This window comes from Pipistrellus kuhlii, unplaced genomic scaffold (assembly GCF_014108245.1).
Source record: "Pipistrellus kuhlii isolate mPipKuh1 unplaced genomic scaffold, mPipKuh1.p scaffold_m20_p_18, whole genome shotgun sequence".
In the NCBI taxonomy this organism is placed as follows: Eukaryota; Metazoa; Chordata; class Mammalia; order Chiroptera; family Vespertilionidae; genus Pipistrellus; species Pipistrellus kuhlii.
Genome location: NW_023425493.1, coordinates 1965402 through 2035629, shown reverse-complemented (window position 1 = coordinate 2035629; position 70228 = coordinate 1965402). Strand labels below are relative to the sequence as shown.

At 52.4% G+C, this 70228-nt stretch overlaps 2 protein-coding genes across 2 annotated transcripts; both read right to left on the bottom strand.

Annotated features, from left to right (window-relative positions):
* Positions 1-36478: 36478 nt before the first annotated feature.
* LOC118721486 (lymphotactin-like) lies at positions 36479-39699 on the bottom strand. Its single transcript, XM_036442518.2, has 3 exons — positions 39639-39699; positions 37557-37671; positions 36479-36772 (listed from the first exon to the last, which is right to left on the bottom strand). The coding sequence occupies exons 1-3, from the start codon at positions 39697-39699 to the stop codon at positions 36610-36612; spliced, it is 339 nt and encodes a 112-aa protein (XP_036298411.1). The 3' UTR covers positions 36479-36609.
* A 7635-nt stretch (positions 39700-47334) lies between these two features.
* LOC118721431 (lymphotactin-like) lies at positions 47335-51013 on the bottom strand. Its single transcript, XM_036442409.2, has 3 exons — positions 50823-51013; positions 48453-48567; positions 47335-47658 (listed from the first exon to the last, which is right to left on the bottom strand). The coding sequence occupies exons 1-3, from the start codon at positions 50950-50952 to the stop codon at positions 47496-47498; spliced, it is 408 nt and encodes a 135-aa protein (XP_036298302.2). The 5' UTR covers positions 50953-51013; the 3' UTR covers positions 47335-47495.
* Positions 51014-70228: the final 19215 nt, after the last annotated feature.

The following is a 70228-nucleotide window of genomic DNA, read 5'->3' as shown; positions in this document are numbered from 1 at the left end:
GTGTTTGCCGGCTGCTGCGTCAGCCAAGGTTTGAGCCTGGATTCGAATCTGTAATAAATTCTAGCATGCTTAATCAAATTGGCTCCGGTGGTCCATCTCTTGGGGACTCGCTCCGTAACATCACTTACCCCAATTCTGTCTTCCCATGTCAGTCAGCTGGCGAAGCGGAAACCAGCTGAGGAATGAAATGCCAATAACTTCTCTTTGTGCCAAAACCACAAATTCTTCTGCTTCTCGGACACTCTTCACCGGCCTGGGCTGCAGGGGGGACAGCCCCTCTCCAGGCGGGAAGGACCGAGCTGTCCCCAAGCACTGCCCGCCCCGAGGCGACCCCCTTCCGCTTCCAGGCGTCTGGCGGTCGTATTGCCAGGGAGAGGGGGGTGGAAGGCGAGTTGGGATCTGAGCTGGAGCCTGGGGAAGGACGTGGCAGAGCCTGGAATTCAGGATGTTGGACCCTCAGAGCCTTTTGTCTTGTCTTTGGCTTTAGCCCCACTTCAGGGTTTAGCAAAGCCCATCCCCGCTCTGCTCACATGTGCCAGAAGGAAGAACAACTGACATTTTGGGGAAATCCAGAGTTATCCGTGGATTTTCACCTGCACAGGGGTCAGTTCCTCTAACCCCTAAATTGCTCAAAGGTCAACTGCATGTATGTTCTGGTCATAGTATGTGAACACCCACGTCCCGCGTGGTTCAGGGTTCGGGGTTGTGAGAAAGGCCATGCACAAATGACAGAGACGAGACCAGAAATAGTAATTTGGAAATTGGGGGGCCAGGCGGGAGCCCAGCACAAGAGGAAGGCCTTGCCATCCTTTTATTCAGTTTGGGAGACGCCTATAGCCCTCAGGCAGGCAGTTTCCAGTAACAGACAATCTTATCAGTAAGTATTTACACGATTGTCTGGTGGGGAAGTTGCTTTAGCCATCATTGTCTTGTGAAAGAAAAGAGCCACAAGCTAACCTGACAAGCTCAGGGAAGGCCTGCCTGGCAGTCTTGCAAACCCAGAGACCTAAGATAACCACAAAAGATGGTTTGAAAATTAAATATCTAACAGGTTATAGTAGGTAGTCATTTCCCAGATATTCTCCCAGACAAAGATCAACTTTGATCTTTTTACTGAGCCCGTTTGCCTTTTGCCTCTAAGATAATATATCTGTGAGATGTCTGGGTAACTTGTAACTTCCCTTTTTCCGGAGCCCCTGGGGAACAACCAAATGTGGTGGGCGCCAGGACAGATGCCTCAGATTCCTTCTTTATCAGGTTAATTGTTCCTGCACTCACCTGAGTACACCTCCATCATTTTACTTTTCATCCAATCTCAGGAGTTTCCCACCACTTTGCCTTCTCCTGCCTCCTTACTCCATCATCAATGAATTTCATGTAACCCACCCATGTCCCTCCTTTTATTTCATTGTATAAACTGAGAAATGTAATCCACCATTCTTTGGAGCATTATCTCAATTCATTGAGGTTCTGCTTCCCGGCAATTGTCGACAGTAAGGCTCAAATAAACCCTTTAAAAAAATTCTTTACAGGTTTCAACGGTTTTTTTCGTTAACAGTCTCAACTAGTCAGTGCATAGCTCTGACCTTTGCCAGGGCTCAGGGGTCTCCAGCATTCCGGGCTCCTAGTCCACACCTGTCAGCTAGTGAGGACAGTGGGCAGCTTCCCACAATAGTAGGTTCTCAAACTAGGTGTTAAACCCAGGTAGACCCATAGGGCAGAGGTGGAAATTCTAAACAGCGTGAAAAGGAAAAGGTCCCAGAAATACAATGACAGGAAAATTATGCATTCCTGATTGACAAGAGTAGATCCCGTTAGGACAGCTCACACCTAAGCGGAGGTCCAAGGAGTACCTGGCACTGAAATATGGTAGCACTCATACTTGGGTAAAAACTGCTGTTTGAATTTTAACCTTGCTATCTGACTTCGACCTTCGATTACTTGCTTGAACAATAGGGTAGTTGCAGGAGATTGACTCCCACTGACTCAGTAGCTTCAGGGGTAGAAACTGTAGATAACCTTTAGTTCTGCTTTTGTATTATGGGGAAGATAGGGCCACATTCCAATGTCAAGCAGGGTGTGACTGGGAACCCACCCTGCCGGCCGTCCCCAGTCTTTAGAATTTAGTCCTGAGGGGCCAATCAGGGTTAGCCGAGGCAGTGACATCACCGACCTGAGTAAAACCCCTGGACTGGGCGAAATTCGCTCTCTTCCGCCATGCAGCCGGCATGAGTGGGATAGCCCATGCTAGCATGGAGATGGCTCTTTTGTTTATTGCATCGGACTCGGCTCCCTGGTGGTCCTTGGGGATCATGACTGGAATCCCCAGCCAGGACCATAAGGGACCCCCATTCCGAAGAGCCTGACTGGCCGCGGTAGGTGTGTGTTTGTCTGTGTTTTTGTGTGAGCGCTCTGGAGGGACTGCCCCTCCATCAGGGCTCTTACCTGGGTGTTTACTGGCTGCTGCGTCAGCCATGGTTTGAGTCCAGATTCGAATCTGTAATAAATTCTAGCATGCTTAATCAAATTGGCTCCGGTGGTCCATCTCTTGGGGACTCGCTTCATAACAGGCACCAGTACCTGCTCAGATGTCAATGTGCGGGAACAGCTCACCTGTCCTGGTCCGGGGTTAGAGACGGGGCATTGACTTAAGTTAAATGCTGGTTAGAAAGCCCCAAATAAAACAGCTGTTAAAGACCACGTTAGTCTGGAAATCTTCCTCATGTGCGTGCCTTTGGCGTTTTTTGGTCTCATCACATTGGCCTGAGGATGGAGGCGTTTGAGGCCAATGTGGTACCGCCTTCCAAGCTCACCAACGTTGGCTCTGTTACCCAACCGATGTTTAATTTATCCAACAAATGCTTATTTTGAGCATGTCCCACAGACAAGATAACACGTGGATTATTCTGGGGATGCAAGGATGAGTCAGAGATGAGCTGTTAGCTCCCTCAAGGGTCTGATAAACCAGAGCACAAGCAGCAGGCGCAGGCGGACTGCCTCTCAGAGCAGAAAGCGCACTCTTCCTGGTGTGCTCATAAACCGTTATTGGCGCTCCGAGCGGCAGGGATGTCGTTGTATTTTAAGATTTCGTTTATGATGCAGCAGGATACAAAATTAACAGCTGTTGTATTTTCAGTTTTCATTTATGTGTCTGACTCCCCTGGAGGGACCCAGGGCTTTTTCCGCCTGTGTATCACAAGGCCAGACAGGTGACAGGCACTCGGCACATGTTTACTGAAGGGGTGAATGAGAGAGACTGAAAATTCTGGCGTGTTTATTTTTCAAAGTGAGGCATAGATCACCCTTCATTTGCATGTTTCATATTAAATAAATGAGTATTTCCTTGAGGCAAAGAACCATGTCTCATGTTCTGTTCTTCACAGAACCTGATGGGTACAGTTAATACACAGCAAATATTTCCTGAGTAAAATGAACGAGCTCATCCAAAAGGATGTTTTCACAATGCACAGCAAATGAATAGCTCTAACGAATTTATCAAAACTCCCAGAAATATAAGCAAAAAAGGATGTATGCTAATGTATCGATATATGAATTTACCTGAGTGAAAAATATAAAAATTATGACTTTTAAACAATTAAAAAGTTCATTTCATCATAAAGCAAAATATATAGAGGTAGGGTGACTACTAGGTCAGTTGATTTTTAAAAAAAATAATTTACTGATTGCCCGGCCAGTGTGGCTCAGTGGTTGAGTGTCAACCTATGAACCAGGAGGTCAGGGTTCAATTCGTGATCAGGGCTCGATCACAGTGGGGGATAGGTAGGAGGCAGTGGATCAATGATTCTCTTATCATTAATATTTCTCTCTCTCTACTTCTCCCTTCCTCTCTCTGAAATCAATAAAAAATATATATTAAAAAAGAGTTTACTGATTTTTAGAGAGAGGAAGGGAAACTGATATGAAGCACACCGATCGATCGGCTGCCTCCTACACGCCCCCATTGGGAATCGATCTTGCACCCTAGCATTCTCCCTGACTGGGAACCAAGCTGACAACCCTTTGGTGTGCGGGACAGCACCCAACCCACCACGACACACTGGCCAGGGCAAGGCCAGTGGTTTAATAGCTCAGCAACGCTACTAAGGACTCACGTTCTCTCTCTGTTCTGGCACTTTGGTGGGTTTATTTGTCCTCAGATTCTGCAGTGTTTCCACCTGCGACACCACCCAGGCGTGAAAACACCCTGAGGAAGGAGACGCCGTTTCCTCTGTGTCCTCTCAAAAGCAAGTTCACTTCTTCTGGTCTCCCAGACACCGCTCCTCGTGTTCCAATGGCCAGGCCTGCCTGAGAGGACAGAACCCCATGGCTGACTGAGAACACGGTGTCCTCCTCCCCACCCCGCCCCCGCCGGCCCTGGCCAGCCTTCCCCAGAGGAGGCTGAATCTCCTCACAAAACCGAGTCCACTAGGAGGTAAGAGTTCGAGGGAAGAAAGGATATAAATTAGGCAACCAACAGTCATCAAAAACTTTCAGGTATTAGATAATTAAATTTTCATTTATGAGGACTTGAGCCCAGGTGAAGTAATTTTTTGACATTCCCCTCCCCACTTCTGCCAGATGTTCTGCCCTGAAGCACCTCCAGTTGGCCCAGGACACACCCACCTCCCAGGTGCCTCCTCTCCTAGGCCTCGGCCTCACCTACAGCCAGGACTCCTCCATCAAAGCCACCCAGACTCGCACCTATTTTTAGGGTCTGCCCTCAGAGCACTCTAATTGCTTATTCGGTTTCTATCACTTCCTTCTGAATCGTTGTCAAGAATCCTGGTCATGATGTGCAATCAGATACATGTGTATTTTTGCAAGTTCCTATGGAGTGAAAATGACCGTCAATTAAAAAATAAATCTCATGTCTCTTTTGTTGTTAATCCTCATCCAAGGACATTTTCCCATTGATTTTTTTAATTTTTTTATTTTTAGAAAGACAGTGGAAGGGAGGGGAAGAGAGAGAGAGAGAGAGAGAGAGAGAGAGATCAGTGACCAGAATCAAACCCGCAACCTTTCAGTCCATTGCAGGCCGATGCTCTATTCACTGAGCCAAACCTGCTAGCCAAACCAATAAGTCTCATGTCTAAGGACAGTGTGTTTGACTCTGAGGCAGACTGAAGAAAAATTGTGTGTGTGTGGGGGGGGGGGGGGGGGCGGGGGGGGGGGTGAGAATGTCCTACAGGCCCTCTGGCATGTCCACATCATCTCTCCCATCGGTGTGTTTCTCTTTCCTGGGCTCTGTAGAGTCTGATTTTCTTGTATCAATAGTAAGTGAGGTTTTTATGACATTTATTCAGCTGGAAAGCTGTGGGGAGAGGGAGGAGGAAAGAGGGATTGTGGGAAGCAGAATGTCTCACTGCCTTAAATGCATGGCTCTGCTCGCCCTACTGGACGCCATGGGACATAGCAGCACATGCTTGGAGGGTACCATTTTGTCACTGTCCTGGCCCCTGGGTTTCATTCATCCTGTCCTGAGCGATATTATAAGAGCTCACGGTCATGGGCACCATCTCCAGCCTCCCTACGCCAGAAATTTCCCTGGCCTCTCTCAGCCCTTGCCAACAGACTGAAATATCTGGGAATAAAATGTTTTCAAAATTAAAGACATGAGCTGGACGCATTGCCAAGTGGTGAGTCGCAATGAAAAACTTCCAAGTCTCCTTCCAACTCTAAGATGCCATCGTCCCTCCTTGCCAGGACCCAAGCTGTTCAGTAGGCCCCGGCCTTAGCTCACATCTGACCTATAAAGACTTTAGCGCCTCCGTCATCACACAGAAAAACAACTGCGGAATCTGGGACAGAGGGTAGGAGGCGTGCATGTCACTCAGGAAGTCTTCAGGCCGCCAGGCCCAGAGGCTCCCAATGGTTCATTCCAAGAAACATTTCACACAGCCGCCCCCACGTGGGGTACCGGAGGGAAAGAGAGTGAGAAAGCGATAGTGGAGAGAATGCTCCCTGGTTTATGTTGTGTTACACTGAACTGAGAGCAAACGCAAGCAGCACAGAGTGAATTTCCTATTCCGGAAACCTCTTCCATCGCCGACTGGAATTGGGCAGCTGACAGCGCCACCTAGCTGTCACTACCAGGGCCTGACACCCTATTGCCAGCCTGGTTTCGGGGTGTAGGGCTTAGGGCCCCATGACACAGCTGGTTGCCATTTGATGACGAAAGCAAACAAAGCCCCCAGTGGAAGTTCATGTGTAATAATAACTTAGATGATGCTGTCTACAGTCCAAACTGCCTTCTCACTAAAAACACGTGCACCCACACCCTCCTGTGGAATCCTCCCCTGGGTTCCACAGGAGGCTGCCGGCCTTCGTTTTGTTAACCAAATGGCCACACTTTGCACAGGGCACCTCCTGTCTTCTCCGCACAGCTGTCACCGGGCCGTGTCCTAGGCGAGGCGTCTGAAGTCACCGGTGTTGCAAGCTCCCAGGATGTATGCAAACATCTCTAGGGAGGACAAACGGTAACATCTCATTCTGAGTCACTCACACTCAATAGCACGGCCGCTCGCCCAATATTTGTAGAGGAGGCACACGAGAGGTCCCGGGAAATGAGATCATGGGCGATGGCGTGCCTGCAGAAGGCCGGAGCACCATCCAGAAGAAAGCCTGAGAACGGCATCCTAGGATGCGTTAGATAGGCAGCCCTTTCCTAAAGAAAGCAGTGGTGGGGAATTAGCCCATCACCCCTAGTGCTGGCGGGGGAGGGGGGATGGGAAGGGGCAAATCTAGATGTTAAAGGGGCAAGAAGGCCAGAACTGGCTTCCTCCCTCTGATGCAGTCTCCGGTGGTACAGAGCTGGGTGGACGTATTTAAACACAGTGCTTCCTAGATGTTTGAGAGATGGTTGAGGGAAATCCTAGAGAATTACTCTCCCTGAGTCTTTTCTGTGTTATTGCAAAATGTAGTGAAGATGTTGTTTTTTGTGGGGGTTTTTTGGTTTTTATTTTTTGGTAAATGGTCTTTACTATCCTAGGTAAATCCTATGAAAACATCCAGGAGGACTAGAACCGTGTCCCAGTGCCTGTTTGGGTCCAGGGTGAGCTGATTAAGATGCAAGCTGGTGATTTTCACCGAGAGGGGTGAGAAGTTCCCTCTCGCATTGCCTCTCCTCTGCGTCATCTGCTTCCGAAAATAGGGGCCTGCGTCCCAGCAGCAGTCCTGTCTGCAGCAGCTGCTGCGTGAGGTCAGCATCGAGGTGCCTGGGCCTGAGCGAGTTGTGGAGTCAAGCAGGGGGGGGCGGTTCAGGGTGCAGCTCCCTCTGGCTGTCATGGAAGGGACACCTGAGCCCTCTTTCTTTTTTCTTTTTCTTTGTTTTTAAATATATTTTATTGCTTTTTTTTTTTTTTTTTTTTTTTTTTTTTTTTTTTTTTTACAGAGAGGAAGGGAGAGGAATAGAGAGTTAGAAACATCGATGAGAGAGAAACATCAATCAGCTGTCTCCTGCACACTCTCTTACTGGGGATGTGCCCGCAACCAAGGTACATGCCCTTGACTGGAATTGAACCTGGGACCTTTCAGTCCGCAGGCCAAACAGGTTAAGACCTGAGCCAAACGGGTTAGGGCCTGAGCCCTCTTTCTTCAGGGCACATCAGGGACTCAGAATAGGGCTGGGACCCCAAGCAGGGACCACAGGGAACCGACAGCTCTGCCCAGCCGTCAGGACAGGGTGGACAGGATGACTGACCACCTGTGTCCACACTGTGGCTGCAGATCTGACCTCAGTGAGGTGTGCATTCAGGGCGCCGGCCCACTGAGAGGCGCCCTGTCTCTCCCAGGGCTCAGGGACCTACACTAGCCTCCCCCTGTGCAGGCCCAGAGGCCACGGGGCTCCCCGCTGGGGCTGGGGCTGGGGACAGTGAGCGGGAGGAGCCCAGCACAGGAGCTCCAGCGTTTCCGCGCTGACAACCTGCAGGGCAGGTGGGCAGATGGACCTGAGCCGGGGACAGGCACAGTGCCGCCAGGTGGCTCCCTGTCTGGCTCGCGAGTGGCTGATACAGGTGCAGCCCTCAGCCTACCAGGAGACACTGCAGGGAAGGCCCGGCCACCCACTGGCACGGAGGACACAGCACGGGGCTGGGAAGAGAGTTGGCTTTGTCCACAAAGGCCCACATGTAAAACCCGGACCGACGGAAAAGCAGCTTAGGACGGACAGAGCAGACTGGACAGCGATGCTGACCTCTCCCCGCCCTGCTTCCTCACCCCCACTTGCCAAAAACTCATGCCACCCCTCCCGCTGGCTGAGCAGGGCCGGGCAGGGCGGGCAGGAAGGACACCCATGTGAGAAGAGGCAGAGGAGCGCCCAAAAAGCCACCCATCAGGGAGCACGGCGCCTGGGGGGTGGGGGGTGGGGTGGAGAGGCCAGGAGAGCCTGCCGGGAGCAGGCCGGGTCTGCAGAGCAAACTGGCAGCTGCGAGCTGGGGTTGGGGCACCTCAGAGGCTTTGCCTGCTCCACCTGCTTCCCAGGGGGCGGGGCCACAGGGTGATTGGCAGCTCTCCCCATAGAATGATCTTTCCTCTGGGCCAACATGTGCCCTGCAGCGGCCACAGTCCTGCCTTCCGGGAATGCGAGGTTCCTCCACTGCTTCCTTCTGTCCCGTGGCCACGGAGCTGTTGGATGTAGCATTAGCCGGCCTGGCGCATCTTTGGCCAGGCCCCCCTTCCCCGCTGTCAACACCCCCCTCTCCGTTCTGTCAGCCTGCCGTGGGAGGGGACAGCCCTCCTCTTTCTGACGGGCAGGACTGAAGAGCCGGGACAAAGGAAAACCTACCTCCGGAGAGCAATGTCCTCTCTGAGCCTGCCGTAAACTGTCTGTTTTCTGAGAAAGCAGAGAAAGAAACGGTTTACTTTCCTGTGGTGTTTGTGCAGAGGGGGCCTGGCAGAAGCTGACAGGCTGTTGTGGACAGACTGCCATGACGTGTAATGCTCACCTTCTCACCTTGCAGATGGAGAAGCAGACTTCCCCGTCCCCCCTCTCTGGGGGGGGCACCACCACCCACCCCTGCTTGCGCAAGGGCACACGCGAGGCTAACGTTGGAGGCAGATCCGTCCACACTGAGCACCTGGGGCACCGGGCCCTGGCCCAGGAGACACTGGGAGGAGGAGCCTGTTTCTCCAGAGACACCTGACACCCCGGGGAACACCTGACCACCAGCTTCTCACAGAGGAGGGTGAGAGAGAGAGAGAGAGAGAGAGAGAGAGAGAGAGAGAGAGAGAGAGAGAGAGCGCGAGCGGGTTTCCTCCTGGACAGAGGCTGGCAGAGAGCCCGGGGTCGCAGGCGGAGCTGAGGAGCTCCGGAAAGTCGTGGCTCTCTGGGCAGCTTGGTGCAAGTGCTCCGAGGCCACTCAGCATCACTTCCACCCAAGCACAAACCTCGGCTGCCCCCAGCCCCCACGTCATTCTGCCACCTGCCTCTCCCAGCGACTCCGGCCGCCTGCCCCTCCTCTCCGGGGAGCTCCAGAGGATGTAACAGCGGTCTCTGTTCAGCAAACACTTGCTCCTCCTCTGCCCTCCCTCCCGCCCCCACCACACCTCCTCCCTCCTCGCTGCGCCCGCTCGGGGCTCTTTGGGGCTCTGAGCATCGAGGCTGCGTTATCGGGCTGGTGTCTTTCATCTCAGCTCTTCCACCTTTCACCCATGACCTGTTACTGTCCATGGGTTATGGTTAAAGTTCTTGAATGAAAGAAATGCTGATGGAGTTCATTCAAAACAAAACACTGAGAGCAAGACCAACAGCAGACTACTAGTTAGGAAGATATTGTATAGCCGAAACCGGTTTGGCTCAGTGGATAGAGCATCAGCCTGCGGACTGAAGGGTCCCAGGTTCCATTCCAGTCAAGGGCATGTACCCATGTTTCCCCGAAAATAAGACATCCTCCGAAAATAAGGCCTAGCGCATGGAAAGATAAGACATCCCCTGAAAATAAGACCTAGCGCAACTTTGGGAGAAAAAATTAATATAAGACTGAAATATAGTGGCAACCATACTTTGGTAAAAACTGCTGTTTGAATTTTAACCCTTCTAGTTTAGCTCTTGCACCTGATTAAACACAGGGGAGGGGGATGGAGGTGGGACAAAACTATTTACCTTAGCTTTCAGGTGGAGACTTGGAGGCTAAGGCAATTTCCCCTTGCCTGGGACCAGGAGCACAGGAGAGTAATTCCCACTGACTCAGTAACCTTCAGAGATAGAAACTGTAGATAACCTCTGAGCTCTGCTTCTGTGTTATAAGCTATTGCAGGATAGGGCCACATTCCAATGTCCAGCAGAATGTGACTAGCAACGACCCTGGGGGCTGACCCCAGTCTTTAGAATGTAGTCTTTAGGATTTAGAATTTAGAACAAAGGAAAATTCCTGGGGTTTGAACCTTTAAAAGGGGCTGCCTACCCCTGAAACGGTGCAGTTGTGTGGAGACCACCTGCGTGTGGTGCTCTCGGTCTGTCCTGGCCAGAGATTTCAATACATCTTTGCCTGCTTTTTAATCAGTCATCAGCCTCCGGTGGTCTTATTTTGAACCCAGGGTTCAACCCCATAACAAAGACACTGTCTTATTTTCTTGGAAACAGGGTACATTGGTAGCAGGCACATCCCCAGTGAGGGGAGGTGGGGAGGGCAAGAGGCAGCTGATCTATGTTTCTCTCTCATCAATGTTTCTAACTTTCTCTCCCTTCCTCTCTGTAAAAAATCAATAAAATATATATATTAAAAATATTGTATAGTAAAGGTTTCCTAGTTGGTAGCTTAGAATTCTAAGCGTGTTTTCTCGATGTAGCCGTGTTATACGCATCATGTGATGCAGTTACAACAATGCAATCATTGCCCTGGTGCAGTCAGAGAGGTTGGGAACCGGCCTGAGTGCCCAGTCATCACCTCCAGAAGGACATACTAGCCCACGGGACACGCCCTCCTCACCTTGCTCACCGTGACCTTCCCTGCCTTGGCAGGCACGATTGGCTTTGCTTGTTTGTGTAGGACAAGAGAATGAATGAATAAAGGCTTTCGTTCATTCCTCTGCTGTTGCTTAAGCACCCACCATAGTCAGGTGCTATGCGAGGTCCTGGCCATACAGTGAGTGCTCAGCATTCAGGAAGTCACAGGTGAGAGAGACAGATCCACGAACAGAGTGTCAGAAACCGTGGAAGGTGCTGGAGACACAGAGAGTGGGAGAGTGAGCTCAATGCAGAAGCAGAGACCCTGTGGGAGCCACTGAAGAAGGGGCTGGTGGGGAAGAGGATGTGGCCAGAGGAACTGGAAGGGGTGAGAGAGGTCGCAAGGCCCAAGTAAGGCGTCGCAGAACCCAAGTAAGAAGAGCACTTCATGGAGTGAGGGCTGGTCGCACCTGCTCTGTTCAGGACACCCCATTCCTACCCCTCCCCAGGCCACTCCTTCTCTTTTCTCATCTCTTCCCATTGTCTGTTGCCCATTCTAATGCCCTCTCCACCTCCCCTGCCTCCCAGGGTTCACTTAAGCCCCAGGTGACTTCCTTGTTTCTCATCTCCCAGAGCTAAGGAGGGTGCCACTTCTGCGATTAAGCTTCTTCATCCAAGTCCCAGCCTTCTCCTCCTCCCAAGCTTTGTACACCCATCCCCACGGTTCCCTCCAGCGGTGCCTGGGGAGTCCCAGAGTGAGTCTCTGCGATATTAACAAGCAGAGCTGTCACTAATCACCATCAGCGAGACTCGTGCCCCTGAGCGGTTTTCTCCGGAGTAGGAACCAGCAGGGCACTGGGATCTTCCCCTCACCCAGCTCAGTGCCCCTCAAGACAATCGCAAGCATTTTCTTGAGATTAGGGGAACAGAAGAGGAAGAAACCAATTTCCTGTCTCCTGAATCTATGGCGAGGAGGGTCTATAGGGGGCCGTGCCCAAAGCTCATTTACATTTATTTTGCTCATGGTTTGTTTTTATTGTTCTTTTCTAATTGGAAGAGAAGCCAGTGGCAGGTATTAAGGTCTTCAATAATAAAGGAACCAGCTCCTGAGCACAGGCAGGTTACATCATCCTGAACCCTGCCAACCATCCCATCTTCAGGGAAATGCAAATCGCTGAGATTAAGCAACTTGCAAAAGCCAGCCAGCGAGCTGGTAAGGGATAAACCCAGGGTTTGACTCTCCTTCACTCTCCGTCACGCATGCTGCCTCCTGTTACAGCTTCATCCTGTCTTCCTGAGTGAGAGCATGAGCCTCAGGAAGGCATAGAGGAGACCAGCAGTGGCTTAAGTGTCTGAGAGGGGCCCCTCTGGCCAGCCTCCCCTGTCAGTCACCTTCCTATCTGAATCTGAGACCCTCAGTCACTGGAGATCGGGTGTCTAATGCGTGTCCAAGTTTAAAGTATATTTTTTTATTATTGACTAGAGGCCCGATGCACAAAGATTCATGCAAGAATAGGCCTTCTTTCCCCTGGCTGCCAGCACCGCCTTCACTCCAGCCCAGAGCTGCCTTTCCGCCTTCCTACGCTGCCTCGAGGCCCTGAGTGGCTGGGGCGGTGCAGAATGCCTGGGTCATTACCATGGCAAGGACACAAATGTCCCGCCCCCTGGCCACTCAGCACGCATGTATGCAAATTAACCCCCATCTTTGTTGTGTTAATTTGCATACTCACTCCTGATTGGCTGGTGGGCATTGCGAAGGTACAATCAATTTGCACCTTACTCTTTTGTTAGTGTAAATGAGAGAGAGAAGAGAGAGAAACATCGATTTACTGTTCCACCCATTCTGCAGTCATTCGGTGCATTGTATTTGTGCCCTGTCATGGGATATAAGCTGCAACCGTGGTGTAATTGGGACAGTGCTCTCACCAGCTGAGCCACCTATCCAGGGCTTCAGTCAGTGTACATTTTTACAACCTGCTACTTTATCCCTGGCATAGGCGTGGGCTCCATTTTTGCCTGCCTCTACTGGGTACTGGCCTGCTCTAAGTCTATAGACCTTGTTAGACGGTCCTGCTGAGTAAAAATGATTTCTGTCCATGAGAAGAAGGGACACACCAACATTTCCAATACCACAGTTATCGCTGTTGGATCCACACTGTGCACCCAGTTCCACTCATGTTACTTTGCATACATTGACTTCCTTAATGTACGTCATCTCCATGGTGGATAGGTGTGAGCTTCTCTATTCCACACTTGAGAAAAGTTCGGTTCTTAGAAGCTGAGCAGCTTGGCTAAGTGCCCTGGCTGGCAAAGGGTCTCAGCCCAAGAGTCCACACCTTCCTACCACCTGACATCACCTTCTCCTCACCTTCTTCTCCTATGCTTTAATCTCATAGACACGGGCATCATTCCTGTTTAAGAACCACACTAATCAATCTATTGACTTTTCTTGTAAAAGAAGTTTGTGGGGTTTTTTAAATACATTTTTATTGATTTCAGAGAGGAAGGGAGGGAAAGAGAGAGAAACATCAATGATGAGAGAAAATCATTGATTGGCTGCCTCCTGCATGCCCACTACTGGGGATCAAGCCTGAAACCGGGGCATGAGCCCTTGACTGGAATGGAACCTGGGACCCTTCAGTCCCAAGGCCGATGCTCTATCCACTGAGCCAAACTGGCTAGGGCAAAGAGAAGATTCTTTATAGCCTGAAAAAAGACACAAAAAATAAGAAGCGGGTAAGCCCCAGCCAAGGTGTCATGGATAAAATAACAATAATAATGTATCAGTATCACTGCTTCTGAATATCGTGGCTTGTTCTGATGTGTGGAGCTCTCCTATCTGCCAGACACTGTTTGGATATTAATGCTAAGCTATCCTTATGCTTATTTTTCCCAGCTCACAGCGATGATGAAATACACACCCACCGATCCAGGCTGACCTCCTTGCCCGTTTGATGACTGGTGGGGTTTTTATGGGGGAGAACATTTTATCTGAAGCCTATTTTATTTAAATCACATCCAAACTTCCCTCCGTACCCAGCTGCCTCCTCCCTGACATCCATCCACTGGCCTATTAGGGCCCCAGGCACAAGGACGCCACGACATGCAGACCCAGCTTGCTGACAGGACCCCACGGCCAGGCCCCTCTGGGTAAAGGGCACTGGCCGGACCCCTTGGAACTGGCTGGCCCCGCCCAGCGTTGGATTCTGACGATTCAGCGCAGTCCAAGGCCGCTCGATGGACATGGCAGATAGACAGGAGGAGCAGGCCTTCCGGGGGAGCAGTCTTCAGTCCCAGTTCCCCTCCGACCCCACCCCCACCCCAAGTACGGCGCTGGTAGCCAAGAGCTCCAGGGGCTCTGTGTGCGGCAGGAAGGAGACCGGGAGGGGAGTGATGGGGGTACCCGCCTCCGGAGGAAACGGCCCTGCTATCTGTGTCCCTCTCGGGGGCTGGCCACCAACCTGAGGCCCTGGGTCCAACTTGTCCCTCGTTCATTCAGTCTCCCTCCCCCAGCACTAGAGCCTTACCCCTCCACTCCTCTCCTTCTCAGCCGGCACGGCTCCTTCTTCGCTGTGGGAGCTAGGAACCCCCGGGAAAGAGCTCCCACAGGCCCCTGCCACTCCAGGCAGCTCCACGCAGGAGTCCGCTGAGCGGCTGCCTGACGCCTCCAGGACCTGTGGACTCCATGGTCCCAGCTGCAGTGAGCCAGAGCCACAACCTGGCCCCTCCCCTTGCTCTCCCCAAGGATTGACTCCCTCCAACATTTCCTCTCTTTCCTCCATCACGGGTTTCCCCTCTGCACACAAACAAGCGGTGCACCTCATGTCAGCCCGCCTCAGCCCCGCTGCCTCAGCCACGGCCCGTCTCCTGGTCCCTCCGCGCGGCGTCCTCAGGAGCCGTCTGTGTGGGTGTCTTGCTCAGTCAGACTCTCCTTCCAGCGTGCCTCTCTGAGGTCTTCAGTCCCCCCCTCCTCCCCCCCGCCCCCCGCCCCTCTCCATGCAGCCAAATCCTGGTTCAGTCTCACACATGGTCCCCCGTGACCTAACAGCAGCATCTGGCCTGAGGATCATGGCTTCCCTCCTGCACTGTTTTCTGGAACATCATACTTGGTTCTTTTTCTCCTTCATCGACGGCTCTCTGTCAGTGTCTCTTGTTGGTTCCTCCTCACGTCCCTGCCACCTCCTGTCCCCAAGATGGGGCTCAGCCTTCGAATGCCTCCAGACGTACCTGCTCCCTTCCCCTCTCCTCCCGTCACAGATTGAACGCATCATGCAGTAGTCCCCTAGCGTATGTCTCTGACCCACTCTCTCCTCTGAACAGCAGCTTACAAACACAACTGCCAGCTCAGACTCCGCCTGGGCTTCCCATGGGCGTCTCACATGGATCGTGCCAAGCGTCCGTCCCCATGCCTGCTTATCCCAAGGCCTGGACCATCTCGGTGAGTGGTAACTGCCTTCTGCCGGTGCAGAGGCCAAACCTCAGCGTCACCCTGACTCCTCTTCCCTCTCCTCCCTCGTGGCTACACCTCCTGTCACCCCTTTCTCCGGTTCCAGCCAGACCATGCATATGTCCCTCCATTCCTACCCTCCCCAGGCCCTGCTCCCTGCTGCCCGGTCCCCACCACCGCACCGCTTTCCTGCCTCACAAACTTCTTCCTTTCGGTTCCCTGTGGTCTGCGCTCTGCTGAGAGCCATCTTCCCATGGCTGGCCAGGTGGCAGCTCCCTGCTCGGGCCTCCGCGCTGCTCCTGTCACTCAGCATCACACCCACATCTCCGGTCTCAGCGGCCGTGGGATGGCTGGGCTTCCTGTGCATGGCCCAGCGTGGAGGCGCGGTCTCGACCGGAATCCTCCCGTGTGACATGTAGACACACCAGGCCCGTCCTCCCTTTGAGATGCTGCTCACTGAGGAACCCTCTCCCCATCGCCACGGCCAGAATGAGATCGCCTGGATTGTCTGCTGTCTCTTGTCTTTCCCCACTTTCCCTGTTAGTATCGGGGCCTCTCCCCATGTTCCCGTGGACGGCAGTTGACCGTCCAGCTCATGGGCTGCCCTTCAGGAGTAGGAGGACCCCAGGCCCTCCACGCCAGCCCCTGCTGCGGCCTGAGGGTCCCCCGGAGGTGCCCCTGCTTGTGGCTTGTTCTGATGAATGAACGGCTCGCCAGCGGGGAGCGGGAGCAGCCCAAGAGGGAACTGAGAGCCAGGAACAAGCCTGCTCTCCCTGTACTGGGGGCTCTGCCTCACTGGGCACGTTGTCATCAGCCTCCCATGGGGAGGGGGCTTGTAAATGAAGGCCAGCTGCCTTCCTCCCTCCCAACACCCTCCTCTGATGTCTCCACCGTGAACTTCAAGCTCAGACCTACATCAGTGTCTGGATTAGCTACTGGCAGGTCAGCCTGGTGCTGTCTCCACCTGCCTCAGCCCCTGGCCCCGCCCAGAGCAGCCCCTGCTGTCCTACCAAATCCTGCCCCGGAGCTTGCTGGGAAGGCGGGTTCAGAGGCCCCGGGTGTACGAAATGGCAACCTGCACGCCAACAAGGTCCTGGTTTGGAGGGGCAGCTGCTGAGGAGGCGGCCGGGGAAAGGCTGGCTTGGTGGAGGGCTCCCAGGCCACTCTGGGGTCTCAAGGCAAGTTCCCACCAAGAAGTGACAGCTAAGCTGGGCCTGAAGACCCGCCCGTTGTACGGAGAGAGCCCTGCTTATCCTCAGCCATCCCCCATCCCCCACCCCCTGCAACCCCCCTCCGGCTGTGCGGCCGCACTGGCTCCTGGCTCCACGCCTGGCCCCGGGCCCTCCTCACACCAGGAGAGGGACACCCCGCGGCCCATTCCTAGCACAGCTCCCAGCCCCGGGGGAGTGCGAACCGTGTTTTGGAAGGCTTTTCCTCAGTGTCACTTGGACAGAGATGACTGATGGCTTGAGGAACTGCACTCTGCGCCCTGACTGTTGAGCACTAACTATAGACTGTGCACTCGCTGGAGGAGCTAAATTTAGCAGCACGGGGCGGGGGGGGGGCACAAGGAGGGGGAACACGCTGGGGGCTCTCCTGGGACTGGGTGGACACAGCCCTGCTTCGGCCCACGGTGAAGGTATTATCCTGCCCAGGGAGGAGTGGCCTGGGAATTTCACCCTCGGCTGATCCATCTGGCAGAGGGGTTTCCTGAGAGTCATTTTTCTATTTTAAAATATGCAGATGGGGAGGTGGCTGTCTGCCTCCATCTGATTAGTTTGCTGTCACCGGTGAGGTGAGCGCGCTGGTCCTCAGTCCTGGCTGAGCTCGGACCTCCCGGGGGCTGTTTCTAATTCTGTCTGCGCTGTGCTGCCCCAGATAGGCTTCCAGCGTCAGAGGAGACGGGCTGATGATTTAGCCTGAAGGTCAGCGAGAGAGTGGCTCTCTGGTGCTGCCAGCCATGCTGCCCCGAGCTCTCTTTCTGGTGACAGATCCCGGGGCCTGGCGTACTTGGGGAAAGCCACGCCGCTGCCCATCTTGTAGGGTTGGGGAGAAGGATCCCTGGCCCCGCCTCTGTGCCCGGTCCCTTACTCTGACAAACCCGTGGTCCTCCGCCCCGCAGGGTAGAGAGCTCTCGTGGGCATTTTGACTCTGTCTTTGGGTCACGACAACTGGAAACAGGCTCTGAACCCTACAATCGCTGTCACTGTGAGACTGAATTGCGTGGCCCGAGCGAGGAAAGCATCTCCTTGGTGCCCACGAATAAATTGTTTGGCTGATGCCACGGTTTTTCTTCACTTCCTCCCCCGGCCCCACTCCCCCAATCAGAATCAGGAGGAGCCAGAGGCGCTCCATGGTGGATGCCCATGTCACCGCGTCACAAGCGGAGGACCCTCCATGGCCATTTCTCTCTCCCAGCGCTGCCTGAGCAGCTGGCTGGCCTCACCACCCATACAGGCGGAGAGGGAGAGCCGGCCCCTGGCTGTTAAATGCCCTCGTGCTCAGCATCCGGGGGCACGGTCAAAGGGACCATAGAGAAACACAGCCGACTCCCTGCGAGGACCTACGGGCAAACTCAGCATCGTTTTTTTTTTTAATTTTATTATTAATAATATGTTTTTATTGATTTCACAGAGGAAGGGAGAGGGAGAGTTAGGAACATCAATGATGAGAATCATTGATCTGACGCCTCCTGCACGCCCCCTGCTGGGCATAGGCCCTGACCAAGAATCCAACCCTGACCTCCTGGCTCACAGATCAATACTCAACCATTGAGCCACACCATCCAGGCTCCAAGGAGTCTTAGTCACGCTGACCTGCTGCGTTTCTACTGGCTGACCTTATCCGAAGTAGCTGTGGGAAGTCTCCTGTTGAGGCAAGTATGGTTCGTAGACTTGGGTGCCAAAAGGAAGTCTGAGGACCGAGCTCTCCTAGTTTGCAGCCCAGTGGATCAGAGTCCATTGAACCACAGGAGCTTCGTTTGTTCTCCCCTTCCCATCGCACCCCTGGGGGCCTGGGCGAGACCCCCAGAGCTGCTCTGCCTCTTGATCCCTCATAAGGCCATAGACTCTCTGAGCAGCTGGCATCGGTGCTGCCTCTGGCCCGTTGGAGGCAGTCTGGACCCTAGGAACCTAAAGGGCTTGAGAAGGTAGCATCCCTAACATAGCTTCACCTCATTTTATGTAATCACCTGACAAGTGTGAGTACCTTTCACAAATAAACCTCCTCTCTTTCCTACATAAAAGGCATTTTATGTCTAAATTAGAGGCATAAACACAGAATTTATGCACTAGGAGCAGGGGGGGGGGGCTGTCCCCTCAGCCCAGCCTGCACCCTCTCCAATATGGGACCCCCAGTGGGATCGGGCCTAAAAGGATAGTCAAACATCCCTTTCACAATCCAGGACTGCTGACTCACAACCATTCACCTTCTGCTTGTCTGATTGTCCCTAACCACTTCTGCCTGTCAGCCTGAACACCCCTTAACCACTCCCTTACCAGCCTGATCAATGTCTAACTGCTCCCCTGCTGGCCCAATTGACCCTAACTGCCCTCCCCTACCAACCTGGCCACCACTAACTGCCCTCCCCTACAGGCCTGGGTCCCCCCCCAACTGCCCTCCCCTGCTGGCCTGATGCCCACAATTGCCCTCCCATTCCAGCCATCTTGTGGTGGCCATCTTGTGTCCATGTGGGAGCAGCCATCTTTGATCACATGGGGGTGGCCATCTTGTATGTGAGAGTGGTGCTCAATTTGCATATTACTTTTTTATTAGATAGGATTTATCTTCACTTTTTGGGGATGTTCATGGGTGCTATTTGGTGAAGGCCTGGTGCAGCCAGCAGGCTCTCTGGGAATTTCAGGGTTCTGTGGTTACGGATCTTCGGTGCTTTAGTCCCAGGCAGTCCAGCCTCCCCGCAGGTGCAGAAAAATCACAAAGCACAGGACTGTCTACAGAGGGACACAGGGATTCTGGGAGGCACAGCTGACTAGTTTCTAGCCTATAGGAAAGTTAACTCCAAATATTATACTCGATGACTATCCATCAGGTTCATATTTATGTTTTTAAACATATTTTTATTTATTTCAGAGAGGAAGGGAGATGAAGAGAGAGACAGAAACATCAACGATGAGAGAGAATCATTGATCAGCTGCCTCCTGCACATCCCCTACTGGGGATCAAGCCCACAACTCAGGTATGTGTCTTGACCGGAAATTGAACTGTGACCTCCTGGTCCATAGGTCTACGTGTAACCACTGAGCCTCGCTTGCCAGGCTGTTTTATCGTCTATATATGTAAAGAGCTAATATGCAAAGTATCCCCTTGGGAGTTCAACCAAGAGAACAGGAGTTCGATCACTCGCTGTGGCATGAACTGACCATCAGGGGGCAGCTCAGAACATGGCGGGCAACCAAGGTGGTGGTGGGGCACTGAGGGAGCAAGGGAAGGAGGAGGTAGAGAAACGGGGCAAGTGGGGAGGCAGGGAGGCAGGGAACCTGGTCAGCCCTGATGGCCAGCCAGGCCGGGGGACCCTACCATGCATGAATTTTGGGTACCAGGCCTCTAGTATTTATTATGAGTTCATTTCAGTTTTCCTCATTTTGTCTGTGTGTGCGTGTTCTTCAAATTATATTTTAAACAGATTTTAGCATATTACTCATTCCCTAATTAATTCACGGGTTAAATAAAATTTTTGAAATTTATTCACACTGCATTTGTATGTGAGTCATGAGTTTCACCTTTTCAAAAATTGCACTTTAGCATAACTATTTTGTTTAATGTTAACAGCTATTATATCATATTAATGATCATTCTCTGAATCAGCCTTGGTTTCCATCTTCTTAAAAGGAACGTGGCTAAAGAAGGAAAATTAACTAGCACATCAGACTTGCAGAGTGTTAATACAGAAGGGCTGTGTGATGTTTCCTTTAGCACGTGTGTTCGTGCTGTTTTCCAGGCACTTTCACATAGGCTGTCCAATGTATACCTCTCAGCAAACATGTGACATTATTATGGTGATCACACTTTGTGCTGGCCACTGTTTTAAGTTCCCTGCTCACAGGAACACCCTTAGGGCATTACAAGCCCATGAGGTAAGTACTGTTATCACCCCCATTTTCCAGAAAAGGAAATTTTGGCACCAGAAGGCTCCGCACTCACCTGAGATCACACAGACAATAGTGGTGGTTCTGTGTTCCGGCCCAGGCCGTCTACCTTCAGGGTTCCTAACTATTTGTTATTTAAGCCCATTTCACAGGTCAGGGAGGTCATTTGCTTAGAAGCACAAAGCAAGCCAAGGGCAGCGCCAGCGTCTCTGCCAGGCCTGCCTGGTGCTGCGGCCAGTTTTCTCAGCAGGGCGAGCGGAGAGAAGCCAGCGGCACTCGACAGAAGCCGGTATCCTGCCTGCAGAGGCCAGGCAACCCCACCCATGTCTCTGAGGCAGAAAAGCAGCAGAGGGGGGCCATCTGCTCCCCCTCCCGTGCTGGGGTGCCATCTGCACCCTCTCTGGGTGTTAGGGTGCCAGGTTCCCGGGTTTTGTGCATCTGGGCCCTTGTCCGGATTCTCACCTTTATCCCCCCAGGCCCAGAGGCAGCAGGATGCCCTGAAGGGCCCAGCCCCCCTTTCTCCCTCCTCCACCTCCTGCAGAAAGAGCTCAAATGAATGTTGTGAGGAGGCAGCCAGCTGACTGCCACCTGGAGGCGCTGCTCAGGGTGAGGCCTGCGGAGCACGGACCACAGGGCGTCCAGCCCAGGTCTCCACGCTCCCCAGGTGCTGGGCTGGGAGGCGGAGGCGCTGCTCCCGGGGTGCAGGGTGGGGAGTGGAGCATAGGAAGGGAGAAGCTGGCAGGGAGGCCACGGAGGACGTTTTAGCTCCTCTGCAGCCAGGCAGCCCCTCTGCCTTGGCTCCTCCTTGGGTCTCCCCCCTACCTCCAGCTGCACACGCCTCCCATTGTCTCAAATGGCCCCCGGGGCAGCTTCCTCACCCCAGTCCCGCCCTGCAATGGCCAAATTGGGGCTCTGCACCTTACATTCCGCACTACACAGCCCTGGCTCAGTCCCCGCCCCACCTGACCCCCCTCACATCCCCCGCCGCTCTGCCTCCCCCACGGGCTCAGTCCCGCCCCCGCCGCTCAGCCTCCCGCAGGCCTCCACGCAGGATCCGCATTGCGGTGCGGCCACCGCTCTCCCCGCCCCCCTCCTCCCGCCATGCCGCCTGCACAGCCGCAGCGCTTACATAAGCTGCAGCAGGCGCCTCGGTCATCCTGGGCTATCCAAACTCCTGGGGATACAGCAAACCCCCGAAATGCTACCAGACCGCCCTCCCCGCCCCCCAACCTCCCCACCACCCCCACCGCCACCACCGGAGCTGTCCGATAGTCACGCCTGAAACAACCACCAGCAGCAGAGGAGAGGCTGAGAGCTTCCCTCCCCCAGGAAACAGGACTCCTCCTGGGAGAGGGAGAGGGGCATCCCAGCACCTGCACACACACACACACACACACACACACACACACACACACACACAACTCACTGGGACCCACCACCTCTAACCGGTCTGGACTGCCTGCCAGCCCAGGGCCCCAGGAAATCGGCCAAAGTCACAGACCTTTTTGCTGGTACAGACTGGTTTGTGCAGAATCTCCTCACGTTCTCCCAGAGGGCTGATGCCCTGCCTGCTTCCCTAGCAGGTTCCCGGACACAGGGGAATTGTCTAGGCAATGGGACCGTGCCCATTTTCTGCTGGGAGCTGAGTGCCACCACCGGCCCCCTCCCAGCTCCCAGGCCTCTGCCTCGCTCTTCCATCCCCAGCCCGAGGCCCACAGGGGAGCCCAGCCCCACCTTCAGGGTGTCCTTGTCCTGCAGAGCAGGGCCCTCAGCCCAGCTCACCCACCATCTGCTGGTTAGACTAGACAGCAGGGTCCGACTCACCCCAGAGGAGGAAGAGGGAACCCCTTTGGAAACCACCGCTCCTGAGCCACCAAACCCCCGTCTCTCCTCTCCCCTCCCCCTCCCCCTCTCCTGGGGCGACCCCGTGGGGCTGCTACTTTCTGACAAAAAGCCCCTGTGGCAGCGGGTCAGCCTGGCAAAACTGAGTCCTACACAGAGGGTGGAGGAGCGGGGTTCGGGCTGGAACAGCGTCGGCCAGCTCCTGTCACCGGCACCTCTCGTTCTGGATCAAAGGAGGACACGGCCGTTCAGCTGGCAAAGCCTGGGCAGACTGTACAGTTCGGTCACCCAGCGCAGGGGAAGGGAAGGCAAAGCAATTTTTTCTTGGCGACGTGAGCTGTGGACGGAGGATTTTTCCTTCCCAAAGGGGAGGCGGGAGTTCGCTCCTGGCTGGTGGCGAGGAAGAGGGCATCTCTGGGAGGACATTTTAGAAGCCTGGCGCACGGCCTCGGCCCCGGGGGTTGGAGCGGTGGGCAGGTGTCAGAAAGCCGACGGCTAATCCCGTTCTGAACATTTAATCTTCAGCGATGCCTTTTGGATGCCAGTTAGAATGACAGGAGCCTAAAAAAAGGATTCCATATCCGGATGGCAGAGTGGCATCCACACATCCACCCGGCTGGGACTGGAATAGTCACTGCCGCCTTCTGCGCGGCATTTCCTGGGCGTTGGACGTGGGTCTCCGGGAGGCGGGCAGCGGCGTGGAAGAGCCCGGCCCAGAGTCAGGGCGCTGAGCTGTTCCCACCTCTATTTTCAGCTCCAAGTACAGTTCCCTCCGTCTGTACGACCTTGGGCAAGCCCTTCGCCTCCCCTCACCTCTGAAATGGAGAAGGCAGTTCCTGCCCAGTCCTCCATTGTGAGGGCTAAATGAGGTGACATAGGTTTCCGAGATCTAACGGGCTACACCCTCAAGACAGTCCCCAAAATGCCTTCAGTCCCCGTAGCCAGGCGAACCCACCTTTCACCCCAGCTTTGGGCCTCATCAGATCCAATCCACTTGGTTTTCATGTGTTCCCTACCCTGTAGAAGGTGTGTAGGAAGCAGCCAATCAATGACTCTCTCTCAGCATTGGTGTTTCTCTTCCTCTCCCTTTCTCTCTGAAATCAATAAAAATATGTTATTAAAAAAAGAAAAGAAAAGAATCTCATAGTCAGATGGTGAGGGCTGGGTGGAGACCAGTCACGACCAGAGGCTTACAGGCTGTGGCAACAACTCAGGTTGGGAGCCCTTCAAGACCAACTGGCCTCAGAAGAATTCCGAATCTGAATCCCTAAACGGTCAGCGCTGGAGGCTGGGGCAGGAAGTCTGAGGGCTGGGTACCAGTGCTCCCTCTGCCGCCTATTACGTCAGCGCTCTGAAGTTCAAGTCCATCATTAATTCCCAGCAGAGTACACACTGCATGTCTGTGGGGTCAGGAGAGGGATGAGAAAGCTGAGATGAGACATAAAGATGGACACAAGTTAAATAGAGCAGTTTGGGCCAACCAATCGGGGAGCAGGAAGACTATTTGCCAAGTGGTTACGGATGAAGAGCAGAGACTCAGATTTCCAGGATCCATCGCTCAAGCCAATGCTTATTCTTGGTTTAAGGTCATGGACCCACAAACCTGTATTACAGGTCTTACTTATTTGGCCAGGAATTTATGAAACCATGGAATCATAATTTCTGGCCATGTGCATCTAATGAGTTGTACAAGGTACACACAGTCCCACGATGAACTATATAAGTTGCCCTGGGTCTATGTCTCCTTGAGAGCTCTGTGGCCTGTCCAAATGAGGTGTTGTGTTGTTTTTGTAATGTATTTTCATGTTGTAAGTATGATAGATGTCCCTCTTTTTTCCCCATTGATCCCTTCCACCCCGCACCAACCCCTGCCAAGTCTTCACCACACTATTGTCTGGGTCCATGGCTATGCATGTATGCATATAAGTTCCTCAGTTAACTTCTTCCCCACCCCCCACCCCGCCTTCTCTCTGACGTTTGACAGTCTGTTTCATGCTTCAGTGTCTCTGGATCTATTTTATTCACAGTTTATTTTGTTCATTAGATTCCACATAGGAGTGAGATTGTGTGATAGTTATCTTTCTCTGATTGGTTTGTTTTGCTTAGCATGATACTCTCCAGGTCCCTCCATGCTGTCGCAAAGGGTGAGAGATCCTTCTTTTTTACAGCTTCACAGTATTCCCTGGTGTAGATGTACCACAGCTTTTTATCCACTCGTCTGCTGATGGGCACTTGGGCTGTTTTCAGATCTTAGTTATTGTAAATTGTGCTGCTATGAACATAGGGGCACATCCATTCTTTCTGACTGATGTTTCGGGTTTCTTAGGATATATTCCTAGAAGTGGGATCACTGGATCAAATAACAGTTCCATTTTTAATTTTCTGAGGAAACTCTATACTGTTTCGATAGAGACTGCACCAGCCTGCATTCCCACCAGCCGAGTTTGAGGGTCCCCTTTTCGCCACATCCTCACCAGCACTTGTCATTTGTTGATTTATTGATGATAGCCATTCTGACAGGTGTGAGGTGACAGCTCACTGTAGTTCTAATTTGCATCTCTCTGATGATAGTGACTTTGAGCAATTTCTCATATGTCTCTTGGCCATCTGTGTGTCCACTTCAGAGAAGTGACTATTTAGGCCCTTTGCCTATATTTTAATTGGATTGTTTGTCTTCCTTTGCTTAAGTTGTGTGAGTTTCTTATATATTTTGGATATTATTCCTTTATCCAACATATTATTGCCAAATATGTTCTCCCATTCAGTGGGAGCCCTTTTCATTTTGCTGATGGTTTCTTTTGCTGTGCAGAAGCTTTATATTTTGATGTTGTCCCATTTGTTTATTTTCCCCTTAGTTTTCTTTACCTTAGGATAGTGGTAGGCAAACTGTGACTCGCGAGCCACATGCGGCTCTTTGGCCCCTTGAGTGTGGCTCTTCCACAAAATACCACAGCCTGGGCAAGTCCATTTTGAAGAAGTGCCATTAGAAGAAGTTTAATTTGGCTCTCAAAAGAAATTTCAATCGTTATACTGTTGATATTTGGCTCTGTTGACTAATGAGTTTGCCAACTACTGCCTTAGGAGATGTATCCATAAACATATTGCTATGTGAGATGTCTGAGATTTTGTTGCCTATATTTTCTTCTAAGATTTTTATGATTTCATGACCTACATTTATTCTTGTGTATGGTGTAAGTGGTGTTCTACTTTCAGTGTTTTGCATCTATCTGTCTGATTTTCCCAACACCATTTATTGAAGAGACTTGATGACTCCATTGTATGCTTTGCTTCCTTTGTCAAATATTAATTGAGCTTAATGGCTTGGGTCTATATCTGGGTTCTCTGTTCTGTTCCATTGATCTATGTGCCTATTCTTGTGCCAGTACCAGGCTGTTTTTGTTACAGTGGGTTTGTAGCATAACCTGATAAATGGCATTGTGATCCCTCCAGTTTTGTTCTTATTGTTCAAGATTGCTGCAGCTATCCAGGGTCTTTTTCTGTCCCATATTAATTTTTGGAGATTTTGTTCTACATCTGTGAAATATGCCACTGGTATTTTAATAGGGATTGTATTGAATCCATAGATTGCTTTGGGTAGTATAGACATTTTAATGAGATTGATTCTACTAATCCATGAATGCAGTATATTCTTCCATTTGTTTATAACTTCTCTATGTCTTTTTTCAACATCCTGTAGTTTTCCAAGTACAGTTTTTTGTTTGTTTGTTGTTGTTGTTGTTGTTGTTGGTTGTTTTTTTTTTTTTTTTTTGTGTGTGTGTGTGTGTGTGTGTTTACCTCTCTGGTTAAATTTATTCTTAGATATCTTCATTTTTTTATTGCAATAGTAAATGGGATTTTTGTTTAGTTTCTCTTTCTGAGAATTCATTATTGGTATATGAAATTCCACAAATTTCTGGGTATTAATTTTGTATCCTGGAGTCAAATTCATTTATTAAATCTAGTAGTTTTTTGGTGGAGTTTTTAGAGTTTTCTATGTACAATATCATGTCATCTGTGAATAATGACAGTTTTATTTCCTCCTTTCCAATTGGATGCCTTTTATTTTTTCTTCTTGTCTGATTGCTATGGCTAGGACTTCCAGTACTATGTTGAATAAGAGTGGTGAAAGCAGCCCTAACCAGTTTTGCTCAGTGGATAGAGCAACAGCCTGCAGACTGAAAGGTCCCAGATTCGATTCAGGTCAAGGGCATGTATTTTGGTTGTGGGCACATCCCCAGTAGGAGGTGTGCAAGAGGCAGCTGATCGATGTTTCTCTGTCATCGATGTTTCTAACTCTCTATTCTTCTCCCTTCTTCTCTGTAAAAAATCAATAAAATATATGTGTGTGTGTGTGTGTTTTTTAAGAGTGGTGAGAGCAGACATCCCAGTCTTGTTCCTATTCTTAGGGAAAATGGTTTTAGTTTTTGCTCATTGAGTATGATGCTGGCCGTAGATTTATCATATATGGCCTTTATTATGTTGAGGTATGATCCCTCTATTCCCACTTTGCTGAGTTTGCTGAGAGTTTTTCTCGAGGAAAAAAAAAAGGTGCTGGGCCAGCCGGTGTGGCTCAGTGATTGAGTGTCGACCCATGAACCAGGAGGTCCTGGTTCAATTCCAATTCAGAGCACATGCCCAGGTTTCAGGCTCAGTTCCCAATAGGGGGCGGCGTACAGGAGGGAGTCAATCAATGGTTCTCTCTGATCATTGATGTTTCTATCTCTCTCTCCCTCTCCCTTTCTTTCTCTGAAATCAATAAAGATATATATTTTTAAAGGGTGTTCGATTTTGTCAATGCTTTTTCTGCATCAATTCATCTGATCATGTGATTTTTATCTTCCGGTTTGTTTATGTGATGGATCACATTTACTGACTTGTGATTATCACACCAGCCTTGTATCCATTGAGGTTTTTTAATTTGGGTGATGGAGGCCATCTTCACTGAGAGACCTGCTGAATTTCTTTCCTCCCGCTCAGTGTCTTTCTTTTCTTCCTGATGTTCTCATACACTTTCATTCCTCTTTTGTCAGGGGAAGGACATGAAGCAGATTTCCGCAGGTGGCTGTTCATTCTCAGAGCAGCTAATAGCCAGCCAGCCAGGCTGGGCTGAGGGAGGAAGCAGAGCATGAGAAGTGACAGCCGTCCGTGGTCTGAAGTCAGACCTGGATCTGGAGTGTCTCTAAAAGTTATAATCTACTTCAAAGAAAAAAAAAAACAGACTGTAATTAAGAGAAGGAAAAACCATAGGCTTTTACCCAAAGTATTATGTCTTTTATGTAAAGGAAAGCATTCCAGGAAATGAGTAAATTGCAAGTCATTGAAGAACAGCCATCAACGTCTTACATGACGGTGACAGGGCTTCTGCTTGTTGCTAAGCACCTGGCCTTTACCTAACGCCTGGTTTTTAGCTGGAAAACGGTCACGTGGAAAGAAGACTGCATTGCCCGCCCCTTGCAGCTGAGTTGGGCTGTATGACCACCTTCTGGGCAACCAGCGACAGGAGGTGACCTGGGCAACTTGTGCAAAGTGTCGTCTGGAGAGAACATGGCTTCCGCCCCTCCCCTTCCTGCTGCATGGATGTGGGTGCACGGTGGGGAACAGAGGTGGGAAGCCTGGGTCAGCAGATGCCACCCCTGCCTGGCCTCCTCCACCCCTGGTTTCGTTGCTGTGAGAAGAGAAAAAGACCTTCCTATTGTAACCACTGTATTTAGGATTAATACTCCTTGGCAATGCACACCTACCACTCAGGGAAAACACCCTGCAGTCACTCAGCAGCCACAGCTGTCACCGTTAGCACCGGCTCAACTAATATGCAGGGTGTTACTCTCCTGGAGTTTCAAAAGGTTCGGTGTTTTGGAATCTCAAGGACATCGATACAGAGAGAACTGGGCCATGATTCACTTTAATTCCATGAGCAAAGCAGCCTGAGGGAAGGGCAGATGGATGAACGAATAGATGGGTGGATGGGTGGATGGGTGGATGGATGGGTGGGTGGATGAATGACATACAGGCATGCATAGCCAGGCAGACAGACAGACAGACAAACAGACAGACAGACATAATATACCATGCAGCAGAAAGGGCGCTGAGCCAGGACTCAAGTACCGGCGGTGTCATTGGCTGGTTAAAGCGTAAATTGGAATTTCTTGGAAGCAGTTTGCCAGTGTATATCACAGATGCTCATTCTCTTTTTTTACAATGATCCTATTTTTTTCCGGAAAGTACTCTAAGGGAAGAGTGTGGACAAAGAAGTTGTGCAGCTGGGTGTGGACACCGGGTCTAACCTAAGGCCGCACCGGGTACACGTACCACGAAGGGTCCGCAGTGAACCGGTGTCGTTTGCATGAGTGGAATTTCACTGAGGAAAGAGCTTCTCACAGGAACGTCAGGCTGGGACACTGAGGCCCAGAGATGGGGCGGGAAGGAGGGTGTCTGCTCCATCCCCGGCCCATGGCTCAGTCCCCAGGGAGTGAAGTCCCCACAGAGGCTGGAGGAGCTGTCTCCAGGGAAGAGACGGCCAGACAGCTCTGCCCTCTGCCGGTTCTCAGAGCCCTGGGCCCTGGGAGAGCCTGGCTGGGCTCAGCGCAGAGGGCCTGGAGGCACCCTGGCCCCAGGACCAGAAGCCCCAGGTGGAGAGCGGCCTGGAGGCCCTACTGGCCGCCCCTGCAGTGGTGGCGGGGACGTGCTGCCCCCTCGTGGCTGTGTGGTTTTGGGCACAGCACGGGGCAGGAGCTGGGAAGTTTCCTGAGCTCCTCTGAGCTCCCAGGAGCTGAAAGGGTGTGGCTAAGGGGCACCAGGGTTGCTTCCCACAAAGCTTGATTAGCCAGTGGATGCTTTGTATGAGTTGAACCATCATCTCACTTGATTTATCTTATTTATTTCTTCAATAAAATTAACCAATAATAAGATTTTAAAGCAATGCCTGGTCATGACATTTACTATTTTTAGAATATGACACAACATTATATATAGTCCAATTTATTTATTTAAATATGTTTCTATTGATTTTAGAGAGAGGGGAAGGGAGAAGGAGAGTGAAACAGAGAATTAATACTGCCAAAATGGGTAACCCTGGAGGAAAATGATGCTTTTAGCTGCTTTTAGTTGAAGATCTGTGCTTGTGAATGTGTGAGCACCTATGAATGTGTGTGAGTTCGAATCCCACTGACCTAAGTTTTCTTTATTTTGCTCTTCTTACGTCAGAGTTAATGGTCTTCATCAATATTTCATTTTATATATATATATATATATATATATATATATATATATATATATATGTTGATTTCAAAGAGAAAGGAAGAGGGAGAGAAAGATAGAAACATCAATGATGAGAGAAAATCATTGATCAGCTGCCTCCTCCTCCACACCCCCTACTAGGTAAGGATCAAGCCCACAAGCCAGGCATGTGCCCTGATCCAGAATCAAACAATGACCTTCAGATTCATAGGTCGACACTCAAACACTCCAGCTGGGTCTTCATAACTGTTTAAATTCCTTGAGTTTCTGCATGTCAGCAAGATCGATGTAGCATAAAAAGAAGTGGTAGCTGTAACATCTTGGCTTCCTACAGTTGCTCCAGCTTTAGGGAGTGCAGCCCCTTACTCGATAAGCTGAACTGAACACATTTCAGAAAAATTAGAAATTCCCAGCACTTCCATATCTCCAACTCAACATCAAGATGAGAAGGATAGGGATCTGTAAGACAGATGACCCCAGTTCATCACAGACTCTTTCTTCCTCCGGAATACAATATATCACGTCTTCCCAGCAGCCCGGTGATTTATGAGTGCAATCTGAGGAGAGCATTACCTTCGTAAATTGTGTTTTTGCTCAAAAGGTGTACACACAACACAATCAAGGGAAGAATAAAACATGTACTTAATCTAAGCTCATCTCAATATCAAGAGACTGTCTGTACAATTTTCTTCTATCTCTTCCTTTCTATCTTAGAAACATCCCCCCAGTGCTAATGTCCTTACCGACACGGTAATGAAACCAGGATGCTCTGAACATATTAATCAGCGCCGGGGAGACGGGAAGGACCAGAGAGCACGGTGACGCCTTGGTGATGAGCGTGTGGCCCATCTCTCCTCCAGATTCATAGGTCGACACTCAAACACTCCAGCTGGGCCCATTAGGAAGCCATCCCCAAGCCCCCTTCAAGTGTCTCCCCTTTGTAAGTTCTGACCATAGAGACGGGGCCAGATTGCAGATGGCGCTTCTCCAAGGATCACACCCACTGCTCAGAGGAACGAGAAACAACGTCCCCGTCTTCTCTCCCGAGTCGGGGGATGGAGGAGAGGCTGTAGCCAGGAGGCCAGGCTGAGAGCCATCGCCATGGTCACCGGGGAGGGAAGCGTAAGTCTCCTGCAGCCAAAGCATCTCCATTGCAGACGGAAACCTAAAGGCTACTCAGAGGCAACCATGGCCAAGAGGCAGGAAGCTGGTCCAGTGTCCCGCCCACAGGGGGGCAGCAGAGAGGAGCCCTCCTGTCCTTAGCCTGCAGCTCTCATGACAAAATAGCTTTAAGCCCCAGGCAATACATTCCTACCGCATCTCCAGGATCCACCCCCCACCGCCAACCCCAGACCTGCTGTGCATCCCATGGGCCACTGTCAACAGCTCAACTGAGCACCAGTCCTGAAGTCGCTCATGCGTCTTTTTCAAAGGAGGAGAAAATGCCTGTATATTTGTGCCTAAAACCACACGCCACATGTAGTCGCTGCAGTTAGATGCCATGTACTCTCACATGACCCCTGTGGACGGGCCCGCCTGCTGACAAGCCCTCGCATTAGCTGGGCTACCTGAGCATGGTTTGCCTCCCGTCGTGGGCCACCTTCGAGTCGCCAGAGCTTCAAACACAGTGTTGGCCAGTGTGTCAACAGAGGACGTCAATGCAAGAGTTTCTGTAGCTCTGCCTGTAGGTGAGTAACACCCACCCCTCACATTTCTGGGGAGCAGATGCCGATCAAGGAGGAAGGAATTAGCTTGTCTCCAGGGCCCAGTGCACCACCACGCTGCCTTCTAGGGGATAAACAGCCAACCAAGGGCGGTGGGTGTGTTTTGCTGAAAAGCCCTCATTTATGTCTATTCCCGCTACAAAAACAATACCCGGTGCAGGAGCCCTGAGTGAGGGGCTCCGGCTGGCTCGCCCTTGGGTTCTGAGAGCCTGGGAGGAGCTGCCCCTCTGTCCTCACGGGCACATGCTCCTCCAGGTCCCCCTTCCCTCCGCTCACCAGCCTTCTGTTGGCGCTTCCGTGAATCAATGCCAATAATAAGGTTCGCGAAAGGACCTTTGTCGGGAGAGGTGTTTGGTTTTGTTTCTTGTTTTCAAGGCGTCAACACAATGTGCCACATGTCCACGGGGTGTGCTGGGATCTTTTTACTTCCATGCAACTGGCCTCCACGTGCTGACCTTGCCTTTGACAAGATGGGTGGAGAAACACTCCTTGGTTAACAGGAAAATGATTTCCAAGCCTTTCATCTTCCCTCTTTAGTGAGGAAGCTATTCATTATCAGAATCGCACAGGTGATTGTGATTAATAGTATAGCAACTCCATGAAATTAATTTTCCAAGGTCGCTGTGAAAAATTATCTTCTTCCATTTCTAGCTGCCCTAAATCTTCCACCTTTAAAACAATCTGCTACCTCTAAATTTTGTCAAATTTAACCCTCTTGTGTCTTAATAAAATCCAGCCTTGCCCTAGCTGGTATGACTCAGTGGATAGAGCTTTGGCCTACAGAATAAAGGATCCTGGGTTTGATTCTGGTCAAGGGCACATGCCCAGGTTGCGGGCTCGATCCCCAGTAGGAGGCATGCAGGAGGCAGCTGTTCAATGGCTCTCTCATCTTTGATGTTTGTATCTCTCTCCCCCTCTCCCTTCCTCTCTGAAATCAATAAAAATATATTTTTTTTAAAAAAAATCCAGCCTTAACTATAAAAAAGAATGAATGAAGCAATGATAACACACATATAAGACAAACGAACAGAGGAGAGAATTTTCATGAACTGAACACACCAGTATGATCAAGATTCAGAAGCAATTTCAACTCTCTCTGGATCTTCAATGCACTCTTTACTAAATCTTACGACCAGTCTGTCACATGGAGTGTAACCCTTTAGGTACAGTCACATTCAATTATGTGAATATAAGTTTTCATCCAAACATACAAAAAGAATATTTTAACAAATATCAAAAGATTATTGTCTCAATGAGGTGTAGCCAGTAAAATCACTGGATTCCTCTGTTGTTGTCAGTCAAAATATTTAAATAATTATGATCCTTGGGACACAAGACAACTTCTTTCAAACATGCCTCAAATTTTAAAAGTGTAACGAAGGCCCTGGCCTGTGTGCTAACTGATTAGAGCACATGTGTCAAACACAAGGCCCGCGGGCCAAATCCGTCCCGCCAGGCCTTGCAATGTGGCCCGCACCGTGCTGTCATCACTGCACTCCACTGCGTTTCCATCACAATGACAGTTTATGACTGTTCAGTAAACCATTCGGCCCGCGATTTAGGCTGGATTTTAGATTTTGGCCCCTTCTCTGATTGAGTTCGACACCCCTAGATTAGAGGGTCGGCCCACTCACTGAAGGGTTCAGGTTCGATTCCTGGTCTAGGGCATGTACCTGAGTTGCGGGTTCTGTCCTTGGTACCCCAGGGTGTGTGCAGAAGACAACCAATCAATATGGCTCTCTCATATCGATGTTTCTCTCTCTCCTTCCCTCCCTCTCTCTAAAAATCAATGAGGAAAGTATCCTCGGGTGAGGATTAGCAAAACAAACAAACAAAAAATAGTCACAATGTGAGAATTCTATTCAAGGGAGGAAAACATGACAAACGTGATTGAAACAGTCACAGCAGCACTAATAGCCACGTTGGGGGTTGTTTCTGGTGGAGAGTTGTGGGCGTGGATATGCACATGCTGGCTTTCCTCACCCATTCTGATAGGGACACCCTCCATGCCCCACAGCACAGCACTCAGGAGGCTTCCTGAGGAAGGACATGAACCTTCTTCCCACAGCACACTGCCCTGGAGGCGCCATGAGGACAGAGAAGCAGGCTCCTGCTGCAGGTTCCTGGGCTCCAGCTGGGTCCTGGGTCTGAGCCACTCACAAATGTTCCTCCTGCCTGAGGACTCCCGTTTCCTGCGGGTGCCGGTGCAGGTGTATGATGTGTCTCTCTCACATCGATGCTCCTTTCTGCCTTCACCCGCCCTTCCATTCTCCCTAAAAATTAGTTGGAACAAGACCTTCTGGTGAGGATTTTTTTTCAAAAGCAACAAACTAACAAAACAAAAACTCACAGATACAGAAAGCAGAACAGTGATTACAGAGGGGAAGAGGGTGAGAGAAGGACGACAGGGGAAGGGGGTCAGACACCGTGATGAAAGGAGACTAGACTTGGGTGCTGAGCACACAATGCACAGGCGCCGTAGCATAGAAATGTGCCTGAAGTGTGTGCCTTATTCACCAAGGTACCTCGTACATTTAGTGGAAAAGGGGACCAAGCAAAAATAAAGTAAGAGCACAGGCAGCTTCTAGTCCGACTGCAGGGGGCAGTGCAAGCACAGATGGGCGAGGAGCAATTTCCATACAAATTGTTAACTTTCTGGGGAAAGGTGAGTACAAGGTGTCACAGGTGGATGAGCGGGGTCACAGCCATTCATAAAAAATTAGATGATTGATAGAGATAGATAGATAGATAGATAGATAGATAGATAGATAGATAGATACATACATACATACATACATACACACACACATAGATACATAGATACATAAATACATAGATGATAGATAGGTTATGGATAGATATATAGATAGATACATAGATACATAGATAGATACATAGATAGATGATAGATAGAGACAGAGACTGACAGAGACAGAGATAGAGACAGACAAGATAGATAGATAGAGAGATATATATGTTTCTTATATTACTTCTTTGAATGGAATTGAATCCATTAATGCACAGGGGTCCAGTGCAGACTCAGGTCCTACCTAAACAAATTAAAAACCTCAAGTCAATCCCACGTCATGCACACTACTTGGTTGAAACCCCTCGGCGTCCTGAATGCCACCCTAGAGGACGTGAGGCTAACCAGACATGCAGAGCCATGCCTTACGCCTCAGATCATCACCATCTCAAGGCACCTCTGGGGTCTGGGAGGCCCATGGAGACACATGCACAGTCTCATCAGGAGTCCGTTCTGGGCTCCTGTGGCGCTGCTGCTCCGCCCTTACCTGTGTCTTCTTTTTCTTCCTTTTTCTTTTTTAAAAACATATTTTGTTGATTTTTCACAGAGAGGAAGAGAGAGAGATAGAGAGTTAGAAACATCAATGAGAGAGAAACATAGATCAGCTGCCTCCTGCACACCCCCTCCTGGGCCTGTGCCCGCAACCAATGTACATGCCCTTGACCAGAATCGAACCTGGGATCTCTCAGTTCTCAGGCCGACGCTCTATCCACTGAGCCAAACCAGTCAGCTTGCACCTGTGTCCTTCGAATGGTGTGCATTTCAGACCAGCACTGACAGGGGTCATGGGCAGAGACGAGCAGAAGGAAGGGACCCACCTTCCACCAGGAGGCAGCCCTTCTGTGGCCTCCTCTCCTCTTCTGGTCCCCTGGCCAGATCACAAGGGAGCTGCCCTCCGAGACCTTCCGCCGGATCCTGACATGGCCGAGGACTGGACACAGCTGGTCCTCCTTCCCTTCAGGCCCTCAAGGCCTGTGGTCCTCACTGTGGGTGACGGGCGGCCGTGCAGGCACATCGCCAGCTGCCTGACACAGGGCCACGAGCAAGAGCCAACCAGCAGCTTAGTAACCACATAGCGCAGCGCCTGGTCCAGCGGCCAGCTGACCGCCCGGCGAAAGCCTCATGCGAATGGGATGGCACTGGCGAAAGGCTGCAGGTGACAGGCAGGGTGCTCAGAGCAGAGGCACTCCCTGGGTGAGGGCCAAGTGGCAGCAGCGTGCAGGAAGCACAGAGGCAGCGAGAGCATCGCCCACTGGGAAGAGCATGATGGCCATGGAGCCTGTACCTTCCCACCCGAGGCTGGCCTTCGCTGCCCTGACAGAAAAGCACTGACTTGGTGCTTCCTTCCCGGGAGGGCAGATGGAACAGCGAGAGGGCAAACCTGCCGAGGCCCGGCACCTGGGATGCGCCCAGAGAGGGAGCCTCAGTTGGGATCAGTGACGTGGGGTTTCCCCTGGTTCCGTGGAGGGAACCCCACGAGAAAGACAGGCTGGAAGGGGTCTTGAACTGTTGCCATGTCACAGGGTCACGGGGACCCTGGGGAGGGGGCTGTTCAAGGTGGAGCCTAGGAGGAGGACTAAGCTTCCCTCTGACAGGGGGACTTAGAATCAGAGCATCTGAAGTAATCTGAAAACTAACCACATTATTTTAAATCTTAGATCACATGTCCTTATGTGACTAGGACAGTGGTCGGCAAACTCACTAGTCAACAGAGCCAAATATCGACAGTACAATGATAGAAATTTCTTTTGAGAGCCACATTTTTAAACTTAAACTTCTTCTAACACCACTTCTTCAAAATAGAGTCGCCCAGGCCGTGGTCTCTTATGGAAGAGCTGCATGTGGCTCTGTGCCGCAGTTTGCCATCCACAGGGCTAGGGGGTTAAGATTTTCCTAAGTTTCCTTTTCTCGGCCTGTGTGAAGCAATTAAGGAGGTGATGCAGCCAGGAGTCCAGCAAGCAGAACCGATAAGCAATGGTCAGGCCGACCGACCAGGTGTCAAAACCTCATCCCATCAACATCCTCCCATCAACATCCTCCCTTCAACACCCTCTCATCAACACCCTCTCATCCCCTGGTGACTAAGGACCAATAGCTGACGTCTGTCCCCTGCCTCAGCCTACCCCTTCCCCGTTATAACCCTGTCCCCTGCACCTTTCAGTAAGACAGGACTTGATGCTTGTAAGCACCCTATTCCTTGTTGGCCGGCCTTCTCAACAAACACTTCTGTGCTCCAACCCTGCCTTCGAATTGGACACAGCGACAGGCAGCCCAAGCCCACCCAGCATTCCCAGTAACACATCCCCAGTAAACACCTCTCCACACCTCCCAGCAAGACACCATCAAAGGGAAAACCCGTGGGACCTAAATAGATCATGAGTGACATGTCACCACCCCCATACACAATGAATGACTGTGGGACGGCTCCCAAAGGAGCTGAAGGAATAGGAAAACACAAAGAGTAAATATACAAGACAACAACTTCAGAAAAGGTGCTATAATTTAATCAGTCCTTAGGAGAGGGCTTGCAAGGAGACACCAGCCTCTGGCTCGATGGAACGAGGCCACTACCTCGCCCGGGTCAGAGCCGTCCCAGTGGGCAGCTGGGCCCCCGTGGGCTTGGTCTGGTTCACGTTCATCCTCCTGGACTTGTCCACGGTCCGCACCGCCTTCTTCACCCAGTTGGCATGTGGGTCGGCACAGACTTTAAGGCCACGTTTGGTGATGAATCTGCGATGTGAGGAAAAGGCAGACAAAGTGAGCCGCGTCCCACAGCCCGGGCCAGGAGTTCAGATCAGACCGGCTCGCAGAGCTCTTACAGAAACTTCTGGACCAAACAGGTGTTTGGACCCCGAGCGCACGCATGCAAAGCTTTCTCCTACAGCCGTTTTAACACCCAGGAGACGTGTCTCCAGGTGATCCTGTAACCCCAGGCTCCTCTCTCAGCAGAGCCCCGAGGGGCCTGTGACAGCATCTGGTCCAGTGACCACATCCCAGCCCTTCCTTTTCAAACCTGAGGCACTCATCCCATTTTCTGCACAAAAGCTGCTCTCTTTCTCTTAGTTCTCTGAGCAGCATTGAAGTTACTACAGGTTGGGAAGAGCTGCTATTCTGAAAATGAGGTCCCGGGGCAATGCGGGCCAGTTTGGTACACATTGTGGGGAGACATGGCCACTGGCCACATGGCACCCACATTCCCCCACTCCACATAAAAGGGAGGGGCCCGAGGATTCCATCGGAGTGCGGCTCAAACTCTCTGAACTTGACCCTCAGCCCTGAGCAGTGTCCTCCGGTGCTGCTCGGGCTCCTGCTGAAACTGCCTCAGAGAGGAGGAGGATGGGGGCTCTGGTGGCCGCACTTTGGTGACAGCCACTCTGTGGGCTGCGCAGGGCAGGGTGACCGTGGGGGGACCCAGGGGCCGCTGGCGGAGGGGAGGTCGCCGCCCATGTGGACATGCTTCCCGGCGGAGGACTTCCACCGCCTGGCCACCCAGCCCAGCCCGGGGGACACTCACATGACTGCCTTCATGGGCCCCTCCTTGATGGTGTAGGTCTTGATTCTGCTCACGGGCAGCGGCTGGGTAGTCAGGCTCAGACAGATTTGCTGATCCAGGACCTCAGTCCCCACACCTGGTGAAGAAGCCAAGCAGACAGAGATGCCATGTAACTTCGATGGTACAAGCATTACCGTGTGACCAAGGAAACAACAGAGAGTGGTTTGTGACCAGATAGGGGGAAGGGCACCATTCAATACACCGGGACAGCGTGGTTTTGTTCTCGCTTAAATGGCGAGACAAGAGCCACGGGAAGGAAGTGGTTCAGAGAGCATCGTCCTCAGTGGCACGGCCCCCGGGGAGCTGACGGTTCGATTAGGAACCCCCTCCCCTGGCGGAGGGGGGGCTGGGAGAGTGAGTGACATTTCGGTTTGGGGTGCTCTCACCCATTTCCAGGTGCTGCTTTCTCCTCAGCTGAAGGGCCTGGTGTGTTGCCCAGAGAACTATTCAGCTGCAAACCACCTTAAGTAACAGCTGGGGCTTTCATTTTTAAATATATTTGTGTTTATATCACAGAGTAAGGGAGAGAGGAAGAGAGAGAAACATCACTGATGAGAGAGAATCATCGATGGGCTGCCTCCTGCATCCTCCCTACTGGGGATCCAGACCACAGCCCGGGCATGTGCCCTGACCGGAATGGAACCTGGGACCCTTCCGTCCCCAGGCCAAGCTCTATCCACCAAGCCAAACCAGCTAGGGCCAGCCAAACCTTCTTTTCATATGAACCAAACAAAGGTGTTTGCTACCTTGCCCTCTTGGTCTCTCCTCTCCATCACTTCCTATCGGTCTCAGAACCCATTTCTCTCATCACTTAAGGAAAAACATTTTCCTGTGAAATATCCAACGTGGGCTCCCGGGCCCAGTGAGTCCACTGGCCTCTGAGTCCCCACAGCTCCTCCCTCCACCCGGCTGTGCCTGCATGACTGGGGATCCAAGGTCAGGCCCGAGGCTGCCTCTCCCTGGATGTGCAGCAGCGGCTCAGGGCAGGATGCGAGAGGAATGGGAAACTGGCCAGAGTCCTCAGTCGGTCCGCTCAAACAGTGTCTCCCCAGCCACACCTGGTCTCCACAGATGGCCCAGCGACTGGAGGTAAACGCCAGAACGTGGCAACATCTGGCCATCGCTAGTAGCCTTACACTTTTATATATATATATATATATATATATATATATATATATATATATATATATATATATATATATATAATTTCAGAGAGGAAGGGAGAGGGAGAGAGAGACAGAAGCATCAGTGATGAGAGAATCATTGATCTGCTGCCTCCTGCACTCCCTCCAGTGGGAGCAGTATCAGCCACCCCAACTTCTCCCACCCTCTCTAGGGCAACACTGATTTCTCTTAGGAAGGTGTAAGCTTCCAGTCTATTTTTTAAAGCAGAAAACCCTGACTCGTTTCAGAACACACACCCTCTAGCCTAGGGGTGTCGAACTCAATCAGAGAAGGGGCCAAAATCTAAAATCCAGCCTAAATCGCAGGTCTAATGGTTTACTGAACAGTCATAAACTGTCATTGTGATGGAAACGCAGCGGAGTGCAGTGATGACAGCGCTGTGCAGGCCACATTGCAAGGCCTGGCAGGACGGATTTGGCCCCTCGGGCCTTGTGTTTGACACATGTGCACTAGCCCATCCTTTCCTTCTGCACTAAACTCTCAAAGCTTTTGAGACCTCATCGGGCTCAGTATCAGCCGGACGATGCTACAGCGGCCTCTCCTGTCCTCAGCACTGTCCCACCACCGCATTCCCCAGGGAGAAAACCCAGGAGCGGCCCTCAGAGTGAGTGCACTGTGACCCCAGGGGAGACCTGTTCCTGTCCCCACCCACAGATGGCCGGGCATGGGCCCAGAGACATGGAGAGATCCCCAACCCTCCCTCTCTGAGCCCGGCCCTGAGGCCAACCATGAGGCCCGCTCCTCTCACAACTCTCATGCCCGCTCTGCCCCGGGGAAGCCTGACCTGCGGTGGCAGGGCCTCCAGGCCACAGCGAGTCCAAAGGGAAGCCTGTGCCCCGTGGCAGCCCCGCCACTCACCTTCCACAGCGCGCAGCGCCAGGCAGCAGAGCCCCAGGAGGACGAGCAGCAGAGGCCTCATGCTGGTGAGCGAGCAGAGCCAGAGGAGGATGAGCCCAGGCTGCCCGTGGGTCTCTTTTATCCCCATGGTCAGGGCTTCCTGTGCGAGAGGGGCTTCCAGGTGGGCGGGCCATCGCGGAAAGTCTGGGCAGCACTGAGGCTTTTCTGAAAGTTCCCCTGTCACAGTCCCCCCCCCCCCCCCCTGTGGCCTCCCCTTTTCACCTGTGGTTAAAGCGTCAATGAAAGCAAGTGTGCGCTTACAACCAACCGGCGGCCGCACCTCCTGCCCCAGCCTCCACTCAGATCTTCCGCTGTCCCCGCGGCCTGGCCCGTGTCCCTGTCCCGGCGTGCGGACCGCGGAAAGGAAAGGTGGTCCGTGGTCGGGTTCCCACCTGCCTCCCGGGACACGCTGTGAATGGCTCCCGCCATCCGGGGGGACTCCGGAGGGGAAGGCCACAGCTGCCCCTCGGAGCTCTCAGTCCTCTGCCTTCTCTCTCTTCTCATCCCTCCCCCAACCCCAGACCCTATTTCGGTGACCCCACTTTGTCACACCACCCGCCCAGGGACTCAGGGACATTTCGGCCACGGTGCTGGGAGTGTGTCTAGAGGCACCTCCCTTTATGGCAACGGAGTATCCACCTTTTTACAGTTTCTGAAAGTTGTCCTGACATGAACATTGTTTTGGAAAGAGAAAGAGAGAGAGGACAAAATCGACCATGCTGGCATTTTTCATTCTTCATGTTTTCCATGGAGTCTCTATTGGTGTCCATCTGCTTGCATAGTTGCAATAATTATAAACACTGTTTTACAGTCAAGGTAACTCTCTTCCATGTTTCGATCACAGACACGTTGAAACACTTCCTTTAGCTAATTGCTGTAGATCCCTTCTCTACGGGATCTTTCTCTACGGGATCTTTGACTTTCACTAAGGACCCTGAGTCATTTCCCATCAGCAACCAGGTCCAGGATGCTTAGCAAAACCATCCACTCAGCTCCACAGACTCGGGGTCCCCTAGCAGGTGTAGGGACCCAGCGAGCAATACCTCCAGTAGGACTTGTGTGTTAGCCCTCAATTCATCCTTGTTTTCCTCTTGTCTGGCTCTGCACAGGTATGGATAAGATGTACTACTTAGATACGTGTGTCACTAAAACAGTGTCCCACTGCACCTACACACTGCTCTCAGCCCTGTGCTGGGTACACCTGCTAATCGCTCTTCCGTGTGTCTCCTCCTCTCTTCCCACCCTGGTCCGGGCAGGACCTCATCACCCCTTGCTGGGACCAGTGCAGTAGACAAACTGGGGTCCCATTCCCAGTGATGGGGAAAATGAGGCATTCTGGGGGTCCAGCAATCTGAACTGGGCCATTAACCTAACACACATTCTTCTTAGCCTTTCGTCTAGTCTCTGCCCCTTTAATTGTCTGGTCCTCCCATTCCAGAGAGACCATGAACCATCCCCAGGCAGAGTTATCAGTGCTGGTGCCAGGCCAGGCCTTTAGTTGTGGTCTCAAGACCCCAGCACATGGGGCTCTCTAAGAACTTGCAAAGGGGACCAGAAAACCCTAATTTGGGAAACAAAGAACTGGAAAAACTAAAAATAGGGAAAGCTTCCTCTATGCTTTTTGCCCAGAATGTGAAAGATATTTTTCTCTGAGCCTGGATTAATAATAATTCAGTGTAACTTCCTTTCTCTAAGCGTTGCTTGGTTTTCTCCGGTTTTCTGTAACACCAGGTCACCTCCCTATCCCATCTGCTCTCCAGACACCGCCCAGGAGTCCCTCCGCAGCCCTCAGGGAGGAGTGCTGCTCCTGCTGGGAACCTCTTGGTCAGTTCCCATTGTCCACGCTCTCCTGTCCAGACTCTCCCTGTCAGACACCGGGCTGCTCAAGAGCTGACCCCACGCCACCTCTCAGACTCACTCAGCCCCACCACCCACCCGCCTGCTCCCAGGCCTGCACCTCAGCTGATGTGCGTGCAGTCAGCCACATATGCCATCCTCCTTCTCACTCCCACATGCGGCTTCCTTCACCTCAAAGGCCATCCCTGCTCCCAATGTGACTACAAACTGACTGTTTTCTCCTCTCTTGGTAACATTCAGGTATGTAACACAAGACTTACTGATCTCCAGAAACTATTCATCTCCATGTCCCACTAGCGTCCCAAATCCTCCAGACAAATAGTAGCTGTGCCACCCTTTGGCCCAGGGCCCTTGCTCTCACCACCATCCCATCACTAACTCATCCGACTCCCCCAGAATATCATTCCCGCGTCGCCCACCGAACGGCACCTGCTGAGCGGGCAGCGTGCCCGCGCCCTCCAGGTCCTAGCAGAACCGAAGGTCTGCTAGGGAGTCGGCTCTCCCCGGACCATTTCTGAACAAGCGAGTTCTTCCTGAAGGGCCAGGACCTGCTGACGGGGCACTAGGTGAAGGGGAGCACCTACAAACGTGAATCCCAGAATGGTGCCTGTGGCTCTCCCTTAGTTTTTCAGTCCAACTGACGGTCTGACCAGTGGCTCCCTTTTTATGATGGCATCTTGAAATACAATCTCTCCAGCCCCTGGGCGGCAGGCCTCACTTTCGGTTTTCAGAGCGTGACTAGAGTCTGGTGGAGAAGAACTATGTCAGAGACAAGAAAACAGAAACTCACTTCAAAAAATGGCGTGACTGGCCAATGTGCAGGCACGGGCTGAGGATGTTGGTCAGAAAAATGTCTCCCACCTCTGACTCCTCTCTTTCCCTTACAAGCCACAAACACCAGCAAACACCATTGGCTTTCTGTCCTCAAACAGAACCTAAAGTCTTCTCACCTCTGCAACACTTCCGACTGCAAGCCATTCCCCGCTTCCGCCCCCCTCTGTCTTCCCCTCCCCGGCCCCCACCCTCACCTGAGTGGGCAGATTCCTGCCACAGCCTCTCCTGCTTCCTGCTCCATTCTCCTCTGTCAGCCAGCTCACCAACCTGCCAAGGTGACCGTTTCAGCTGTAAGTCATAGCGTGTCCCTTCTCTGCTCAAAGTCTTCCAATACCTCCCCATTTTTGTCTACTAACTCCAAAGTCCCCCTCTGGTTTCTTAAGATACTAGAGGCCCAATGCACAAAAATTTGCCCAAGAGTAGGCCTTCCTTCCCTTGGCTGCGGGCACCAACTTCCCCCTGGCACCTGGGACCAGCGCTGATTCCCTCCAGCCCCAGTTTCAACAGGAAAGATGTCTGGAATGATTTCCAGAAGACACCCGGTCTAATTAGCATATTACCCTTTTATTATTATAGACTAGAGGCCCAGTGCACGAAATTCATGCACATGGAAGGGGGGGTGTCCTCCAGCCCAGCATGCACCCATAGGATTGGGCCTAAATGGTCAGTTGGACATCCCTCTCACAATTCAGGACTGCTGGCTCCCAACTGCTTGCCTGCCTGCCTTCCTGATGGCCCCTAACCACTTCTACCTGCCAGCCTGATCACCCTCTAGTCATCCCCCTGCTAGCCTAATTGATGCCTAACTGCTCCCCTGCCAGCCTGATTGCCCCTAACTTCCCTCCCCTGCAGGCCTGAGTCCCCCCCTCTCCCCTTGAACTGCCCTTCCCTGTAGGCCCAGTTGCTCCCCACTTCCCTCCTCTCCTGGCCTGATCACCCTTAGATCCCCTCTCCTGCAGGCTTGATCAGCCACAACCACCCTCCCTTGCAGGCCTGGTCCCTCCCAACTGCCCTTCCTTGCAGGCCTGGTCCCTCCCAACTGCCCTGCCCTGTCGGCCATCTTGTGGCAGCTATCTTCTGTCCACATGGGGGCAGCCATCTTGTGTGTTGGAGTGATGCTCAATTTGCATATTACTCTTTTATTAGATAGGATAGATTATTGACATAAAACATTGTGTAAGTTTAAGGAGTTGGATATTATCATTTGATACTCATATATTTTGCAAAACTATTAACCCAATGAGGTTAATTAATACCTCCATCATCTCACATAATTACCTCTTTGTGTGTGTGGTGAGCACATTTAAGATCTCTCTTCCTAACGTTCACGTATGTAACAAAGGACTCACTGATCTCCAGAAACTATTCATGTCACATTAGCCAATTGTGCCCTTTGACCAACATCTCTGCACTCCTCCCCTCCCCAACCCCTGACAACTTCCATTCTCTCTAGACAATGAGTTTCACTTCAGTGGATTCTACCTCTGGGATGCTGTACAGTATCTTTCTCTGCTCTGTCTTAATTCACTTAGCATAATGCCCTCAAGGCCCATCCATATTTCATAGATGGTAGTATTTCCTTCTTTTTAAATCCTCACCCGAGGACATTTTTTTTACTGATTTTAGAGAGAGAAGACCAGAGGATGAGAGAGAAACTTTGGTCTGAGAAGCATTGATTGGTTGCCTCCCATAGTGCCCCGATCAGGGATCGAACCCACCGCCCTTTGGGCTGTGGGACAATGCTGCCATCCACTGAGCCACCAGCCCGGCCCTTTCTTTTTACTGTATGAAATTCCATTGTACACAGACACCACAGCTCCTCCCCGTCAGTCGGTGGACCCTCAGGTTGTCCCTGTCTTGGCTGTGGTGACTGGTGTCGCTGTGAGCACGGAGGTGCTGCTGTCTCAGGACAGTGACTTCATTTCCTTCGCCCACATGCCCAGGAGAGCAGCTGGGTCACACGAGTGCTGTTTCCCCGTGGCTGCACCAAATTACATCCCCAACAGTGCACAGGTCTCCTTTCGCCACATATTTGCCAATTCTTATCTCTCCCCTGCTTGATAACAGGTGTGGGTGTTATCTCGCTGTGGTTTGGTTTTCATTCTTTGCCAGATTAGCGATGCTGTGGAGATTCCTGATCGGTTCCTCTGTCTATTTTTACTGGATTGTTGTTGTTGTTTTGTTATTAATGTTATATATTAAAAGTATATAATTAGGCATAGCCGGTTTGGCTCAGTGGGTAGAGCATTGGCCTGGGGACTGAAAAATCCTGAGTTCGATTCCAGCCAAAGTCATATGCCCAGGTTGTAGGCTCAACCCCCAGTAGGAGGTGTGCAGGAGGCAACTGATCAATGATTCTCTCTCATCATTGATGTTTCTCTCTCTCTCTCTCTCTCTCTCTCTCTCTCTCTCTCTCTCCTTCTCCTTACCTCTCTGAAATCAATAAAAGTATTTTTTAAACCCAGCCTTAAATATAAAAAGGAATGAATGAAACAACGATTTCCTTTAATTTTTTATTGAAATATAACACACATATAAGACAGAAAATTTCAACTCACTCTGGATCTTCAATGCACTCTTCACTAGATCTTATGAGTCTATCACGTGGAATGTAACCTTTTGGGTACATCACATTCAATTATGTGTTTGCATCCAAACATACAAAAAATTGTTTAACACATATCAAAGGATCGTTGTCTCAGTGAGGTGTGTCCACTGGATTCCTCTGCTGTTGTCAGTCAAACTATTTAAATAATTCTGGTTCTTGCAACCCAAGACAACTTCTTTCAAACACGCCACAAATTTTAAAAGTGTAACGAAGCCCTGGCCTGTGTGCTAACTGGTTAGACTCCGGGTCGGCCGCTCACTGAAGGGTTCAGGTTCGATTCCTGGTCTAGGGCATGTACCTCAGTTGTGGGTTCTGTCCCTTGCACCCCAGGGTGTGTGCGGAAGGCAACCAATCAATATGGCTCTGTCACATCGATGTTTCTCTGTTTCTTAAATTACTTCTTTCAATGGAATTGAATCCACTAACCCACAGGGGTCCAGTGCCCAGACTCAGATCCTACCTAAACGAATTAAATACCTCCAGTCAATTCATCCCACATCATGCACACTGCTTGGTTGAAACCCCTCGGCGTCCTGTACACCACCCTAGAGGATCTGAGGCTAACCAAACGTGCAGAGCCGTGCCTTCCGCCTCGGATCATCACCATCTCACGGCACCTCTGGGGTCTGGGAGGCCCATGAGAAACACATGCACAATCCCGTCAGAAGTCGGTTCTCGGCTCCTGTGGCTGGTTCTCCGCCTCACCAAGCTCCTGTGTCCTTCTTGGTGTGTGTTTCAGACCAACACTGACAGGGTCGTGGCCAGAGATGATGAGAAGGGAAGGACCCACCTATCACCAGGAGGCAGCCTTCCGTGGCCTCGGTTCCAGTCCACTGGCTGGATCATGTAAGGGAGCTGCCCTCTGAGACCATCCACCAGATCATTGCATGGCCAAGGGCTGGACACAGCTGGTCCTCCTTCCCTTCAGGCCCTCAAGGCCTGTGGTCCTCACTGTGGGTGGCGGGTGGCAGTGCAGGCACATCGCCAGCCGCCGGACACAGGGCCACGAGCATGAGCCAACCAGCAGCTTAGTAATCTCACAGCGCAGCACCCGATGAAAGCCTCACTGCGGATGGGATGGCACTGGAGAAAGGCTGTAGGTGACGGGGGGAGGGGAGGGGGTGTTCCGAGCTGACAGCACACCCTGGGCAAGGGCCGAGTGGCGGCGGCGCTGCAGGAAGCACAGAGGCAGCGAGAGCATCGCCCACTGGGAAGAGCATGATGGCCACGGTTCCTGTACCTTCCCGCCTGAGGCCGGCCTCCGCTGCCCTGACAGAAAAGCACTGACTTTGTACTTCCTTCCCAGGAGGGCAGATGGAACCGCGAGAGTACAAACTTGCGGAGGCCCAACACCCAGAGAGGGACCGTCCATGGGGTCCAGTGACGCGAGGTTTCCCCTGGTTCCGTGGAGAGAACTCCACGAGAAAGATGGCTGGAAGGGGTCTTGAACTGTTGCCATGTACCAGGGTCACAGGGACCCTGGGGAGGGGACTGTTCAAGCTGGAGCCTAGGAGGAGGACTAAGCTTCCCTCTGACAGGGGGACTTAGAATCAGAGCATCTGAAATAATCTGAAAACTAACCACATTATTTTAAATCTTAGATCACATGTCCTTATGTGACTAGGACAGTGATTGGCAAACTCATTAGTCAACAGAGCCAAATATCGACAGTACAACGATAGAAATTTCTTTTGAGAGCCACATTTCTTAAACCTAAACTTCTTCTAACGCCACTTCTTCAAAATAGGCTCACTCAGGCCATGGTATTTTTGTGGAAGAGCCACACTCAAGGGACCAAAGAGCTGTATGTGGCTCATGAGCCGCAGTTTGCCAGCCACGTGACTAGGGGGTTAAGATTTTCTTAAGTTTCCTTTGCAAGGCCTGTGTGACGCGATTAAGGAGGTGACACAGCTCTGAGTCCAGCAAACAGAACCAAAAATCAATGGTCAGGCTGATCCACCAGGAGTCAAAACCTGATCCCATCAACATCCTCCCTTCAACACCCTCGCATCCCCTGGTGACTAAGGACCAATAGCTGACGTCTGTCCCTGCCTAAGCCTACCTCTTCCCCATTATAACTCTGTCCCCTGCACCTTTCGGTAAGACAGGACTTGATGCTTGTAAGCGCCCTGTCTCCTTGTTGGCTGATCTTCTCAGTAAACACTTATGTGTTCCAACCCTGCCTTCGAATTGGACACAGTGACAGGCAGCCAGAGCCCGCCCAGCGTTCCCAGTAACACATCCCCAGTAAACACCTCTCCACACCTCCCAGCAGGGCACCATCCAAAGGAGATCCCGTAGGACCCAAATGGATCATGTCACCCACCCGCATATGCAATGAATGACTGTGGGACGCCTCCCGTAATAAATATTTATTCATTAAAGCAGCTGAAGGAATAGGAAAACACAAAGAGTAAATATACAAGACAACAACTTCAGAAAAGGTGCTATAATTTAATCAGTCCTTAGGAGAGGGCTTGCAAGGAGACACCAGCCTCTGGCTCAATGGAACGAGGCCACTACCTCGCCCGGGTCAGAGCCGTCCCAGTGGGCAGCTGGGCCCCCGTGGGCTTGGTCTGGTTCACGTTCATCCTCTTGGACTTGTCCACAGTCTGCACCGCCTTCTTCACCCAGTTGGCATGTGGGTCGGCACAGACTTTAAGGCCACGTTTGGTGATGAATCTGCGATGTGAGGAAAAGGCAGACAAAGTGAGCCGCGTCCCACAGCCCGGGCCGGGAGTTCAGATCCGACCGGCTCGCAGAGTTCTTGCAGAAACTCCAGGATGGAGCAGGTGTTTGGACCCTGAGCGCACGCACACATGCAAGGCTTCCTCCTACAGCCCTTTTAACACCGAGGAGACATGTCTCCAGGCGACCCCGTAACCCCAGGCTCCTCTCTCAGCAGAGGCCTGTGACAGCATCTGGTCCACATCCCAGCCCTTCCTTTTCAAACCTGAGGCACTCATCCCATTTTCTGCACAAAAGCTGCTCTCTTTCTCTTAGTTTCTCTGAGCAGCCTCTTAGTTTCTCTGAGCAGCATTGTAGTTACTACAGGTTGGGAAGAGCTGCTATTCTGAAAATGAGGTCCCAGGGCAATGCGGGCCAGTTTGGTACACATTGTGGGAAGACATGGCCACTGGCCACATGGCACCCACATTCCCCCACTCCACATAAAAGGGAGGGGCCCGAGGATTCCATCGGAGTGCGGCTCAAACTCTCTGAACTTGACCCTCAGCCCTGAGCAGTGTCCTCCGGTGCTGCTCGGGCTCCTGCTGAAACTGCCTCAGAGAGGAGGAGGATGGGGGCTCTGGTGGCCGCACTTTGGTGACAGCCACTCTGTGGGCTGCGCAGGGCAGGGTGACCGTGGGGGGACCCAGGGGCCGCTGGCGGAGGGGAGGTCGCCGCCCATGTGGACATGCTTCCCGGCGGAGGACTTCCACGGCCTGGCCACCCAGCCCGGCCCGGGGGACACTCACATGACTGCCTTCATGGGCCCCTCCTTGATGGTGTAGGTCTTGATTCTGCTCATGGGCAGCTGCCGGGTAGTCAGGCTCACACAGATCCGCTGATCCACGACCTCACTCCCCACACCTGGTGAAGAAGCCAAGATGAGATGCCATGTAACTGCGATGGTACAAGCATTACCATGTTACCAAGGAAACAACGGAGAGTGGTTTGTCACAGATACGGAGGAAGGCACCATTCAATACGCGGCGACAGCGTGGTTTTGTTCTCGCTTAAACGGCGAGACGAGAGCCACGGGAAGGAAGTGGTTCAGAGAGCATCGTCCTCAGTGGCACGGCCCCCGGGGAGCTGACGGTTCGATTAGGAACCCCCTCCCTTGGCGGAGGGGGGGCTGGGAGAGTGAGTGACATTTCGGTTTGGGGTGCTCTCACCCATTTCCAGGTGCTGCTTTCTCCTCAGCTGAAGGGCCTGGTGTGTTGCCCAGAGAACTATTCAGCTGCAAACCACCTTAAGTAACAGCTAGGGGTTTCATTTTTAAATATATTTGTGTTGATTCAGAGAGGAAGGGAGAGAGGAAGAGAGAGAAACATCACTGATGAGAGAGAATCATCGATGGGCTGCCTCCTGCACTCTCCCTACTGGGGATCCAGACCACAGCCCGGGCATGTGCCTTGACTGGAACGGAACCTGGGACCCTTCCGTCCCCAGGCCAAGCTCTATCCACCAAGCCAAACCAGCTAGGGCCAGCCAAACCTTCTTTTCATATGAACCAAACAAAGGTGTTTGCTACCTTGCCCTCTTGGTCTCTCCTCTCCATCACTTCCTATCGGTCTCGGAACCCGGAGGGAACCTGGGTTTGCTCTCTGTGTCTCTCTCTACTTAAGGAACAACATTTTCCTGGGACACATCCAACATGGGCTCCCGGGCCCAGCGTGTCCATGGCCTCTCAGTCCACACAGCTCCTCCCTGCTCCCGGCTGTAACTGCGGGATCCAAGGACACAGCACCTTCAGCGGAGCCGGGTCAGGCCCGGGGCTCTCTCCCCTGGATGTGCAGCAGCGGCTCAGGCCAGGGCACCAGAGGAACGGGAACCTGGCCAGTGTCTGCAGTCCGTCCGCTCCCACAGCATCTCCCCACTCACACCTGGTCTCCACAGATGGCCCAGTGACTGGGAGGCAAAATGCCAGCCCATGGCAACATCTGGCCATCGCTAGTAGTCATATATAGTCATATATATATATATATATATATATATATATATATATATATATGTATTTGAGAGAGAAAGAGAGAGAGGGAGAGAGAGATAGAAACACCAATGATGAGAGAATCATTGATCCGCTGCCTCCTACACACCCTCCAGTGGGGACAGAGCCTGCCACCTGGGCATATGCCCTGACCGGTCATCAAACTTCCACCTCCTGGTTCATAGGTTGAAACTCAGCCACTGAGCCACACCAGTCAGGCCTTCATCTCATCAATCGTTTTCATTCTGCTTACAGTGTCAGGGAGGTGCAGACTTTGCCACCTCTGCCCACGGCCACCCTTGGGGATCCACCATCAGGCTCCTCTATCCAGTCTAAGTAATCCGCCTGCAGACGAGGAGGTCGAGAGGAGAGTCACACCCCAGGGAGAGTCTCTCCTGCTCCAGAGCCACAGGAGAAATAAAGCCCACGCAGCTAAAAACCAACCTTAAGGAAATGGGGCTGGACACAGGGCAGGCTCTGCATCTCGGAGCCTCGCCCGCTGTCTCTGAGGCTTGTCTGACTGCGCAGAAGGCAGTCATCTACTTGCTGACACTTATCAGACGGCTTGGCATAAGCTCCAGAGCTTATCCTAAGTGGGAGCAGCATCCGACAGTCACCCCAACTTCTCCCACCTTCTCAAGGGCAACACTGATTTCTCATAGGAAGGTGTAAGCTTCCAGTCTATTTTTTAAGCAGAAAACACTGACTCGTTCCAGAACACACACCTTCTAGCCCATCCCCACCTTGGGACTGAACTTTCAGAACTGTTGAGACCTCATCAGGCTCAGTGTCACCCGCGCGAAGCTACAGCGGCCTCTCCCGTTCTCAGCACCGTCCCACCACCGCGTTCACAGGGGAGAAAACCCAGGAGCGGCCCTCAGAGTGAGTGCACTGTGACCCCAGGGGAGACCTGTTCCTGTCCCCACCCACAGATGGCCTGGCGTGGGCCCAGAGACATGGAGAGATCCCCAACCCCCCTCTCTGAGCCCGGCCCTGAGGCCAACCATGAGGCCCGCTCCTCTCACAACTCTCATGCCCGCTCTGCCCCGGGGAAGCCTGACCTGCGGTGGCAGGGCCTCCAGGCCACAGCGAGTCCAAAGGGAAGCCTGTGCCCCGTGGCAGCCCCGCCACTCACCTTCCACAGCGCGCAGCGCCAGGCAGCAGAGCCCCAGGAGGACGAGCAGCAGAGGCCTCATGCTGGTGAGGAGCGAGCAGAGCCAGAGGAGGATGAGCCCAGGCTGCCCGCGGGTCTCTTTTATCCCCATGGTCAGGGCTTCCTGTGCGAGAGGGGCTTCCAGGTGGGCGGGCCATCGCGGAAAGTCTGGGCAGCACTGAGGCTTTTCTGAAAGTTCCCCTGTCACAGTCCCCCCACCCTGCGGCCTCCCCTTTTCACCTGTGGTTAAAGCGTCAATGAAAGCAAGTGTGCGCTTACAACCAACCGGCGGCCGCACCTCCTGCCCCAGCCTCCACTCAGATCTTCCGCTGTCCCCGCGGCCTGGCCCGTGTCCCTGTCCCCGGCGTGCGGACCGCGGAAAGGAAAGGTGGTCCGTGGTCGGGTTCCCACCTGCCTCCCGGGACACGCTGTGACATGGCTCCCGCCATCCGGGGGGACTCCGGAGGGGAGGGCCACTCAGAGCTCTCACTGCTCTGCCTTCTCTTTCTCCTCACCCCCCCGCCAGACCCTATTCCGGTGACCCCACTTTGTCACACCACCCGCCCAGGGACTCAGGGACATTTCGGCCACGGTGCTGGGAGCATGTCTAGAGGCACCTCCCTTTATGGCAACGGAGTATCCACCTTTTTACAGTTTCTGAAAGTTGTCCTGACATGAACATCGTTTTGGAAAGAAAGAGAGGACAAAATTGACCATGCTGGCATTTTTCATTCTTTATGTTTTCCAGGGAGTCTCTATTGGTGTCCATCTGCTTGCAGAGTTGCAACAATTGTAAGCACTGTTTTACTGTCAAGGTAACTCTCCTCCATGTTTCCATCACAGACACGTTGAAACACTCCCCTTAGCTTATTGCTATAGATCCCATCTCTACGGGATCTTTCACTTTCACTAAGGACCCTGAGTCATTTCCCATCAGCCACCAGGACCAGGATACTGAGCAAAACCATCCGCTCAGCTCCACAGACTCGGGGTCCCCCGGCAGGTGCAGGGACCCAGCGAGCAATGCCTCTACAGCAGGGCTTGGGATCGGCACTCGATACATCCTTGTTTTTGTCTAGTCCAGTTTTGCACAGGTATGGATAAGATGTACTACTTAGATACATGTGTTGCTAAAAGAGTGTCTCATTGCTATTAGGGAGAGGAAAATAAGTTCCAACATTTCCCTGAAAAGGACAGGTTAATGGCTGAGACTTCTCATTCATGGAATTTAATTCCAGCCAGCCTTCCTTCGGCACCCACAGCAGCTATGAGTTCTCTCTCCCAGGGACAGCTCTCCCTGACATGGGGCAATGCTCTTCCCTCCACGTTCCAAGGACAGATACCCAGAGTCCCCTTAGCCGCGCTGCTCCCGCACCCACACGCTGCTCTCAGCCCTGTGCTGGGTACACCTGCTAACTGCTCTTCGGTGTGTCTCCTCCTCTCTTCCCACCCTGCTCTGGGCAAGTCCTCGTCACCCCTTGCTGGGACCAGTGCAGTAGACAAACTGGGGTCCCATTCCCAGTGATGGGGAAAATGAGGCATTCTGGGGGTCCAGCAATCTGAACTGGGCCATTAACCTAACACACATTCTTCTTAGCCTATCGTCTAGTCTCTGCCCCTTTAATTGTCTGGTCCTCCCATTCCAGAGAGACCATGAACCATCCCCAGGAAGAGTTATCAGTGCTAGTGCCAGGCCAGGCCTTTAGTTGTGGTCTCAAGACCCCAGCACATGGGGCTCTCTAAGAACTTGCAAAGGGGACCAGAAAACCCTTATTTGGGAGACAAAGAACTGGAAAAATTATAAATAGGGAAAGTTTCCTCCATGCTTTTTGCCCAGAATGTGAAAGATATTTTTCTCTGAGCCCGCATGTAATAATAATTCAGTGTAACTCCGTTTCTCTAAGTGTTCCTTGGTTTTCTCCGGTTTTCTGTAACACCAGGTCACCTCCCTGTCCCATGCGCTCTCCAGACACCGCCCAGGAGTCCCTCCGCAGCCCTCAGGGAGGAGTGCTGCTCCTGCTGGGAACCTCTTGGTCAGTTCCCATTGTCCACACTCTCCTGTCCAGACTCTCCCTGTCAGACACCGGGCTGCTCAAGAGCTGACCCCACGCCACCTCTCAGACTCACTCAGCCCCACCACCCACCCGCCTGCTCCTAGGTCTGCACCTCAGCTGATGTGGGTGAAGTCAACCAGACATGCCATCCTCCTCACTCCCACGTGCGGCTTCCTTCACCTAAAGGCCATCCCAGATCCCAGCGTGACTGCAAACTGCTCCACTTTGCATGAGCATCCCGAATCCTCCAGACAAAAGGAAGCTGTGCCATCCTCTGGCCCAGGGCCCTTGGTCTCACCGCTGTCCTTTCACTAACTCATCCGACTCCCCCGGGATCTCATTCCCACGTCACCCACAGAAGGGCACCTGCTGAGCGGGCAGCGTGCCCGTCCCCTCCCGGTCCCAGCATGAACTGAAGGTCTGCTAGGGAGTCGGCTCTCCCCGGACCATTTCTGAACAAGCGAGTTCTTCCTGAAGGGCCAGGACCTGCTGACGGGGCGCTAGGTGAAGGGGAGCACCTACAAACGTGAATCCCAGAATGGTGCCTGTGGCTCTCCCTTAGTTTTTCAGTCCAACTGACGGTCTGACCAGTGGCTCCCTTTTTATGATGGCATCTTGAAATACAATCTCTCCAGCCCCTGGGCGGCAGGCCTCAGAGCGTGACTAGAGTCTGGCGGAGAAGAACAAAGTCAGAGACAAGAAAGCAGAATCCCACTTCAACACGGGCGTGACCAGCCAATGTGCTGAGGATGTTAGTCAGAACAATGTCTCCCACCCCTGACTCCTCTCTTTCTCTTACAAGCCACATCCAACCGGCCAGCAAGCACCCTTGGCTTTCTGTCCTCAAACGGAACATAAAGTCTTCTCACCTCTGCAACACTTCCGACTGCAAGCCCTTCCCCGCTTCCGCCCCCCTTCCCCTCCCCCCTGCCCTCGCCCTCACCTGAGTGAGCAGATTCCTGACACAGCCTCTCCTGCTTCCTGCTCCATTCTCCTCTGTCAGCCAGCTCACCAACCTGCCAAGGTGACCGTTTCAGCTGTAAGTCATAGCGTGTCCCTTCTCTGCTCAAAGTCTTCCAATACCTCCCCATTTTTGTCTACTAACTCCAAAGTCCCCCTCCGGTTTATTAAGATACTAGAGGCCCGATGTACGAAAATTCATGCAAGTGTAGGCCTTCCTTCCCCTGGCTGCAGGCACCACTTCCCCCTGGCACCCGGGACCAGGGCTGATTCCCTCCAGCCCCAGCTTCAACAGGAAAGACGTCTGAGATGATGTCCAGAAGACACCCGGTCTAATTAGCATATTACCCTTTTATTATTATAGACTAGAGGCCCAATGCACGAAATTCATGCACATGGGGGGTGTCCTCCAGCCCAGTCTGCACCCCATAGAATTGGGCCTAAATGGGCAGTTGGACATTCCTCTCACAATTCAGGACTGCTGGCTCCCAACTTCTTGCCTGCCTGCCTTCCTGATTGCCCCTAACCACTTCTACCTGACAGTTTGATCACCCCCTAGCCACTCCCTTGCCAGCCTGATTGATGCCTAATTGCCCTCCCTTGCCGACCTGGTCACCCCTAACTGCCCTGCCCTGTCAGCCTGCTCACCCCTAACTGCCCTCCCCTGCAGGCCTGGGTCGCTCCCAACTGCCCTCCCCTGATGGCCATCTTGTGGAGACCATCTTCTGTCCACATGGTGGCAGCCATCTTGTGTGTTGGAGTTATGGTCAATTTGCATATCACTCTTTTATTAGATAGGATAAATAATTGACATAAAACATTGTGTAAGTTTAAAGAGTTCGACATTATCATTTGATACTCATATATTTTGCAAAACTATTAACACAATGAGGTTAATTAATACCTCCATCACCTCACATAATTACCTCTTTGTGTGTGCGTGGTGAGCACATTTAAGATTTCCTCTCTTCCTAACGTTCATGCATGTAACACAGGACTTACTGATCCCAGAACCTATTTATCTCACATTAGCCAATTGTGCCCTTTGACCAACATCTCTGCACTCCTCCCCTCCCCAAACCCTGACTGACAACTTCCATTCTCTCTAGACAATTTGTTTCACTTCAGTCTTCAGTCGATTCTACCTCTGGGATGCCATACAATGTCTTTCTCTGCTCTGCCTTAATTCACTTAGCATGATGCCCTCAAGGACGAGGCCCTCTCTTTTTATTGCATAAAATTCCATTGTCCACACATACCACAGCTCCTCTCCGTCAGTCGGTGGGACCCTCAGGTTGTCTCCCTGTCTTGGCTGTGGTGACTGGTGTCGCCGTGAGCACGGAGGTGCTGCTGTCTCAGGACAGTGACTTCATTTCCTTCGCACACGTGCCCAGGTGAGCAGCTGGGTCACACGAGTGCTGTTTCCCCGTGGCTGCACCAAATTACATCCCCCACAGTGCACAGCTCTCCTTTTGCCAAGTATTTGCCAACTCTTATCCCTCGCCTGCTTGATAACAACCTTACTAACAGCTGTGGGTGTTATTTCACTGTGGTTTGGTTATCATTCTTCGCCAGATTAGCGATGCTGTGGAGATGCCTGTTCCGGTCCTCTGTCTATTTTTACTGGATTGTTGTTTTTGTTTTGTTATTAATGTTATATATTAAAAGTATATATTATAATTAGGCCTAGCTGGTAGAGCATTGGTCTGGGGACTGAAGAATCCTGAGTTTGATTCCAGCCAAGGTCATATGCCCAGGTTGTAGGCTCAATCCCCAGTAGGGGGTGTGCAGGAGGCAACTGATCAATGATTCTCTCTCATCATTGATGTTTCTATCTCTCTCTCCCTCTCCCTTACTTACTGTCTAAAATCAATAATAATAAAAAAGTTAAAATAAATAAGTACAATCATTTTGTGTGTGTATATATATATATATATATATCCTCACCTGAGTTTATGTTTAGAGAGAGGAAGGAAGAAGAGAGAGAGAGAGAGAGAGAGAGAGAGAGAGAGAGAGAGAGAGAGACATTCATTGGTTGCCTCCCGTACACACCCTGACCATGGATGGAACCTGTGACATTTCCAGTGTGCAGGACGATGCTCCAACCAAGGGAGCCCCGGGCCAGGGCCCTCTATAGTTTTTATGTTCACCCTCCCAGGGGGAGGGCTTATCCACCTCTCCTCCCAATCCAGGGTCGTCTGCTCATTCTGTTGATCGCTTCCTTTGTTGTGCAGAAGCTTTTGGGTTTGATGAAGTCCCACCCATGTATTTTTTCCTTTGATGCCTGCGCTTTTGGCGTCCTATCCAGAACCTCCTCGCCAGAACCAAAGCCAAGGAGCTTCTCCTGTTTTCCTCCGGGAGGGTCACGGTCTCGGGTCTTACATTTAAGTCTTTAGTCCATTTTGCGCGAATTGTTGGGGGTGGTTTTAGACCGGGGTGAACCAGCGTATTCAAGCTAGGCAGCCTCACAGCGAGAGGCGGGGGAGGTTTTGGTGGGAACCAAGCAGTGCGGCAGAGGGCTGGACGCTGCGTGGAGTCCTGTCAGGTTGCCCATTTTTCAGTCAAATCCCCTGCCTGGGACAAGTCTGGGTTCTGTGTATTTTTCTCCACGGTTACCTCTGTATGTCTATTTATCTTCCAATAAGATGTGTAAATGTGCATTCTGTTTGCCTCAGTCTAAAAAAGTCTAATCTGATGCTGTTTAGTTCCAGAAATGGCTCATAATGAATGGCTTAACTTTTACATGATAGTTGTTTGTTTTTTGTTTTCTTGCTTTCACATCAGATACAGGGCGAAGAGAATTGTTTTTTTCTAAAAAAAAAAAAAAAAAAAAAAAAAAAAAAAAAACCACCAAGAATTACATATGGGGCAGCGGGGGAAGGGGTGTAGGGAAAGCCACGCGGAGACGCCCCCTGCAGCCTTGGTGACCTCCTGCCCCTCATTAACATGGCCCAGACGCCACGGGAGGAGGCTGCTGGCTCCATTTGCCACATAAACCTTTCAGGGCAGCGGACGCCCACCGTTCGGACTCAGACACCAGTTGGTGATCGAGTATTGGAGAGCCGCTGCCTCGGGGACGGGGCTGCCGGCTGCCACGTGGCAAAGGGCTGCTGTGGACTCTAACACGGACAGAGATAAAACCCATTTTATTGGGCATTGGATGGGGATAAAACCCGCATTGAACCGGGATAAAACCATGATCGGGTTTAAACGCCTTTCCCCGCCTTCCTCCCTGCCTCCCAGGACAGGCGGTGTCCTCTCCATCGTAGCCGCCTCCTGAGTTTCTCTGTGTGCACATCTTCCTCTCTTTCTCTGTGGGGGCTCCTGCCCGGAAGGCCGGAAGTGCCTCTGTCTCTTCACACTGCTCTAGAAACGGTCCCTTCTCGGACTGTTCACTAAGGGCCAGCATGTGCTCACACTCACCTGGAAGCACAGGCGAGCAAGGCTGGCATGTCTGTGAAGCCCCTGGCACGCCCGCCATGCCCGGGTTTCCCCAAGGAGACCCACGGTGGATGCCCCAGAGCATTCCAGGTGCTGAGCCATCTCCGGAGGTGTTTTTCCAAAGGTAACCACCATTCGTGGACTCGAACAGTGGGAGGTTCAGGTGGTTCGTTCAGAAATTAGTGGACTTGGCTATTCCAAGAGGAAGTGAGAATGCCAGGCTTAGTGGAACTCCTGCAGCAGGAATCACGTAAGAGATGAACAGGGAGAAGGAGCCGGGCAGAGAGCAGGGTTGGCTCAGGGAGGGCAGCTGGCAGGCGCGGTGACGGCATCACTGCAGACCGGCTGGGACCCACAGGGAGAGCACGTGGCCAGGGTGACAGCAGAGCGAATTGTAAACCTAGCGAGGCAGCCAGGAAAGGCAAGAGGAAATTGTGGGCATGCAGGTCGTAAAAGGAAGAGGCTGACCAGGCCTTTGAAGGTTTTAGAAGTTGCTCCCATAATGCCAAGTACAGAACGGCAGGAAGTAGGTGAGTAGAGTCCGGTGGGTGTCCCAGGTCGCACTGCAGTTTGTAAGTAGTTTCACTCTGAGGCCTGTCTTGTCTGGAGGCACTGAGCTATTAATAGAATCGGCAGGAAAGAAGTCCTGCAGGTGACGGGTGGGGGTCAGGGTGCAGACAGGTGGCCACCACCGAGACTGTCACCTCCCCTTTCCTCACAGGAGCTCTGGTTTGGCAAAGCAAACCAGCAAATGCATTAGTCTCTCTCCCCCACCCCCACCCCCTGTCTTTTTGTGGAGGCCACTGACAGAAAGGCCTGGGTCGCCTTGTGCTGTTGAAACCATGGTGAATCAGCTAGATCATTTTTAAGGTCTATTCTAGTTCCCCCGTCTTTTACCTTTCCCCCCTTATATTGTTGGTTCTACTGGGACAATCTGTAAAGAAGTTAGCTCCAAGTTACACTGAGCAGCTCCTCTGTTCTTAGTTCCTAGAAAAAGAAGAAAATGATTTTGCTTTCATTTATTTGATCAGTGAATATTTATTGAGTCCCTACGCTTCATGTGACGCTGAGGATTCAGTGGTGACATGGTCTCAGCTCTTCTGGGTGTTGTATTCCGGTGGGGGGAGAAGGACATTGTGCAGATTGCAGGAAGTGCATCAGGGGGCGATGGTAAGAGCTACGAGTTCATGTGAAGCAGTGCCCGGAGGTAGGAGTGGCCAGGACCGGCCTCCGGAGAGACAGCATTTCGTCAGGTTGTCTCCACGGGCATCTGGGTCGGTACCGGCTCCGTCCAGCACCGCACGCCCTTCAGGGTGAGGCACGCGCTAAGAATCCTCCCAGGATCTGCACAGTGGGCTCGGCACTCATGCTAAATGCGTAGCCTGAGAGCGTCATCAGGAGAAAAACACATTGGGGGAAATTTTCAATAAAGAATAAAATAAAAAATTGTGCTGGTCCATCAGGGGCCCAGGTCGTCTATAACACTGCTGCACGGACTGTCCCCCAATGAGGGGTCATGTATCTGGAACTGACCTTGTCGTTGGGAAGGTCAAGTCTTCTAGCTCTGGGTCAAAGGTGTCTCGTGATGCGTGTGCATCTTCCTCTTGGATTCCAGATGTGGGGAGGAGCCCAGGTGTGGGAAAGCGGAGACGCAGAGAGTGGCCGACTCCAAAAAGATCCGTCTTAGTGATCCATAAAAGTGAAGCCAGACTTGGGGTGAAACCAAGCGTCCCCTGCAGACCAGGCTCTGTGGCAGGGCTTTGTGATGCTGAGTGTCTGCCTTTGGGCTATACTCCAGCCACGCAGGCCCTGTTCTCCCCTGAGGAGGGGAGGTGGGCGGTCTTCAGCCCCCTCCTGTGGCAGCCGCAGTGTGAGGTGGATGAGGAGGGTCTGTGGGTGACAGCAGAGCGCGGGTCCCGGTGACAGCGTGTGGCTCCTCCAGAAAGGGCTCCGGGAGGCTGCTGGCCAGCGCCCCCTCTTCCCCCGGTGCCTGGAGTCTGACCAGCCATGTCCGGTGTAGGGAATCCAGACGTGCCTTGAGTTCCGTGCCACCGAGGATTTCTTTTGTGGCAGACGATGCGGCCCCAAAAGTCAACTTTCTGACAACCCTACCCCCCAACCCCCCCAAAAAAAACAAACAAACAAACAAACACACCGCTCCTCTACTCACTGATTGTAATTTTTTGGCCAAGTGATTACCTGGGCCCCATAGAGACCAGGCACCTTTTTTTTTCCCCCTTTTTTTCTCGCCCAAACTTTCCTGGATTGCTGGTTCCAGCCGGTCCGGTTCTGCTCCGCGGCCCAGGATCTGCGGGAGGGAGCGGGGCAGGCTGGGTTAAGGCCGTTTTTGAGCAGTTGCGTGGCCGCCCTGAGCCATTTCCTCTGGGCCCAGCCCGAGGCCCCGGGCCCCAAGCAGAGACACTTGCTAAGCAGCACAGAGCAGTGGTTTTACCTTTAGAAAACCACAAACCATTTTAGACATTTCTCTGAATTCTGTTTTTGGTGGCGGTGTACCTTATCAAGGAACAAAGGTGAGTACAATTCGCCCCATGAGCAATACCGCACACTTTCACCGGCGGAGAGAGAACAAATTCTCTCCGGGTGCGGCTGCAGGAGCCTGGAGGCCAGATACCAGCTGCTTGCTCCGCTGGCCCGACCATGAACTTGCCAGCTTCCTGGGGAATTCTTGTAGGCGTTTTGCTGTACTTCAGTCTTTCTCCTCTCTCTCTGCCTGTGTTACATAGTGGAAATCCTGCTGAATGTACCTGGTCTTAACACTGTACACTCATCAGGATGGACCCAGGGGCCAGCAAACTGCCTGTCCAGGGCCAGGTGCAAAACAGTCTAGGCTTTGAAGATGGTGCAGCCCATCAGCCCTCTGCTGCACGAGCAGGGAGCCCTCAGTGACATGTAAGCAAACGGGTATGGGTGTGTTTCAATAAAACTTTATCTATAAAAGGAGACAGGGGTGTTGTGCTGATTCCTAGGCTGCACCAGTATCACTCAGTTATTATTAACAATATCTGTCAGTTATAGATGATATCTATTGATTGATAGAAATTCACTAATTTAAAAAACCAGTGGTTCAAATGACTAAATATAATTTTGTAAGTTTGACCATCATTACCCGCGTGGCTTTCCCTACACCCATGCCTCAGGCACCGCCGTGGAGCAGGCTGCTGGGTCCCTGTGGTTTATTGAAAGTAAGCGAGCGGCAGTGAACTTGCGTCACAGGGTGATGAGCACTTTCAAAACCACGAGTGCTGAGACGCAGACCCCACAGGCGCCGCTCGAGGCTGCCCTTGCCCAGAGGCGCTCTTCTCTCTCCCCTCCCTACCTCCCCTCGGCCCCCTCCAACATCAGGGTTCTGACATTTCCCCATCATCCATTCCTCCAGCGCCTGCAGCCCGACTCCAGACACAGCGGGCTGCCAGTGTATGCCAGTGGAAGTTAAGCTACCTGGTCAGTGCAAAGATTTGCTTTTGAGAAGAGGACCCTGAAAAGACAAAGGGGAGTGCAGGCTGAGAATGAGCCCTCAGTTGGCATGGGAGGGGGTACAAGACATGGGAGGGGGCACATGTCATGGGAGTGGGGACAGGGCATGGGAAGGGTGCATGACATGGGAGGGATACATGACATGGGAGTGGTATGTGTCAGGAAAAAGGCGACAGGGCATGGGAGTGGGTACATGTGATGGGAGTAGGGACAGGGCATGGGAGTGGGTCTGTCAGGATCTAACCATTTGCTTTCACTGTAAAACTCCTGAAATGGAGCTGACCTAGACCAGGAAAGGAGCATTTCCCTCGCCTTACTCTTCACTGCCAAGTCGGCACGGAGCCCCGGGAAGTCCAGGGCAGGGCGTCCCTTCCCCGCTCCCACAGGAGCACGCTGTCTCAGAGGCCTTACGTGTCTCCATGGGAACATGTACTAGAGCACATGTGTCAAACACAAGGCCCGCAGGCCAAATCCGTCCCGCCAGGCCTTGCAATGTGGCCCGCACAGCGCTGTCATCACTGCACTCCGCTGCGTTTCCATCACAATGACAGTTTATGACTGTTCAGTAAACCATTCGGCCTGCGATTTAGGCTGGATTTTAGATTTTGGCCCCTTCTCTGATTGAGTTCGACACCCTTATACTAGAGGGTCATGAGAGAGCATGTCTACAGCAGGTTTGTGCCCAGGAGGCGGTCCCCGTGCCGACCAGGAGCCCGAGTGTGAGTGGCTGTCCCTCCTGACAGGCGGGCCCGACGGGCACCTCACCCTTCACCCAGCGAAGATGGGGCGTCCCCTCAAGATGCAGAGCCAGGTGCACAGCTCCCGGCCCAGAACACCAGTTACACTATTTACACGTAATCTGATGGTTTATTTGTGGATCTCTACCTCCGAGAAGTAACACGATGTGTCCCCCCAAAATGTGCGTGCCCTTTGAATGATTGTAAAGTCGGTGTTTGTTAACATACAGTTCATTTCCAAAACCTACAAGAATCTAGAGAAATGGATAATTTTGTTGTCAAAGCCTGTTTTCAAACTAGTCCGGGCCCTGCTGATAACAGGAAGCAATGGAATCACAAACATCAAGAATCATTCCGTTCAGTGTTTGTGCGCCCTCAATTTGTCAACTCTTGCCGGTTTTGTGCCGTAAGCTTTATCTTTCCTGGATCCCCATAAAAAAAAATCTAGTGCACTTTAGGATAACTTTTCTTTATTCAAAACTTAGTCTGGCTTCACCCCTTAAGTCAGATCGGTTCAGCCTGAAAAGGAGTGAACACAGGGAGCTATGAGCTGTGAAAGGGGGGACACATTTTGGGGGGGACACCCTACATCGTGGTGGCTCAGGGCCAGCCAGCTGATCACTCAGTGTCTGTGTGACCTTCAGCAAGTCCCTTCTGCCCTCAGCTCTGGCTCCGGCCTCCCAGTCACTCAGGTGAAAGTAACAGCTCTCATTGCCTCGTGGGCTGAGGCAAGCATTAATGTTAGCACAGGTGAGGCACTTAGTAGGATTGTTCCTGGCGTATGTTAAACACTAAATATACATAGTAAGTATAATAGTAATATATATAGTAATGTATATATAATAATATACATAGTAATGTATATAAAATATACATTATTAACATAATGTTAATAGTTTGCAAAATCTCATGGACCGGGCCGAAACCAGTCTGGCTCAGTGGATAGAGCATCGGTCTGTGGACTGAAAGGTCCCAGGTTCGATTCCGGCCAAGGGCATGTACCTTGGTTGCGGGCACATCACCAGTGCAGAGTGTGCAAGAGGCAGCTGGTCGATGTTTCTCTCTCATCGATGTTTCTAACTCTCTATCCCTCTCCCTTCCTCTCTATGAAAAATCAATAAAATATATATTTTTAAATCTCATGGCTCCAAGAGTGAACGTTTTTAAAGGAGTATGTTTAAGTCATGTTAGATGAGGGGACTTGCCTGCTTGAGGCACCTATGGAGAAGAAAACACTGGCTTTTGCTTAAATAACCCATCGGTTGAATGAGTTTTCCCGGATTTACCCAGATATTTCATCTTCCTTTCTGCTTGTCACGTTTTCAGATTTCACATTTGAACATGTAACACCGGGCGGGCAGGCGGTGTGGCTCCGGCGTAGCTGCTTTCTGAATGGGCCTGAGTGCGTCCGGGGCAGGAACCGAGCTGCTGCTCCGCGGGGAACAGTCCTGTCTCACGGGAGTGAATTTCCCGCAGGTCTTCCCCAAGCCAGGCCCCAGGTCAAGCACAGGCTGCCCCGCTACACCTGAATCTTGAATCAACAGCAAAGAATTTTCAGTGCCATGTGCCGGAAACATTGCAAGAAGCCACTCATACTAAAAGTCATGAGCCACTTATCTGGTGTTGGAACACACCTGAGCATCCCATCCTTTTATTTCCTAAACCAGGCAGCCCTGCTCCCGCTCGGAGCTGCGGTGCGGGCGCCGTGGCGTGGTTCTCAGCCTCCAGTGACCAGGGGAAATCAGTTTCCCGGTGGATGCTGTCCCCCACGCCCAGTCCCACAGTCCTTTCTGAGAGAGGACGTGGCAGACAGGTGGCAACAGCAGAGGGAAGCTGGACGTTTCAGTGGGCCAGCCCCTTGGCCTATGCCAGCCTCTTGCCAACGCCCTGGGCCCGCCCCTTCCCGGTCCCCACAGCGGGCCGTTCCTGCCCGCTTTGCGGGCACAGCCCACCTGCCTCACTAGCTCCCCTGGACCCAGAGCCCCGTGTCCAGCACAGCACGCCGTGCAGCTGGGCCCTGTCCGAGGTAAATGGGGGCGCTCTGCCCCCCACCGCAGGAAGCAGGAGGACACGTTTGTCTCCCAGGAGCCTGGGTGCGTCAAACGTAAACCAAGCGGATCCTTCTCCCTCAGGGTGAGCCTGGGGAGCAATCGGGTGCTTCAGGGACAGACGTCAGTCAGCACCGTGGCGGGACCCGGGCTGAGCAGGGAGCAGCCCCTGTAGGGGGCAGTGGCACTTGGCTCCGGTGGGCGGAGCTCAGCGGTGGCACTGGCAGCGGCATCATCGGAGGGAACAGTCCCCGGGCGCCACCTCGGTTACCCTACACCCGCCTGCTCTGTGCCCAGGTCCCCCAGAATCCCTGACAATCCAGTGAGCCACCCTACTGTTCTTTTCTTACATCTTCTGGAGTGCGTTTCTGCATCCTAGACTCCTGACTGGATGGCCACCCAGCCCCTGCCCTCCCATCCCGACATGCCCAAGGTTCCCAAACTCAAAACTCTCCCCAGCGAGGTGTGCGGGTCCTGGGCACCCTGTCCCTGCCTCCCAGGCCTCGGACGAATGAGTGCATCTTCTCCAGAGCTTTCCCTCTGCTCCATGCCCTCCTCCTGAGACAGCCACGCAGCAGACTCTGGGTCCGGCCTGGGCTGGCTCCCCGTGGGGTGTGGTAGGCCTCCTGGGAGCCAGCAGGGCAGGGGAGAAGGGTGGAGACAGGGGTGGGGTGGGGTGGGGGGCAGCGGGGAGGAAGCAGCCTCAATGTGAAAGTGTCTGTGGAGGGGAGTGAGTGGCAGAGGAAAACCCTGACCTGCCCTCTCCTCTGAGGTTCTCAGCCTCTGCGGCTCAGCCTGGACTCTTACTCATGAGACTTTCCATGGGCGAGCTCTCCCCGAGGCGTGGACCACCGGGGTGGCTCTCAGCAGCCTGGGGAGGGTGGGGAACGTGGAATAAGGCGGTGGTGGTCTGCGTGAGCTGCTGGTGCCGGAAAAGCTGACTGTGGTTCCACTTGTCACACCCCTGCGTGTGACACTGTGGTTCTCCTGCACGCGGCTTCGCTGTGCCTCTGGGCCCAGCACCTGACTGCATGGCTCTGTACGCGCCGTGTCCTGTGGGTGCGCGTGGCCTGGATGCCCACAGGCCCCGGGGTCCCGTCACTCTCCGTGGCCTTCGTCTGGCCCCTCCGGAGGCACCCATTCCAGTGGGAGGTCCTGGGCACCTTCTAGATCCGCAGAGAACTTCAATTCTCCTGGAACAAACAGGAGGGGGGACTAGAGGTCTTGTTGGCCAACCTCACTCCACCTGGCCTCTCTCAGCCCCTCATCGCAGCCCCAGGCCCAGGAGGGGGGGTGGGGAGGGAAGGGAGAGAGGAGGGGGCAGAGGGGAGAGGGAAGGGGGAGGAGGATGAGGAGACACGCAGGCCCTCTCCTCCTCAGCATCTCAGAGTCACAGCCCCAGGGAGGACCAGGAGCCAAGGACAGCGGCTCACACTTTGTTAGGAAAAATCATCTCGGATTTTACTGATTGGAAACCTAACTCAGCAGGTTGAAGTGACCCTGTTCCCCACCAAGGGCTGTGGTAGCCACTGCCCAGAGGGAGAGAGAGAGAGAGAGAGAGAGAGAGAGGAGAGAGAGAGAGGCTCCCAGAAACTGCTGTCTCGTGCCACCCAGCTCCCCCATTTATCTTGGACACGGCCCAAACTGCTGTCCCAAAGCCGGCCTGGCGATCGGTGCCTGGGCTCTGCCCAGGGACCTGCCCGGGTGCTCCCGGTGCCCGGCTCCATGGGTGCAGCTGCTTCCTGCCGCACCAACGGGCCCAGCAGACAGTCTACCCAGGGCTCAGAGAAGCTGGGAGCTGGCTTCGCAGGGCGAAGTCCTGCTTTACACAGTGTGTGAGGCCGGGGAGGGAGCCTCTGCTCCAGGAGCCTCTGCCCAGGCCAAGGGGACAGACTGGGGACTCTCCCATGGCTGATCCCAGAGAGGCCACCCTTGTAGGAAGCGGTGTGCGCTGGGCAGGCCTGGGGGGAGGTGTGAGCTGGGCAGGCCTGGGGGGAGGTGTGCGCTGGGCAGGCCTGGGGGGAGGTGCGCTGGGCAGGCCTGGGGGGAGGTGTGCTGGGCAGGCCTGGGGAGGTGAGTGCTGGGCAGGCCTGGGGAGGGGTGCTGGGTAGGCCTGGGGAGGGGTGCTGGGTAGGCCTGAGGAGGTGTGCTGGGCAGGCCTGGGTAATGGCTGCAGCACCCATGGGCCCAGCAGCCCGTGGAGGCCCAGCACCTGACCTCTGAGGATGTCTGGCCAGGAGAGGCTGCTGCAGGGGGGCGGACGGTGAGGAGACACTGGGAATTCCTGGGGAAACACAGGCTTCAGGGTCTGCAGCCTGGCCCACCACCCAGAGCCTCTGATTCTGAGGACAGGACAACACCAGGCCTGATGCAGTTCCCCGCAGAGCAGTCTGCCGGGGACGTGTCACCTTCGCACAGGCCAGGCCCACTGTGCCGCCTGGGAAAAGGGCACAGGACCCGCAGGGAGAGGAAGGCGGAGGGTCCGTGAATGGTACTGTACCCCCTCCCCCCACCCCCCACCCCCCGCCTTCCCGCCCAGATCAAGGGGTGTCATCAGAAGAGAAAGTGATTTCTCTCATCTTCTGGGATGGATTACAAGTGGAAGTTCAGTCACACCAACCACAGTTCCTGTGGCACACAGAAGTGGGTCAGGACACGGAGGAATCTCAGAGAGAGTGTGTGCTTCCTGCGGGGAGAACGGGCCCAGGGCCAGCTGCAGTGCACCGCCCGGCCCTCCTGTGTCTGAAGCGGAGGATGGTGGTGGCCTGGGCCGTTCCGTGGCTCCCTCGGCCCCGGTTTGGCCACCTGCGTGGCAGTGAGAACCTCATTGGAACCACGCCGGGTCAGAGGTCAGAGGGCCGAGACCGTGATCCCTGCTCGCCTCGGCCCTCCGGACACTCGCTCAAAATCACTTCCACCTTCCCCCGAAGTCCCAAAGGTCAAAGTGCTCTTCTCGCACAGAAAATCAGAGGGTCACGTTCTCTGAAGCCCTCACTCGTGCTGACATTTTAAGGTTCACACACGCGTGTCCTGAGTCGTTGCTCGCTGAGGGGACACAGGGGGTCCCGCGGCTCCACGGGCACCGCTCAGCAAGCGTGTGGGTCGCACTGATCGAGGGGGCTGCACGGCCGCAGGACCCCTGCCAGCCGATGGCCGCCTCCGCGCCAGCCACAGCCGGGCACTGGACACCCCGGGAAGGCTGCCCTGGTTCAGAGGCGCCCCCATCGCCAACGGGAGCGTCGGGGGGATTTCAGCCCCGGCCGCCCCACTGTGCAACTGAGCATGGCAGCCCTGGCGGGGCCCGGAAATCCGAAGGTAATTGTTCCAAGTCAGACCCATTCTGTCCAGGAAAGTTCCGGAAGGTGACGGCGGGCGGCAGGTAACCCAGGCTCCCTGAGCGGAGCAGAGGTCAGATGATGGATTAAAAGGTGTCCTGGTTTCAATGCTGATGTAGCTATTGGGGTAAATGCAGCGCCTCCATTGCAGGAACCAAAACACAATCTCGCCCTGGCCGGTTTAGCTCAGGGGTTAGAGTGTCGGCCCAAGGACTGAAGGGTCTCAGGTTTGATTCTGGTCAAGGGCACATACCTTGGTGGCAGGCTCCATGCCCACAGGTCCTGGTTGGGGTGCATGTGGGAAGCAACCAATCAATGTGTCTCTCTCACATTGATGCTTCTCTCTCTGTGTCTCTCCCCCTCCCTCCGACTCTCTCTAAAAATCAATGGAAAGAAATATACTCGGGTGAGGATTAACACAAAAACACACAGTCTCAAGCGGTCCATGACTGAAACATGAATGTGACTACCTGACCTCCGGAGGCAATAGGCCACCTACCCGCTAAGCTGCTCTTTCCAATCCAGTGGTCGGCAGACTCATCAGTCCACAGAGCCAAATATCAGCAGTACAACGCTTGAAATTTCTTTTGAGAGCCACATTTTTTAAACTTAAACTTCTTCTAACGCCACTTCTTCAAATTAGACTCACCCAGGCCATGGTACTTTGTGGAAGAGCCACACTCAAGGGACCAAAGAGCCACATGTGGCTCGAGAGCCGCGGTTTGCCGACCATTGCCATAGACTGTGAGTTCCGCAGGACAATCAAATTTCTTGCTCATTTTTATTCCTCCAGAATTGACTCCCAGTGTCAGGCACAACATAGTTGCTCAATAAACAGTTACCAACTGAACTCACTCTCTGAAGTTGGTTTGATTCAAATGCCCCCGGACAGGATATTATGGACATAAAGGAAATGTGGTTAAATTAACGCGGAATTGGGGAGAGTCTGCCTGGAGCAGGGGTTCTCCGCCTCAGGTGTAGTGTTAAATGCCTGGTGATTCTGACACCCCCTTCCCGCTCTGTCCCTGCCCCTGTGAGAACCCCAAAGGGTTGAGACTTTCTAGACCCCAACACCGAAGGTCCCTCCAGCTCACACAGCTCCAGCCAGGAGCAGAGCCCAGGCTTCAGGCCCGGCGGGCCAGGGTGCTGGTCAGGGGACCTGCTGACGCCTGGGACAGACCAGAGTCCTGGGGTGGCATGGTGGCCAATGGCGCTGTCCTGGCTCGCACCTTCCATTGGACAAAACATTCCGAAATCTTCTTTCTTTACATATCTTTTTTTAATAGAAAACGTTTTCAATTTAAGGAAAAGTACAGAGAATAGAACTTGTGTTTTCTCGTAGTAGGTTCTGCTCCTTCACCTTTCTCACTCTGAATTCCATGTCAACTGCACAGTATTGACAAGACACTCCCAAACCCCAGCACTCCACTCACCCAGCACCGGGTTTGGGGGGGTGGAGCAGGGTCACACGGGCTCCCAGCAGGTACTCCCTGCTCCTGCCTCTTCTCTTTTCACAACCCCTGCCCCAACCCACCCTCTCACCCCCATCCCCGCTCAACAACAAAACTCACTCCTCGGCATTTTAATTATGATGTGTCTTGGTGTGGTCCTCTTTGGATTCTTCTTGTTTGAGATTCTATGTACTTCCTGAACTTGTAAGTCTATTTCTTTCACCAGGTAGGGAAAGTTTTCTGTCATTATTTCTTTCAATTGGCCTTCAATATTCTGCTCTCTCTTTTTCTGGCACCCCAAAAATCAGGATGTTGGTACGGGTAAAGCCATCCCAGAGGCTCCTTACACTATCCTCACACTTTTGGATTCTTCTTTCTTCCTGCCTCTCTGGTTGGGTGCTTTTTGCTTCCTCATATTCCAGATCCTTGGTTTTACTTTTAAGATAAAGAGAGAATCTTGAAAGCAGCAAGAGAAAAAACAGTTACCTACAAGGAGTACCCATATGACTGTCAGCTGATTTCTCAACAGAAACTATGCAGGCCAGAAGGGAGTGGCAAGAAATATTCAAAGTGATGAACAGCAAGAACCTACAACTAAGATTACTCTACCCAGCAAAGCTATCATTCAGAACTGAAGGTCAAATAAAGAGCTTCACAGACAAGAAAAAGCTAAAGAAATTCATCACCACCAAACCAAGATTACATGAAATGCTGAAGGGTGTTCTTGAAGAAGAAGAAAAAGGTAAAGGTAAAAATTATGAACAACAAAAAGATATCAAATACATACCTACCAACAAGTGAATTTAAAAATCAAGTGAATAAAAAGTCTGAAGACAGAATGGACTGGTGAATATAATAGAATCAGGGACATAGAAAGGGAGTGGACTAACAATCCTCAGGGGGAAGGTGGTCTGAGAGGTGCGGGAAGAGATTGGACAAAAATCTTACACCTATGGATGAAGGCAGTGGCGGGGATGTGGGCATTGGGTGGGGTGGGGAATCAGGTGAAGGGGAGCTATGGGGGATAAAAAAAAAAAGGAACAACTGTAATAATCTGAACAAAAGATTTATTATTTAAAAAAAACAAAAACAAAAAAAACTCACTCCTCTCCGAGAGCAAGTCTTGTGCTTCCACATGCCCGAAGCTCTGCTCTCCAACCCTGGCAACTTGTCAGATGACTTGCTTCAGAAACAGAGAGCGCTTTCCCGCATGATGGTGGGAAAGGGGTGTGATAAGAATGTAGCCACAGCTGTCTAATAATTACTCACCTCACTAACTGCAGGCGACTTTTCTTACAGACCCGGCACACTGGAGGATGAAGCCAGGCTGTAGAAAGATAAGATGCCTCGATGGGCCCATGACTCAGAAAGGAAACACATTTTGAGAACAGACCAAGGACAGGCCACACTTTGATTTGTTTTCAGTGTTGGGCCCTGACCTCCTCTGGGAGTTTTCTTAGGAACGCTGACCATTCTCAGCCCCAGGCACAGGCTGTACCTTTTGTAACATCATAGAAGACTAGAGGCCCGATGCATGAAGATTCGTGCCAGAATGGGCCTTCATCCCCTGGCTGCCAGCACCACCTTCGCTCTGGCCAGAGCTGCCTTTCCCCTCTGGCCCAGAGCCACCTTTCCGCCTTCCCACGCTGCCCAGAGGCCCGGAGCAGCTGGGGTGGTGCAGAACACCTGCATCCCACCCTGCCCCCGGCTGCTCCACACCTGTGTATGCAAATTAACCCACCATCTTTGTTGGGTTAATTTGTATACTCACTCCTGATTGGCTGGTGGGTGTCATGAAGGTACGGTCAATTAGCATGTTGCTCTTTTATTAAATAGATAAGCCACCTTATTGGACATTGAGGTCCTG

What these genes read in the sequence shown, in the direction of transcription:
- LOC118721486 (XM_036442518.2), bottom strand. Translation starts at nt 39,699, where the DNA reads ATGAGGCCTCTGCTGCTCGTCCTCCTGGGGCTCTGCTGCCTGGCGCTG. An exon ending in GGCGCTGCGCGCTGTGGAAG is followed by an intron (nt 37,672 to 39,638) that starts GTGAGTGGCGGG and finishes CTTCTTCACCAG; the next exon opens with GTGTGGGGACTGAGGTCCTG. An exon ending in GGGCCCATGAAGGCAGTCAT is followed by an intron (nt 36,773 to 37,556) that starts GTGAGTGTCCCC and finishes CTCACATCGCAG; the next exon opens with ATTCATCACCAAACGTGGCC.
- LOC118721431 (XM_036442409.2), bottom strand. Translation starts at nt 50,952, where the DNA reads ATGGGGATAAAAGAGACCCGCGGGCAGCCTGGGCTCATCCTCCTCTGG. An exon ending in GGCGCTGCGCGCTGTGGAAG is followed by an intron (nt 48,568 to 50,822) that starts GTGAGTGGCGGG and finishes CTTCTTCACCAG; the next exon opens with GTGTGGGGAGTGAGGTCGTG. An exon ending in GGGCCCATGAAGGCAGTCAT is followed by an intron (nt 47,659 to 48,452) that starts GTGAGTGTCCCC and finishes CTCACATCGCAG; the next exon opens with ATTCATCACCAAACGTGGCC.